A 72,089-nucleotide genomic window follows, 5' to 3' on the forward strand; every position below is an offset into this window, starting at 1 on the left:
AAGTAACTTAGTTACTTTACTGACTTTACTTACTTGTTTTTTTAAAGTGACTAAGTTAGATTACAAGTTACTTTAATACTGATAACGTGAAGTGTCACATACAGTACATGACGTCACTCCCACAAGAAATACGCAAAAATATATCTTTTTACGTGAAAATGGGAAAAATAGTAACGCACAGTGATTTTGGATAAGTAAATTTAATCTAATTACCCATTTGGAAATAGTAGCATGTTAGATTACTCGTTACTAAAAGTAGTCTGATTAGAATAACGTGTTACTAAGGCATCACCATGCTTGAGTCCAAGTAGACATTTTTCGAAAATTTCTATAAATTCCACAAGGCTTAATGCCTTATATTTAGATTGATCTAACAAACATCTGATGGACACTCATCCATGATAAGTTCATTGTGAACTCAAAGTGAAGCCTGAATTTCCCCAGACAATTTTTCTAGGGAAAGTTGGTCTAGTCTTTTGTCACGATGATCCTAATATACACAATAATTTAATTCAATTCAATACTATATAGTGTTCAAATTGATGAACTTTACTGTTTGTTTTTTTTTTTTTGCAAATATTCACGCACTCGGATTTGACATCTGCAATAAATTCCAAAAACATCCCAACTTGATTGGAACTGGGGTTTGTATATTGAGAGACGTAGATACCTACGAGAAGGTGGACAACCAAACAGCTTAATGCTGCCACCCACAGGGTTCGTCTGTGCCGAGGCATAACAAAACTCTGATTGCCGTGTTTGTTGGCATCGAACAGCAGATAAAGTTATCCGCTAGCACATGAGTGCAACGGAGCGCTAAGCAATTATTGCACCTATAGACCAAAACAGAGCTGAAAGAAAAGTTAATTCTTGATTTTCATTCAGCAGACATCCAGAAACACAACCTCAACCTCAAATCATAACATTTCTCTATCCACACTGCGTTTAAATATGCACCTACACCACAAGGCCAAACAAATCTGTCAGTGCACATTTAACATGAAAACATTCACCCGTGTTTGCTGTGTCCATATCAAATTTCGACTCTCTACTGCTGCAGCGTTTACTGCGATTACTTTTCCCTGCAACGATTATTTACGTATCAGTCAGTGTAAACGGGTCAGGTTTGCGTTACAGAAGAGATAAAAACACAAAACAGATAAGAGGGCGCTGAAAATGCCTCCCCCTCCCCCTCCAGGTACGCTGACTTATCATTTTAGCCTCTAAGTCCCTGCCATCTGCCCTGAGACATGCAGCTGAAGCATCCTGGAACATATGCAGAGGGGGAGGAAGAGTAAGGGAGGGAGACGTAAATATGCAGAGTGGACTGCAGAGTGACCAGGAAGTGGAGCTATTGTTTTCGGGGTCACCTCGCTTTTCCTTTCAGGTCCTCCAGAGGTCTGTTGACTCCGCTCAGGCTGTACGTCTTACATAAACAAAACTCCTCCTCGTCTGTATCTGCACAAGACTGTATCTTGTCCCGTTTCCTCTCTTGTCCAACGGGGGCTGAGTAAAGAGTTTATATTTTATGTTAACAATGGCATTCCAATTAAACCGCACTTGTGCAAACAGAGACGCTAAGGGAAGTGGTAATTCCACATAAGACATGCATCAATCAAGATTATTTTTGACTTCCAGAGAGGAAACATATATGCAAAAAAAAAGGGGAAAAAAAAAAACTGGTCTGACTAGTTGCTTCCAGAGTCAGTTGTGAGTACACAAAGGTAGTTACTATAATAGCAGCATATTCCTCACCAGTCATGTTTAATCTCTTCCTGGTTTGGCACCGCTGAGTGACAACGCTACCTCTGGCCAGGTCAGCCGAGCCATTGGACGGAGAGCAGCAGGAGGCGGGGCGGAGCGCACCTTAGTTACAAAGTTACCCATTAACTTTGTCCTTCTGGGAAGCAGCTGCAGAGCACACCTTGGCACAACCTTTGCACAGCGTTTCTACATTTCACAGGCGAGGCAAAAGCAAGAGGCTGACATGTGTGAGCGGAGTTGACCAGGTAAGACTTTCAACGCGCAGCTGCTCTGCTAGAACACGATGCTTTGGCGGTGTCTTTTACAGAATTGAATAATAGCACCCAACAGCATATTTACATGTCACCGCGATAGACCGAAAAACCCACAGACAAAGATTTACTTGTGGTATCAGCGAAAGGGAATTTTATCTAAAAATTGCTATATACATTTTAATAAAAGCATATATTAGTGAAAGGTAAATCTGCGTTTTCACTCCTGTTGTTTTCCGCCGTATCGGTTGAAGGCCGTTCTTTCTCAATGCAGAAAAGACACACAACCAAACTGTGTTTACATTTCTGTGACCTGCACTGCCCTACAAAGACGACTGGCAGCCAATAATGACTTTCAACCTCTCTGTTTTAAAATACTCAAAATAACTGCACCATAGTAATGTGTATATTCTGCATACTTTGTAGCAACCACCAACTCCAACTAAAAAAAAAAATATATATATATATATATATAGTATTTCTACTGCGTGGTTCCTGCAATCTGCTTTCGTATTGCTGCGCAGGCTGCAGTCACTGCACTGTGGTTTATTAATCTGTGTGCTGTAGGACTTACCAGCACGTTTGCTGTACTCTGACACAGACAAACAAACAGCCAACAACACAGCTGAGGTGAGAGGGATACATCAAGTGACAGCCAGCCTCAGCGTGACTGTCACTTGATGTGATTTATTATAGAGACAAACTAGAAATAATAACCAGTAATAACCAACAGCGTGTTGAAGATTAACCAAGAAAATCATCTGCAGTTTGTAGTTATTGTGTGTGTTTTCTGTCAGTGATTTCTTGGGGTAAAAACAAAACAAACTATAATTACATAACTTTTAATGACATTTGTAACTGTTGACACTGCTTCAGTAGTTATTGCTTTGTAGGTCTGTAGGTCTCCCTTGTGCCTCTAAAACAGTTGTGACTCATCAGAGAATGGACATGGGTCTTCTGAGGGGGTCCTGTGGTTCCTTCCAACAGGATGTTGTTAGTGGGGGGTCTTTGAGTCCTATGGGGGCCTCTGTGGATGCAGTTTTGTTCCACTGCATCCCACAGATATTTGATCAGTTTGGGATCTAGTGAATGTGGAGGCGAGGTCGACACCTTCTTCTGTTTTTCATGTTTTTTTTGAGCAGTTCCTAAAACGTTTTTGTGCGTCTGTGTTCGTGTCAGGCTGCATTCTGCACTCTGGAGATGGCTGCTGCCGTCAAGGAGTGTTATTGTTACGTGGTGGGGGTGCCCGGTCTGGTGTAGGTGGGTGGTACTTGTCTAAGTAACATCCACATGAATGCCAGGTCCAAAAGTCAGTGTTATTTACTTCTCCTCAGTCATAATGTTACGCCTGATCGGTGCCACAATGTGCTAGTGACCAACATGTTTGCCACCTGGTGTTTTCATTCCAGATAATGCACCATTAAGCATTGAGTTTTATTTAATAAAAAACAAACAGGTGGTAAAAGTCATTTTAAATATCCAGTCTCATAGTCCGCGGTGCGGGTTGACTTGTTTTATTAGCTCGGCTTTTACTAATTGTGTTCCCATGGCTTCTCTGTTGACATTATTCCAGGCCTGAATCCACACATGACATGTGAGGCCACTCCACTTAATCTATCACGACTTTGCCTTGGTCAAACAACAAAAAAAAAAAAAAAAGCACAAAGCATTATCTGGGTGTCGTTTTCATGTTAAAATACTTAACGCTTTGTCTGCGCGCGAGTTCAATAATCCCACTCGTAAACAACGTCTCTGCCAGATGTTTTTTTTCTCAACTCGCCGCTCAATTAGATCTTGCGGCGACGTTATCCTTGACAAACAATGGCCTCGGCCTCCGTGCGTTTCAAAGCGAGACAAAAATACAGGACTTGGCAGTGGGATGAGAAGGAAAGAGGGAGGCTGATCTGTGGCTTGTTAGGGTCAGGGTCGTTTAAAGGGCTACGGAGTGTGGATATGTGAGATGATTGCAGCCGGGGAGAGTGATTTGTACTTATATGACGTTAAGCAAACACAGTTTGTGATAAGAAATTATAAAAATGCATCATGTTTTCATGTTTTATTGAAGCTCTTGGTTACACAAGTTGACTGAAGGTCTTGAGGTAAAAGCCTCTTTCGCCTCATGATCAGATCGGAAACCCCAACACTGCTTTCAGTTCATTTTGTCTGTTCAAAGGAGTTTCCACGAGCGGAAAATAATTTTGATGTTTAATTCAGTTTGATAACAGAGAGAAGGAGTCGCACCCCTTAGCCATCATTAGTGTCTATAAGCCAACACTCAAACCAACAATTTGAGGCAGTGAAACAAACTAAGACACACTGACTTCTAGCTTTGAGACTGATATCTGAGCAGCGACAGGAATGCAAATCTTGCCATTTCGCATCCGAACACAAACGCAGCAGAGGCAGCACTCACAAACAAACTGCTGCTACATCTGACAAACACACACACAAATATATCTCTGGCTCCACTCGCTCCCGGTCCTGTGCTGCTCGGTGTGTGTGAGTGTTGTTGTGCTTTGCCTGTGTGTGTGTGTGAGGACAGAACAGGAAGAGATAAAGGCAGCCCTGTTGGTGTGTTTACAGCCAACACCGCAGAAGAGAATAGCTCGAGAAGATGAAGGGGAAGAGGCCTAATGGCTGGCGCTGAGCGGCCAGACCCCTCTCGCTGTGAAAAATCACCTCAGAGCTGAGAAAGGAAGCAAGACGTACAGAAAGCACGACCAGGAGAGCAACGGCCGGGTTTTCGGGAAAGAAGAAAACACAAATTACTTTTTCATGTTTTCAAGGCAGAGACATTCTTTCAGACATAAAATTTTGACTTTCCTTATCCTTTGACTTTACATGGGTACAGTCACACCGATCAGGCATAACATTATGACCACGTTCCTCATATTGTGTAGGTCTCCCTTGTGCTTCTTGTTGCTACTTGATCAGTTCAGGGTCCTGGGAATTTGGAGGCCATGTCAACAATTTGTGCCGTTTCTTCACATTTTTTTTGAGTTGTTCCTGAACCGTTTGTTTTTGCGGTGCATCCTGCTGGGGATGGCTGCTGCCATCGAGGAGTGGGCAGTACGTGACTAAGTAACGTCCACACATACGTCAGGTCCAAAAGTTTCCCAGCAGAACATTGCACTGTCACAAGGTGATCGATGTTATTCGCTTCTCCTGTCAGTGGTTTTAATGTTGTGGCTGATCTGTGTGATCACGATAAAGAACCCAGTCTTGGAACCATATCAATCAGACAATCAGAAGGAATTTTTGATTAAATCGCGAGCGGTTGTGTGAAGCTTTGATGAAGTGTTCAATAGGAAAATATTTGCTGCAGATGTACACCTGTGCCGACTCCCTGGTTGGAATAAATCCATTCTTTGAGCTCATATTTGCTCCACATGGGGTCGACAGCAGGAGAAATAAAGCACCAGTTGTTCAAACAAGTGTTTGAAAAAGATGAATGGAGCGAGAATTGACGCCGGCAGCAACGTTGAAAACACGGATTCGTCTCCGTCATCCTCTTCTGCTAAAATAATTTAAGTTCCTCTTCTTGTTCAGAGCTCCACAGGCGGCGGAACCACCCTGTAGAAATCAAGTAAGGTCCTATTCAGATTTGGTTATTTTAAATGCCTATATGAAATCAGTTTTATTAATTCATAAATGGTTAAGTTGGAGTCTCTGACTAGAATATATCAATCAGGTTAAATCCAGGTACTGTCCAGGTGGACATAGGCAGTTAACCCAGTGGTACATACAGTGTATCAAAACATGGAGACATTATCAAAAAGACAACCTCCATAGAGCAAATAAGTCTTTACCAGGCTCAGATCCAAACGCACTAAATAACAATGACTCAGCCCAGTCCATCAGTGCAAAGTCTATCTGTTTGTCTAATCTATTTAAACAGACAAATCTTTAGACTTTACTGTAGGTTATGGTTAGCAGGTCACTTACTTGTACTTGTAATTATTAAGTTTAAGGATATTTTATACATCTATTTGACTATATTTCATAAGTAAACGTTTACTTTGTAGATTTGTACTTCGCATACAGCGCAAAACATGAAAAAATCCTACACACTCGTATAAATTAAAGCAGATTCAACACTTTAAAATAGTACATTTGCCTCCTTTACTTTAAATATATTTTGATGGTTTCATTGTATTAAATTGTAGCAGTATTTTTTTGGCTTTTACTTCAATAAGGTACATAGATATGTCATATTTAAATTCCACTGTTTGCATTGAAAAGCTAACAGAATTTAGAGCATGTCCTTAGCAAAACCAACATGTCCTTAAAAGCACTGAACACAAGGTGTCTTAGGATCAATAATCCAGGTCAAGAACATAAAAATACAGGCGCTAGCGAGGCATGTCAAACACATCAGTTCAGTGGAGGTCGAAGAACAGAACTCGTCTGACTGCTTTTTCTCTCCCGCAGCTCTACTGTAAATACAGAGAGCCAAGCAGGCGGCTTGTAAACTCATGCAAATGTGCAGGAAATTTGCAAATGGCTTGTACATAAAGGTTGCTCTCTCCTCCCAGCGCAGGTTACTGTAGATAACAGCTTTACATTTGCATTTAGGAAAACATCAGTGAGGTTTTGATGCAAACAGCACGACAAGTGAGAGCGTAGCACGAGCTCCATGGACCCCGACTAGTCTCTTAAGAGTGTCTGGAAGCGTGATGCTACATCCAGCAGCCGGACAAAAGCAGGTGAAAGTATAAATTAAACCAACTCCAAAAGCTGTTGTAAATCAACACAGGATGCCAGGACTTTCTTACGACTGAAACTCTGTGTTTAACGGAAAAAAAAGACCAAATATCCAGTGTCGAAATGTTGAACCTGGTGCCAGTAACGCATTTTTGTAGACAGGGGGATTTTAACCACTGGGTTGCATCACGTTTTCTTTTTTAACGGCAAGTATTTGTGAAGCGATGAGAGCAAAAGTTGTGCGAATGAAACATTTTTCCCATTCTCGCTTGATATAGGATTTCATCTGCTCGAGAGTTTTGGGCCATCTCGGTCTCTTTCGCTCTCACCACAGAGTTATCGTGTTGTAATATTGGAGAGCGTGGTTTGGCATTGTACTTGCCGAATCTAGCGAAGCATTCGCTGAAAAAGACGTTGTTCAGAGGCTGCAACTTGAATTTGTCTTTCTGCAATCACAGATGCGCAAGTTGCCCGTTCCATGTGCAGGAATGCACCACCAGACCATCACGGCCCCTGGCTTTGGAACCATGACCTGAAAAAAAAAAAAAAAAAAAAAAACTCCTCTTTAGCCTTTGAAGACTCAGTATCCATTACCACTGTCAGACCACTGAGCAGTTTTCTACTTACCATCTTTAATTAGCTCAGATCAGAGAGGCCAGTGTTCCTGGATCTTATTTATTTAGAGTGTTCTCTATGGGTGAACATTGGTTAGATGTAGCAAACATGGCGCCCGCAAAACACGTGACCAGCTCACAACCAATCAGCATAGCGGTCCATTCCCTCTTTGTCCAGACTCTCTCTGATATACGGCTCTAGTAAGACTGGCAGATATATCATAACGCTGAACAGTAGATGGCAGCAATTTGCCAAAACTGCACTTATTTTTCTTGAGAAACTTCATTTAATGGTCATTAAATGTGAACGTTTTCAAACTGTATTTCTTAACGCTAAACAAAGAGAAAAATCTGTACTTGTGACTACTAGTAAGTTAGTATGCGAATGTATTTACTGGTCCGGGCCCTTGGGATCAGACTGGGCTGTATAAAAAAAGCTTGAAGCTAAAGTTTGACACCGCTGATCTAGAATGAATAAACTGTGGACTAGTTCAGGACGATGGTTTGTAACTCTTCCTAGTTTCCTCGGTTCACAGCTAATAACTGACACAGATAGGAAGAGTTATTAGCTTAAGGCAGATGGCTGTAATTTTTGAGCTACGTTCAGGTGCAACTTTTTGGTCAAGATCCAGCTGGCCTTCGTTGCCGGTAGTTCTTTGTTGTCAGTTTGGCGTGTCCAAGGCCTTTATTCTGAAAGACTCACGCTGCCCTCAGTGAACTCTGTCTTTGCACTACATGCCATGACATTTATGTTACAGGTTATTATATTTATTGACCTGTTTTTATATCTTGTTTTGCACCTGCCAGTTACTTGTGCAACCTTGGGCTCACTTTTCAGTCTCTCATGTGCCTTAGTTTTTATATTTATATGTACTGACTTCTTTGTTTTTTTTTTTTTTTTATCCCAGAATAAAGCAGGCTTTGACGTCCTCATCTTTATTTTAATGTTGGGCTACTACCAGGTCCGTCCTCTTTGGAAATGAGATTGTTATTGTGATCCTTGTGTGCGGATGTATGGGGAGTTTAGTGATGTTTCCAGGCTTTGTGGTGCACAAAACATTCCCACAAAGACTTTTCTGTAAAACGTTGCCAATATGGGACGGCATCTACGCTGATTTACACACTGATCAGCCACAATATTATGACCACTGATAGGAGAAGTGAATAACATTGACCATCTTTTCACAACACAATGTTCTGCTGGGAAACATTTTGGACCTGGCATTCATGTGGATGTTATTTAGACATGTACCCCCCCACCGAGACCAGACCAGGCACCCCCACCCCATAGCAATGACACACTTTGGTGACAGCAGGGTGCAGCCTGAGACAGGCACACACACAAAAAACAACACAAAGTGTTGATGTGGCCTCCGAATTCGCTTGTGAGCAAGTATCTGTAGGATGATCCTTCGAGAATCGCAGTCTGCCGCTCATCTATTGCAGATTTCAGATTCTCTGACCCACTCACCGCACACAAAGACACAAACAGGTGATGTTGCCAGTGTTTCGTGTCAGCTAGACCTACGGAGGAAAGTCCTACAGTATGTGGGACTTCCTGTTTGTGTTCTCTTTTCCTGTTGTTATCCTGAGTTATCCTCCTGAACTCCCAACAGCTCAGTTATGCTCAATTATGACTTCTGGATACAAGTGATCCAGGCAGCGGCTCCTTGTTTTTTTTTCCTTTTTTATTTATTTTTTTTTTTATCATGACACACTCACTGTTCGTCGACACTTAGTGAGATATTCAGGTCATTTGACTGTTCTCGCTCATTCTGTGTGGCTCAGTTATGAAATATGCATTTAACTGCACGAAGATTTCAAAGCCACAGTGCGCGTGGGGTTTAGGGGCGTTTTAGTTTACTGGTGATCTACATAACTGAAGAAGCTTTTGTAGCAAGATGTAGGAACGAATTTCAAATAGACGGATTTGCACTGATTTAATTGCTTCGTTCTCTTTTACACTTTCTCTAGAGCCTCACTTCACTGCACCAGGGAGGATTCTGGCTCAACGTATCAACTCTTAAATATGACATTGCTGCCGTCAAGTTGGTGCTGAACTGAGGCGTCCCCTGTCACTCAACCTTGCCACCTAGTGGAGCTCTACCGGTTCAACTCCCCTCTAGTCAACAAATCTTTTCAAACAACTGCCTCCCTCATCTGGGGAAATGCTTGCCCTGCAACACCTCATCGTCCTCCTCCACGTCCCGTTTAACGTTTACCTGCCTAAGACGAAATAGCACAAAAACTGCTTTTTCACATCATCAAACAATGAAAACCCTCCCCCAGTTACAGCGGTTCTAGAGCGACTAATGTGTAATATACTCCCACAGTCCACGGTTTGGTGTTAGAGTTAATGGTATCCCAAAGCAAGACAGGAGCCTCATTCAACTAGAAGCTAATTAAGCCACACAGGAGAAAGTCTCCCCCCCCCCCCCCCAGGAAGAGTCTGCACAAACAAGAGAAAAGCCAGATGGAACTACCACTGAATGAGACAACAACGCCGCCTAAAAATGGTAGGCGCTCAGCAAAGTTACAAAGAAGCTATTTGTTTATCGCAAGACAATGTTTTCTCAAAATCTGCTCTAAAAGCTGCTGGTGCCACAAACAAACACCAGGTCTACTGGGATTTACGTCTATATTGAGATTACTTTGGGCGTTCAGGTGCTTCCCTTTCCACAGTTGCGCAGGCTGTTGTGTGATTCACTGCTTTCTCTTACAGGCACTTTGACAACTCAGGCGCCCAGTTATGCCAACCACAACTGGGAGTTCCTGGTGGCCGTCCTGGCCACGGCCATCACCGTCTCCATTCTCATCGCCCTTCTGGCTAAATGTCACTTGATTCGGCACTACCTGGCCAGCTACAGGCACACACGGCTGAGGGAGGCAGACGGTGTCAGCCAGGGTGACCCATCGGGTTCGTTTTTCTCGTGTTACATCTCAGAGAATACTGTGCTGTACACCGATCAGACATAACATCATGACCACCTTCCTAATATCGTGTAGGTCTCTCTTGTGCCTCCAAAACAGGTGAGACTCATCAAAAAAATGCTCATGGACCTTCTGAGGGTGTCCTGTGGTATCTGGCAACAGTTATTAGTGGGAGCCTTTGGGTCCTATGGGTTTGAATCGAGGGGCCTCTGTGGATCATCCCACAGATACTTGATCAGTTTAGGATCTAGTGAAATTGTTTTTTGTGTGTGTGTGTGTGTCAGGTTGCACAATACTGGGGGTCTGGCGTGGTCTAGGTGGATGGTATATGTCTAAGTAACATCATCAGAACATCAGAAGATGCTCACATCAGTGGTCATAATGTCGTGGCTGATCTGCGTATATTGATTTGGAGAACGGGATGAAATGATACTGTAGAACAGACACGTTTCATCAGTGACGTTCAGAAACATGATCAGTGATGAACATCTGTCCAGCTAACAGCTACAACCACAAAAGTGTTTTTTTTTCTAAATATGTAAAAATATCCCGCAGTGTTCAGTCGCTTCTTAAAGCTACAGTAATCGATATTTCTGTATTAACATGGGGTTGAGTCATTATGTGTAACGCCAGCTATGCGAATATTCACCTGACTCTTTCACAAGCTCTTCCTGCTCATTGTCTTGGTTTTCCGGCCCTGTTGTTTTTCTGTTTATTTTATTTATTTTTTTTGCAACAGATGTGCCGACGTGCACTCAACAAACTAACACGCAAAACAATGTTGTTAGTGGGGGTCGAGGGGAGGCGCCTCTGCGGGTCAGACTTGTTCCAGTGCGCCCCACAGATACTTGATCAGTTTTGGATGTGGGTTGTTTGTCACGTCTGTGAAATCACGTGAGGCGGTGCACTCCATGGTCCCACCATGTGTGTGGAGAGAAGAATATGTGTGAGGTTTCTCCATAAGTGTGACGTGAAATCTGATTTGTGATTTGGGTGGGATTTTAAAATGCGGATCGTTCGTCAGAATCATGATGTTGTTTTTGTATATAAACAGGGATGTATACATCGAGAACAGTATGCTCACTTATTTAACTGTGGTGTCAGGTCCACACATCTACTACAAAAAGGGAAATGTACACTGAAAGCAGAAACTGAAGTGAGAAGAGAAATACAGTTCTACCCGCTATCGTTTGTTTTAAAAGTGCGGCAAGTGTCTCTATATTACACTCAGTTTACAGGAAGATAAAACTATAATGTAAAGCACATTTAGAGGTAAATAAAGCAACTTTGCCTGATGATGTTACAGATTACAAGTACTCCTGCCCTGTCCACCTACCGTATAAAGCAAATCTTTTTTTAATCTTTTAGTGGAAATAACTCTCCATTGTGGTTTTTGCTCCTTCCAGGCATGGACGTGGAGTTTGCCATGCACAACGGGGTGCAGCCTCACTGCGTGCCTCCTGTGGGCGAGGAGGACGACGACGGCTTCATTGAGGACAACTACATCCCGGCCAGCGAGAGAGCGAGGGCCGAGAGAGCGGCGGAGATCCTAGAGGAGGACACGGAGGAGGAGCTCGAAGAGATTGAATTCAGCATCGCTTAGCTGGAGAAATGGAAATACACCTCTTCAGCTGAGACAGAAAACCCAGGGCCGCCACTTACACTCCTATTTTTTTTTTTTTATCCTTTCAATGTGTATTTTAAATGTGCACTGAATGGAGACATGGTACAGATAAGTGTAGGGAATACACAACATTTTAAATATGTAATTTCAAAGAAGGATGCTGAATAAGTTAATGCACAGGGCAGTATGATGACAGAAGTTCTCTATGTGGTGGCCCCCACACCAGAGAATTTCAACACATTTTTTAGGAAAATGTTAAAAAAAAAAAAAGTATATCTTGGTTGTACAGTTCCATAAAAGCACAGTGAAGATTGGCTTTTCAAAATTAACTTATTCAAGTATTCTTTAGAGGTAAAAAAAAAAAATAACTAGCTATAACTGCCTTTGACAGAAATACCTTCTTGCAGTTGTTTTGCATAATTGTGTGCAAGGTTGACTTGCTAATTAAAGGTGATGTTTAGGGCGTTCTTGCATATACTGCCTGTTTGAAATGTCCAACAACATTTCAAGAGATTCAGACTTGACTAGGTCGTTCCACGGTTCACCATTTCTTTTGGGGTGATTTCTCTGTGGATTTGCTACGTGCTTAGAGTCTGTATCCTTCTCAAAGTTCCACCTCAGACTCATCTTCAGCTTTTCTTCACATTAGCCGCAAGCAGTCTTTGGTAGGATGCAGAATTCAGAGTTGGAACTAATGACTGGAAACTTCCAAAACCCAGCAAATTCTTGGTCGTACATAGAAGTCATGTTTGGCCTGTGCCTGTCTACTGCTATTGAATTGAGTTGTTTCTTGTCTCCAGAGCACATTTTTTCCAAAAAGCCACGTCCGTCCATTTATTCATCTGCGACTGTAGTTTGGACAGCAAAGACTTTTCCTCGGATGCAGGTCAGATTTGTGCAGTCCTTTTCCGATGGTAGACACAAATACACTGTCAGCAGTTGTCAGAGTTGCCTGAAGATCCTATTATGAAATTCTGAGCTTTCTGGAGACTACCCTGAATCACCTTTATTAATAGACTTTCAAAGAGCTTCTTTAAATAGTCAAGAAAGAAAGAAAACAACTTCCGTTGCATGCGCTTACTGTATGAGTGTACACAGGTACATTTGTTCATGGAGTGCTTTATTTGGTGGCAGACTGACACCAGTGATATCCATGATGCGTTTTTATTATGAGTGACGATCATGGGAATTTAATTTGAACTTCAAGCTGCCTTCTCTTGTTTTTAAAGTCTGTAAATAACCGTATAAACCGATCACATTTAAATACAGTCTCAGTTTAAGGCTGAGGTGATTGACAGATTAATCTGATACCACTGTTTATCTTGGTGTGATCTGAACAGATAACAACAGTGCAATCAGTGATAACAATGAGGTAGATGTAAACAGGGGTAACCGTGAGAAAACGTCTAGCTTAGCACTGCTATTTGTTTTTGTTTTTTTTTATAGGTGGAACGCTATGCTAGCAACTAAGCCATACAGGAGACATGTGTAGCTCTCAGGGCATTTTACTTTGAGGGAAGGATTTCAGATTCTGCTTCATAGGAAGGAGTTCATTAGGTACACTAGCAGTTCAGTCCTGCACTAAATCTTAGCATCCTGAAGTTTATTGTATTTGGCACTTATTAAAAATAACCAAGAGCTGTTCATTTGACATTTTTATTGTACAACCCCATTTTAGTCAGTAGACTAGGATAAATAAGAAAAAACATTTTTGTGTTGAATTCAATACAGCGCCACAAACTACACCCCCCATTATGATCATACAGTTCTTTGTTGTGTCGTTTCAACATAAAGAAAACACTTCATCAGTCATGAAGTGGTATTTAGTGCCAAACTGTATTATTAGAACGCATCCATTTCCACCAGTGTACCTAATGTTTTGGTTTGTTATTGTGGTGTATTGAAGTTGTTGTACCTTCACTATTTGGATTCAGATCTTTTGTTTGTGCTGTTACCATATCATTGTACATAGTGTTTTTTAATTCGACTGAATGTGAGCACAGCAAGATTTTTTTTTCTTTTTTTAATAGAGAATATAGAGAGGTATGACAGCTGCTGGATGGAAAAGTAGGGCGGCTCATTTATAAAAGGAGGAGTACTTGTAATTAGAAAGTACAACTTTCTACTTTTGGCTGCTATTTTTAGGATAACCTTCAGGGAAAGAATTCAATACTTCACCTACTTATGATGAATAAACTCATCACGAGGTTTGCCAATAAAAATCAGACTGTGAGTGAAACAGCGTGGCCTGCAGTCTGTGTATTTTCGACTCAACCTATAGAGCCCTTCAGAGTTTGTAAACAATGTGATGTTTTTTGAGGGGCGGGGCTTAAATGGATGCAACACATCTCAAACACTATAGCCTGTAAACGGTGATGAGCGCACTTCAATGGACTGTTTTCGTAAGAACTGGCGAGGAAAACGCATATTTTAGAGTTTAAAATAACACTCCCCGAGACCGTGAGTGTTATTTTAAAAAAGTTGACTCTGACTGATGGGACTGCATTCACCGACCCCTACACTCTCACTCACTGGACGGATGATTTGACCAAATGAGGCCACAGAGGGAACGAAGTCTGGTTTGTCTTTAAAGTGAGGCCTCTCCAACAAAGATATTACAAGAAGTAAGTGGAATCACTGTGGAGGTGGACGTAGTTCTGCTTGGACACCCCCGAAACATGTCAGTAATGTTGCGTTAGCTCACGGTTAGCATTAGCATTAACGTGTAACAAGAATCCCCCATGTCCACCATTCAATGAGCAGACATTTACATGGACCTAATTGAGGCATACGAATCGTTAGACGGCTATAACAATGTCTTGAATGGAAATGTGCAAGATTTACAATAGAAGAATTTGAACAATGACTTTTGGCCAAACACGGAGGGACTTCTTTATCAATTGAAGCCTTTCTAACAAAGATATAACAAGAAGTAAGTGGAACCACAGTGGAGACTTCTGCTTGGATACCCCTGAAACACACAGCTAACATTGCATTACCTAGTGGTTAGCATTAGCATTAACATGTAACAAGAATCCCCTAAATAAGGATTAACTTAACGTAATTTCAGTCACGATTTAGTCTAAGCCATAACATTTCCCAGGCTGAAACTGATGATGCATCACATAATAATCTGACCTGATAAGAAATGTGTCATTGTTGATGATTGTCTCGCTCTAATCCTTTATTTTAATGCCAAACCAAAGTTGTCTACGACTGGCAGGCTGGTACGTGAAAAGTTCAAGTTAGTTTTTGATTTTTCAGTTTTGTCACCAAAAATACAGAAAGATGACATTTTCATGGTTGAAAGCGACAGTCTTCGCCCCAGCTTCCCTCTGTTTTGCCTCCAGCTAGCATTGTGACGTCACAGTGACACAGCCCACGAAGGGGTCTGCACAGGTAAACTTCCGAGGACCAGGTCCCCCACCGTTTAGTCGCAGTTGCCTAGTTGGACACTAACTGCGCTCTCTCCTCGCTCACCTTCCACTTTTTAAACTTTGTATTGCGCTGGCACAAACAACAGTGATTAAGCCTGACGAGGAGTGGCCTGGAGCGTTTCTTATCCTGTGAGGCCACGCAGCTGATGAGAGCGGTCTGACAGGTCTGTGTGAAGCTGTCAGGCGAGGCTGGCAGACCCGGAAACACGGCGCGTTAAGTTTACACCGACACCAGAAGTAAAGCGACCTCGTCACAAAAATAAAAGTTTTGAATTTAGTTTAAGTTGACGTGATTCAGACAAGCACCTACATAGACAGATAGCAAGGAGATGATAATACTCGTGTATTTCTTAAAGCTGGATAATAATAATCGTATAATGCTTAATTTAGTCGATAATAATGCTTCATATACACACAATAAGATCCTGAAGACACTTTTAATACGTGTCAAATATATTTTCCTTAAATTTAAATTTTATTGTAGACAAGGAGGTTATTTAATGTTAGTATTATGTACACCAGCGAGAGCGGCACAAAAACAAACAAACAAAAAAGTGACTGAAATGTCAAATCATTTAATTATTTTAGTATCACGTGACCTCTGTACATGTTTGAAATTATTAAAATACTACATTTTTAACTGATATGTAATTCTTAACCTGCAAAGTACAATAGGATAACCTCAATCAGTAGAAGTTAAAGTGATTTGGAAGTAAAAATCTGCTATGAAACTCGGATCAAGTGCGTACAAATTCCAGTAAAGTTCTTGAAATGTTAAAGCTACTTTAGGCAATTGGAAATCGTTAGTCAATTAATTCTAAAATAAATGAATAAATAAAAAGTAATTACGATTATTGTTAGTATTAATACTACTACTAATAATAAAAATATAAACACGAGGACTCGTAAATCGGAAGTTGTACTTCCGTGTTCGTGGGTAGCTTGACGCTCCGGTCCGGAAAAGCAGCGCGTTGTAGCGAAACGAAACGACTGAAGAGAGTGGAGGAGAGGAGGAAGCAGGATGATGGGAGCGAATATTATTCCATTTCAGTGACCCACATCTGACAGTAGAGCGTGGTATTATCTAGCCTTCTCCTTGTCCTTGAGGATTTCTCTCCGCCAGGATGTCGGCGTCGGCGATTTTCATCCTGGACCTGAAGGGAAAGGTAAGTTTGTGACGACTTGTTGTTGGTGGGGAAGTTGACATTAACAGCGGAGCACCTGCTGCAAGAAAGCGGCATGCTGGCTCACTTAGAGGCAAGCGAGTCACACTACATTTTATTATTCCTCCGTTCCACGTTGTTCTTCATATTCCTTAAATATTTGCGTTTCCTGAAAACCACTCATCGAGTTTGAGCATAATTTGTTTCTTGAAACCCTCAGACTACGACCGAGGGCAAACAGGAAGAAAAATTCAACTTGACAAACTCGTTTCTCCGATGTTGGGCATACACAGAGGGTTTGTTCTTGTGCAGCGATGCAGCCCTTATTGCATGCGATGTGTCCCATTTTAAAGTTAAAAACGTGACCCTTTGTAGCCTTGAAAAGTTTTCTCCTTAAAAAAAAACACAGTAGTTTATTTAATGCGACGTGTAAATTAAAGTATACTCCACGTGAGCAAAGCTAACTGGAAGCATCGTCAGTTAATCGATATGTAATGCAACATGAAAGTCAATAGGGACATTTTCTAACATTTTCTACAACTGTTAAAATGTGCGCAATCGTTTCTGCTGAATTTAATATCATTTTAGAACTGAATCCAATGAGTTCTTCCTTCCTCTGAGGAGTCACATCTGTTTTGGAGTATTGGGCAGGTGGTCATAATGTTATGCCTGATCGTATTTAAGTTAGATATGGTTAGACATTGACCAGACAAAATAAGCAATCTGAGGGCGTATCACACTTACTCTTAAAAGAAGAAGAAGAATTTTTAAAAAAGTAACAGCAGAAATTCAACCAATACTTCACAGGTCTTCAACAGGGGGCCCGCGACCCCTAGGGGGCACTGCAGGGGGGTCCCCAATTCTTTGGTTGATTAGACATTTTTTATATATATATATATATTTCATTTCCCCACCACAAATTTAAAATTCTTTAAATACACATTAGGTGAATCCAACATATTTTAGTAAAGGGATAAGGAATAGCTTAATAATGCAAAATGATGATAATGTATATTTATAAATAGCAGCAGACCGAGTTTAATATAGAACACATGCAGTAGGTAGAGGGTCCCTACTTAATGTCTCATCAGTTTGGGGGTCCTTGGCCTGAAAAGCGTTGAAGACCCCTGCAGTACGTGAAGTCAAAGATAGTGAAAGCTAGTGTATGGACCGGCCTACATCTTTTTGCCATCGCTGCTCTCGACTTGAAAAGAAAATACTGTCAACGCTGCCTCCGCTCCTTCTGGCTGCACATGTTCCAAGCCCGCTATCAGAATGAGGAATTTGGTGGTAGGGAGTTGTGGATGACATCTAAAACTCTGTCCTTGGGTCATACGTGATGAACTGCATCAGCCGCCTCAATTACACCGCTTCAGAGTTACAATAATTTAACTTGGTACTCACCCCGCTGTGCATCGCCAAAGGTTTTTTGGCTTATCGTCACAACAAGTTGTTAGATTTCATTCACATTGCACAAGGGGAATACAACAATCTGGATTAATTGCTGTATTTTTAAATGTTTTTATTTAGTGCATTTATCATACTAAATTAGATTTTGCATCTCAGCCTCTAAGACTTTATTTAGTTTAGGTCAAGAAAAGGAATTGCTATAAAAGCCTTAGATGCTTGGCAACCATCAGGAAGAAGGATCACTCCTTTGTAGCCTTGACGTCTAATGATAGTACAAGGTTTTAACTTTCTCTCTTCTATCTGTCTCTCTTTGCCCCGGGGCAAATCAGTGGCTCTTCACCTTCAGTCCTCATCATCCTCTGTCCTGGCCAGATGAGGTCCTGTATTATTATAGCAATGGAAGAAAAATACTTGTGTGAATAATGCATCAAACTAAAATGGAGACAAGAGTGAACAAATATATAGATGCAAATAATTGGTGGTTTTCAAGAGATTAACCAAAACCAGTCACCCAGGGATGGAAAGGTCACTTGATAACATTCAGCTACTGCAGAAGCCAGTTTCCATTTCTGCCCTTTATCCCTTCACCCTCAGGTTACACCCCCACGCCCTCCCTTCCATCATACCTCCTGGGCACTAGACTGCACATGACTGACCTGCTCCGTAGGCTAAAATGTCAGGCTATTGAAATCAACACGGCATCTTTTGTCCCCAGTGCTCCTCAATAGAATCACTAATAAGTGAACATCCTCAAGCCAAAGCGTTTGGATTGTCTTGGATTCGATTGGCACATTTGATCAGTCGTTTCTGGACAACTTTTAACACCACTGGCAATCTTACTCAAGAAACAAGACATGTTCTATCTGTAGCTGTGATCCGTAAAAAGCAACAGCCTTTACTGTATATGATACCAAACTATGAACATGAACACCACAAACATGACATTTAACACTTGACTCACCACAAATCAAAGAGCTGCCTGGGAGGAATCACCCAGTCAGAGGTAGCTGAATTCAAGGACGATAATATAACTACATCAACGAATGCTTGAGCAATACTTGTACTTCTGTTACACTGCTAGACATGGTGTGATGGAATCCTTGTCAGACTGTTGGTGTTGTTGGCACAAATGTTCATGGGTCCTTGAAGATGACTTTGGTAGTTCCCTGACTTTTTCTCATGCTATGAGCTGTTTGAAATTAGGACCATTTTTACAGCTATTGTCTGCGGAGGTTCTCAGTCATCCAGGTCATGGTAATCAAAAAAAGGGTTGAAGGGTCAACCCTTTTTTTGGTTTAACAGCTATTGTGTGGACTACCATAAAATGTATCGCTACTATTGAATACACAACTCTAACTGTTAGTGGTGTAACGGTTAACGGTTAGCACTGGCTGCCGCACATCTGCACACAAGACACCTTAGCTAACCTTATACAGGGAGACTTTATTTAACCTCACACAGAGACACTTTAGCTAAATGTTTGTATATGTTTGTATATCTCATGTAATTCTTTACAACCTACCCCAATCTTTACAATATACCTCATTCTTATTTATATTATATTATATTATATTATATTATATTATATTATATTATATTATATTATATTATATTATATTACATATTATTTTATTATCATGATTCTTGGACAAAATGGGGGGGGGATTAATACTTTATTTCGTGTCTGCTAATATTCAAATCAAGCTTTATTTATATAGAACTTTTCCGACAAAAATATGGAACCCAAAGTGTAAACTGCAAAAACATAGAACATTACAACAAGAAACAAAATCAAAATATTAGCATGCCAAGACAGGCTGGCTGGGCTTCTGCATTTGCGCGCAGTGTGACCACATTAGAGCTGCTAGTGTGACTGAAAACTCTTGATGTACAATGAACCTTAAACTGTTAAGAAAACGAGCCACTGTCGCGATGTTAAATGGTTGCAATTCATAAACCAACTCAGTGGCTTCGTGTCATTATTTCAACTACAAGTAAACGACTGTCAACCCCTAGCAGCTGTGTCACACAAACAAATAAGCATTGAATTTAATGAGATGTGGACGTGTTGGAATAAGGACTATTGGACGATTGGATTGATTTTGCTCTTGGTGTGATTTGCACTGTGATTGATTTGTAAACTGTTGATGGGTGATACAAACTGACATTAGCTTTGTGGAGTTTTTTTTTTTTTTTTTTCTGCTGCTGCTGTTTTCCCTCCAGTCATACGCCCCACCGAGGGTTTTTCTGGCTGCCATTTGCTTTCAGAGGTCAGCAGTGAGTGGCTCCCATTGATTTCACACATTGTAAACAGTCACTGATTGCCTCGCGTGGCCCAGTAACAAACTGCCACCGAATCCCCACAATGAGATTGTTCCCTCTGTGATTTCCGCCGGTTTTATGAGATAAAACTTTTCTGCTTTGGTTTAAAAAAAAAAAAGATCTGTTAAAAGCATAAAAAAAAAAAAAACAGCAGCAATTCTTTCTCACATTTTCATAAAAGCCTGCAATTTTATGCCTCGCTTTAAATCTTTCAGTTTTACACCTTCTCACTCTCCCATTCCCGTATTTTCTAAAAGGAACTGTGAGCTACTCGTCATATTTGAATGACACGTATAATCAAGTTTCAGGGGTATAACAGAAAGTCTTTGGAAACACATTCACACTAGGCTTTAATGAGACCTGGATTATTAAGCAGCTGTGCTCTGCTTTGGGGCACGAAATATGCTAACTGTTTGTGAGAGGCCTTCTGCTCAATGAGTTGTGCTTTGCTGCCGAATATACTACACATGTGTCAGGTGGGTTTAACTGACACACATTGGAAGTGACATGACGATGATGCGTTGACTCCTGTCTGTCCTAAGGTGAAACATGAGCTTTTATGCATCGTGTTTGCGGCTACGCAGTAATTGTCACGGCTGACAGTGGGGACTTTGGCGCGTTCGTATTCAGTTCTCAGCTGCATTGATTTGGCCAAAGGACGTGTATCTCAACATCTCTGGCATCACTTCATGACAGTAGGGAATTAAAATGTGTTGAGCAGGGAATAAAAACTTGTCATGGTTCATTATAATAAAAGTCTTGGATGTAATGTCAGGGACTGAGTGGGAAACATAAAAAAGAAAAGAAAAACTATTGCAGTGCTCGTTGTGCATTCAGTAAGTGTGGTTTATTTTATCAATGGAACATTTTAACTGCAACTAATGATCATTACTGTTACCAGTCTTTGTATTGGTTATCTACTTCTTAAATTGGTTTAATTCACAATTTCTCATTTCTGAGGGGGTGGCAAAATCTCTGGTTGATTAGACATTTATGTATTTTCTTAAATTTCTTTAAATACACATAAATTTCTTCAAATACACATTAACACAAATCTAACATATTTTAGTAAAGGGATAAGGGAAAGCTTAACATTGAATGCAAAATGATAATAAGCTAATCTGCACACTAGAAATGCTTGAATCAGCAAATATTTGCGAGTCTTTTCTAAATTTTTTGTCCATTTCGCATTTCTCACAAATCAACAATAGTTTAAATCCATCAAACTGTGTGTGTGTGTGTGTGTGTGTGTGTGTGTGTGCTGCATCTACGGGTAGCATAGTAAACCTGCACTTCAAGCCTAGTTTGAAGGATATATTTTCTGCTATGGTTTGTTATCTGGCCTATAAAATGATCGCCAGACACTTTTTTCCAAAGGGCCTACGGTATTGCATCTCCCTTTGACACAAAGATTTGTCTGTGTCTCATTCTCTCTCTCCGCTGACCTCCGAACCCTTCGCTCTATGGTTTCCGTCTCCTCTCACAGAACCTGAGCAGTGGCCTGTTCACATCCCCTTTCTCCTGCAGATTACTTTACTTTGCTGGAATGTCCTTTTTTTTATTACTTATTTCCTCCTGCCTTTGTTGCATCTGCCCCCATGTGACCCCTCCTCTATTAAAGAGGGAGGAAGCGTGTGTGTGTGTGTGTGTTATCTAGATCCTTCAAGCGTTGAAGCTTTGATCTCTTTCTTCACTTCACTGTGTGTCCGGAGTCTAGCAAGACTGCTGACTCATCTTTTTGTGCGTGTCTGTGTGTGTAAGTGTGCGTTTCTATTAAAACTAGGAGGTGTGGTGCTTTCTCTGGGCTAAGTGAAGCAAATCTAAACAGCGATGGCTGATTAGAAGTGTTGCATCAGTCTCAAAATGTCAAGACAGAATCTGATACTGTTTCCTCTCCTAGTCCAAGTCCCCCGATGCGGATCTGACCTAAAAAAAAAAAAAAAAAAAAAAAAAAATTCACAAAAAGTTTAAAACGCTTTTCTTCCAGTTTTGGTAAACGCCGTTGTGCCATCATTTCAGATCCCCAACCCTCAGTACAACAAGTGCAGTTGGCAGCGTAACATGAATTTTGTAGGTCATCATTTTTTTTTTTTTTTTTTTGGTTGGGTTGGGTATTGTTCAGTTTCATGCTGTGTTTTATCTCACCACAGTGCAGTTATTTTTGGCAGAATGCGGTTCAGCTGGGTGTTTATGAGATGCCAAAGTGTTTTAGGTGCAGGAGAGAGTCTCTTTTACACACCCAGCTGATTAAGGAAGTTCTCTGGCAGCAGAAGTCTTAGTCATAAGTTCGCTCTACTTTTAGTGTTTCATTTTTAGTACAAACATAGAAGTGTCCTCGCCACTGCCTGTAAAAAGTGGTTTGCGTTCCTCTGGTCATCATAACCTCGCCGACATTTGATAGTCTCAAATCCCCGGCTAATTCAAAAATGGAAATCGCTAGTATAGACACCATCTCAGGAAGCACACACGCAGCCTGTCCTTTATAGATAACACAGTAAAACACGTCCCACGTTGACATAAAGGTTGAGAACACTATCCCGGCCGTGAAGTATGGGGGTGGCAGCATCATGTTGTGTGGTTGCTTTCCTGCAGGAGCTACTGCTAATAACTTCAGGCTACAGCCAAGAGTGACTCAAATCGGCAACACCCATAATTACACACAAGTCTAAGCCTTAATATTATTTAAACCGGTTATAGGAAAATTGGTCTTCTGTACAGTAGCTACAGCAACCTTTATTATACCAGTCTGTAAACAGTTTAACGTGAATGTGTGTGGCCTGGTATTCACACAGTTACACAACTACCGTAGCTTGATAGCTGTATTCATAAGCCAACACCCACATTTTAACAAAACAGTTTTTTTCTCTCCTTGTTTTTTTTTTGTAGCCATTTTAAGAAATCTAGGAAGTAACTAAGACTGTGCCAGTAGTGTATTAGTTTAGTGTACAGATGGAATTATTATATAGTCATTTCATCCTCTATGCTTCTACTGTGACTAAAAATTATAGCACCTGTACTGTTTGCTTGAAGAAATATGATCTAAACAATGGATCTTTGTTGTTTGTTGTAGAGGGTAGATGTAGTTTTTTTTTTTTTTCTTCACATTCCTAATGTCTTACAAAATAATTTGAGGCATCTTGGGTTTTAGCTGTTGACAGCAGTGTCAAATATACACAACAAACATCGCATGCCAGGGTTTGAACTGGGACTGTTGGGATTACATGTGCACTTTAGACCACCGTGGTCCAGGAACATTTCTCCCACTTTTAACCTGTATTTGCCCCTCAGAAGCTGGCACTCTGGGGTATGTTATAATTTCATACCTGTGAATCTTCTGAGCCTCGGAGAAGTCTGCTCGGGTTCTTCTTTCATGTTGAGACACTGGTCATTCATCATTCATGATCAGAGATCCATCAGTCCATTAAAGCTACAAAGAAAAGGTCCACACTGGGAACGCGGTTTGCACGTTTCCTTCGAGACGAGCTTAGAGAATCGTGTCCATGTAGGAGATTTTTTTATTTTTTCTTCTATCAGCCAGGGTTTCCTGAAGCGTCTTCAAGCTTGAGTGCAAGTTTGATATCTCAGCCTAAGGCTATAAAATATTTAATAACAGCAGATCCTCTATAATAGTGTCTTCTGCCTCTGTGTTTTTGTGTTTCCATCCAGGTTCTGATTTGCCGTAACTACATGGGGAATGTGGACATGAATGAGATCGACCACTTCTTTCCTATGCTGATGAAGAGAGAAGAGGAGGCCGAGATGACGCCGCTGGTCTGCCACGGCGCCGCACACTTCATGTGGATCAAACACAGCAACCTCTACTGTATCCAAAGAGAGTTGATTTCTGAATGATGCGCTTTGTTGTGTCGGCGTAAAATGAGCCTTTCGCTTTAGACACAGAAGATCTGAATGAATTCTCAAATTCACCATATAGTATGGTTTTCCAGAGGGATTCATTCTTTCTACTTCAAAGTGACAGCCCTCCTGTCAATCATGGGTGTTTTGTAATTTGCACGACTTACCTTAATTGCATCTTCCCCGAGCAGATTCGTGGGAAGCGCTGCGATTCGCGTCTCTTCAGGCAGCATCCGAGCTTCACAGAGTCTGTTTCACCTCATCACGTATCACTGCCAGTTGAAAAATTGAGCACAGATTCACTGTGATGTGTTTTACACTGTATATGCCCCTTTTCATGGTGAGATTGGGCAGTCAAACTTCCTTTCACATTATTAATTCAGCATCGTATTGCAGTTGTGAGTGAGTGGTATTCCCACTGCATGGAATTACACAACCGAGCTGTCTCACCTCCCCGTGGCCATGTTCTCGATTGCTTGTGAATCTGATGCGTTCTGGTAACTTTTTATTGCGTTGCTTTTGTCTCATAATTGCCGTTTCTGTCTAAATGATTCTCCCAACAGGCAGTATCTGGTCACACAATTTCTCTTCCTGACACAGTTGTTTCTTAACCTTGTTTTCTGAAGTGGTGGCGATGACTAAGAAGAATGCCAATGCTGCTCTTGTGTACTCGTTCCTATATAAAATAGTACAGGTGAGTCTGATGCTTGAGATCTTTCATTTTTATTCAAAGGAAAGAAAGGGGGGTGGTCCTTGCTGTTTGGGTTGAACTGTGATGAAGCTGTCGTGCAAATAAATACAAATGAGTGTTAAGGTTTGATTAAGGAAAATCTTTCTACATTTTGCCGTATACTGGAGTTTCTAATATACGTTGCCTGGTAGTGATGTGTTGTACGTCAACTAGCAATGATTTTTTTTTTTTGCCGGAGATGAAGAAGAAAGCAGCCTCAGTGATGGATGTGGAGGTGCCTGCAGCATCTAGGAATATGACTGAGAACAAAGTTATGAACTACGACTGAGTTTCTATGAATTCACCGCTTTGGTCAGGAAGAATGAAAGGAAACCGACAAAGCATCCAAGAGAAGTTTGTGATGCAAAGCTAATGCTAGAGGAAGGAAATACAGACCACAAACAAAAGTGGTCGACAGTATGGGCCTTCAATCATTTGTGTGTAGTCGCAATTGAACATAACACTAATCAGGTCTATAAAAGTGTAAGATGTAACTTCAGTCAGTGCTGTCAGCCGTAAGATACTTTCAGTGACCTGTGGAGCGGTTTTGAAGCTGAATGTGGGTGGCTATGGCTCTCACAACCGTGCCATTGTTGGATTTCGCCCCAACTCCTGGCTAAGTCAAAAATGGTCCAAGATATGGGGCATGAGTGGACCAGGGGTGGGCATATGAGTCCAAGGCAGAAAGCTCCAGTAATGTACCGTGCACCTCATACTGCCGTTGGCTAGGCTAGTTAGCTGGTGTCTTCCTGTTGGTTGCTAGTTGGTAGCTGACTGCTAGCGGGCTGGTTGGTTTTCAGTTGGGCTTTTAAATGTGTTTTGCCTGAGATTTTGGCTCAAGGGATTGCAACATTATATCCTTTGTAATAATGAAAGACACCAGGGGCCCAGGAGGTAAATTATCATTAGTGTGACTTTTCATCGTTGGGCAGTACCAAAACAAAAGAAAGAGGCTGAAGGGCTGTAGATATACGCATTTGTTTGTAGTGTTGGTGTAATGAGACAAAAAAACTGCGTTGTAGCTTTAATAGTAACCCACTCAGCTTGGTTGTAAATTTCCCCTTGTGGTATTCACAATCATGCAAGTGGAAACTTTCCAGCGAATTCACAAGTTGTGACCACAAGCTCACGATTTCCATTCAAAGCAGCGACAACCATGTAGTTCACAAGCTTTTTCTCTTTATGGTCTGTTTGTTTACAGCGGTTTGCAGTATTTTGTTTCATGCGTTTTTTTTTTATGTGCTTCTGCTCGATAAACGGCCGTATAGCTTTAACATGGAGCTGCTCACCAATCACAGATATTATTTTTAGAGTTGATGGTGAGCACCAGTGTTGGCAAGTAAACCCAACCACAGGAAGTGCAACCTTTGATTTGTTTTTTTCTCTCAGTGTGGTGTGACTTGCATAAAAACATGAAAGTATGAGCAGACAGATTTGCAACTCACATTTAATTTAATTTCAAATTGTGTCTGTTTGCATCTGCAGGTATTTAAGGAGTACTTTAAGGAGCTCGAGGAGGAGAGCATCCGTGACAACTTTGTGACGGTGTACGAGCTCATGGACGAAGTCATGGACTTCGGGTTCCCTCAGACGACCGACAGCAAGATCCTACAAGAGTAAGAAACTTTTCACGCAACCGACAGCAGAGCTGCCTTCAATGCCTCTTTGAAAGTTTTACATTTGTCAAACCTTCAATCAGCGCTGTGTTGCACTGGCATTTCAGCGTAACACTAATCAGGCTGTCGAGGGTGTAGGGTGTAACTCTCAGAGGCCTCTATTGCACTCCGGTCTGATATTAATGTAACCATGTTCGCTCAAGTGGCACCTGTATCATCCATCAGAGGAACAGCTTTGTGTTCCGTAGTGTGAGTGAGCGGCAGAGAGGCAATAGCAGCACACGGTGATTCAGTCTGAAGTGCTCTATGCCTTTTCTCTTTTCGTTCGGCGGAGTACAGCTGGTACCTAAGGCTGTAATGAACGGCAGAGCTTCATTCAGTGAGTGAAATGAACTGAAGCGACGACTGTTCTTGGGTCGGCAGGGTTTTGTGATCTAGGTGTACACAGCCTTGTTTTGCTTTTACCCACCTCTTGGCTTCCCGGAGAGGTATTTATTTCCATGAAAAGGTTCCACATTCACTCGGTAGCCTTGTTTATCGCGGCGACACGGGCTCAGCGCGCACATGATCCTCTTTGCTTTTCATTAAGAGTGAAGTTTATATCTGAAATGTTTGCATTTGCATAGTTTATTTTGTTTACCCTTTTCATGTCGCAAAAGTCACTTCTTTTTTTGGCTTGCATTGTGTGATGTTTAATTTCACGCGCCGAAGTTATGTGTGTGTTTGAACAGTGAAGTGTGTGTGTTTAGTGTCTGAATAGTGCTGATAATTACCAGGCTCTTGTTGGCACTCATACACAGTGACACCATCAGCTGGACACACTCAAGACTCCCAGACAGAGAAGCCCTGCTCTTCTTTTCTCTTCTCTTCTCTAAGGAGATGCACAATTGTCAGCTCTCTCTTGTGCATACACAAAACGCACACACAAACACAGACAGCACACATTCACTGTCCGTCTGCAGGGTGCTCCAGTCCTCTGACCTTTCCCTGCCCAAGCCGTCCCCACAACACAGCTTTTCCCTTACGTTTTCACACCATCTGTCTACTGGAAATATACATCCGCGAATGTGTGCGTGGGTGGAGGCAAGTGAGGCTTCAGCCTGCGAGCGAGTCTCCCTTTAAACTTTCACATTCGCCGTAGTGTGTGGTGCGCGCGCTCCCTACGTCTGCTGTTGTTATGCTAATCTGCCTGTATGCTGCCAAACTCCGCTTCCAGATCCACTCATTAGCATTTCTGAGGAGAATCGGGGCAAAACAGAACAAACAACGCAAAACAACCCGACGTCAACCCCGAGCCCACTTGTCGCAGCCTTTCATCTCTTCCTTCGACTTCCCGACATTCGAGATCCTTTAGGTGGGAGGAACTGGGACAGAAAACGGGGGAAAATATTTTTCCCCAATCTGTCAGTCAATCTAATACTTGTTTACTTAGCGGTTTTTCTTAGCTGACATTAATTCTTAGCTAACGATGCGCTTCGGTTAGGGTTCGTATTTCTTCTGAAGGATTTGATTCTGCGTGAGGCATGACACTTGGCCCTTGTTCAAACAGATTAGCCGGTGCAGTGCAGCTGTAATGGATAGTTTTATAATAACAGCAGGTCAAATGACCGCAGAGAGCCATCATGCAAATCTGCTTATCGGCTTTGCAGGGCTTTACGGCAAGTTTTAGCTCATTGTCCACGACTGTCCGGCTGAAACTTTACTCTTTTGTTTTGTCATTGTCTGGGCAGAATGCAGCTGTTTTCGTTGAAAAGAAAAGCGGCAACAATCAAGCAGATGTTTCCTTCGAGAGTTAGTGAAGATCCAAACAAAGCTATAAAATAATATGTTTGTCATGTGGCCATAGACATAACTAGAGAGAAATAAGAGAGATCATTTTGAGGTGAAGAGAAAATTTTACGTAACAACATTTGAAAAGTAATGTTTTTTTGCTTCTCCAATGAAAATCTAATTCATAGAGGGCAGTCCTAGATGACGGTAGTAGATAAAGACAGATTCTGATGGTCGTGGTGGAGGTGGTGGTGGTGAGACCTCCTCTGAACAACCAGGATGAGATGGAGATACAAGCTGATGAAAGGTGGAGTGACAGAACTGTAATGTATTGAATGAATGAACTGGGGACATGGCTCAGAGATGGAAGGAAAAAAAAAGATCATTGGATAAGAGTGACATCTGAATGAAGTCATTTTAACACAGTGGAGAAGTGGAAATAATGAAGAGAGTGTAGTATTTTATTCAAATTTTACAGCAGCATATTCTTCCTACTTCTGCAATGTATGTTATTTTTTTAAATATATAGATTTTAAATTTTTAACCTAACATTTTAAATTATGTAATCACTGGTCTCAACACATAAACATATCGAGCACTATGGGTGACACACTGTCTGTTTCTGGCTAAATTAATCATAATGTTGCCTTCTTAAGCTATCAGTATTCCTGGAGGCTGAAATGACAAAGTGCGCACAGCTCGTTCCTGCTGCCTCCAGTTAGCCAAAAAACATATTAGGTATTGCCAAAAAACATCTATATATTTGAATAACTGTCTAAATCGGTGACACAGATATGCCACAAGACAATATTCTCCATTTCAACTGACAACTGCAGATACAGATACAGCTGCTGAAGATGGAATTAAATTAGGAAACTGGCATTGCTGATAGATTTGTTTTGTCTGCTTGTTTTTCTAAAAGAGGAACCCGAGTGTAGTAAATTCGTGGAGCGTTCAGTCAGTAGTATGTCACTGTATCTGGGGAAAACGTGGAGGTGAGGAAAAGGTGAGACACGACTGAAAATACCAGAACAGACAATAGTGGAAGAGGAGGAGGAGGAGAAGAAGGAGAAGAGGACGGGGGATTGAACAGAGAGCGAGGCAGCTTCAGAGAGTGTGCAGTTTGCCTTTTTAATGCACTTGGCGAGAAATAGATGGAGGTGAATTTAAGGCGCATTAAGTCACTAACTGAACAAAGTCTGCTCCTATTGATTACTTTTCCGTAGTCAAGTTCAAGTGTTCAACACTTTGAATCTTTAGAGTGAAACAACAGAAAGTGGGTTTTGTTTTTGTTTTTGTTTTTGTTGAGGTGTATGCTTCACTTCCTACACTAAGCAGTCGAGTCATGGTGTCATTAACTAAATAAATACGTTAACTAAGTAAATACATTAGATTTATTATGTTACCCAATCCCCTCTGTCAAGTGACATAACTGTGGCGTCTGGCAACAGGATGTTGGCCTTTAGGTCCTATGGGTTGAGGGGATCATCCCACAGATACTTGATCTGTTTGGGGTCTAGTGAATTTGGAGGCCAGGTCAACACCTCGTGCTGTTTTTCATATTTTCAGAATTGTTCCTAAACCCTTTTTCCGTGTGTCGGGCTGCATCCTGCTGGGGGTGGCTGCTGCCATCAAGGAGTGTCATTGTGTTGTATCAAATTATTCCGAAATAGGAGACCCATGTAAAACTTAGTCCTTGAAAGATGTTCAATTCAGCCTGAAGATAACTTCTCTTTGGAGTCTCAAAAAATCACCAGGAGTCTAAGTACAGAGCGTCAGAGTGAGTGATCTTTATTGCCGGCAAAAAAGGAGAGCAGCATCACAGGACAAAAAATGGTCACCACGACCCCGCTCTAAGGTGCGAGGGCTGTGACTGTCCTCATCTTTTATACCTTTGGGACGTCACAAATCACACCCTTCTCCATCCCCTACATGGGGCACACCCTCACCAGCCCCTTATTTTAACCAGTCATACCCTTAGAAATTGCCTTCATCACTGTTGATGAGCCACATGGCCTGGGATGCCAGATGTGCCCCATGGCCTGGGAAGCCAGGTGAGCCATGCGGCCTTGGATGCCAGATGTGCCAGATGTGCCACATTGCTCTGGAGCATCGTGATCTGCTCCAGATACCTTTTCTATTTTTTTTCCCTCAGGTTCAAACACCTGCAGTTACGTCAGTAGTTTTGGAATTTCCCTAGGCTCCCAGTTTCACAAAGTTACTCCCGTTCATTTCACACCTTTATCTTCCAGTCCACTAAGCTCATTATTCTTTAAAATAACTTTACCAAGTGCGATAAGCACAACTATAACTACACACACATGCCCTTGTGAGGAATGCAGTAGATATACTATTGATTCCAGTGCTCTCCCTTTGTGTTCTAGTAGCATATGCCTGGTGAAGGCCCATCATATCAAACTTAATGTTGTAATCAAGCTAATGACATCATGATCGGACATATCATTGTAATTCAATCATAACCTTATATAACCTTATAAAACATGATCAAACTAAAGATATTATTATTCAATATATCATCTATAATCAAACTTGACGTCAAAGTTATTCAGCATGCATCTTATTCATTTATCTTCTTTTAAGCACATCACAAACATTAAAATTACACTACAATTGCTATGGGGTGGGGGTTCCTGCTCTGGTCTGGTCTAGGTGGGTGGTACGCGAATGCCAGGTCCAAAAGTTTCTCAGCAGAACATTGAATTGTCACACGATTTTATTTACTTCTCCTGTTAGTGGTGTTAATGCTGTGGCTATTCTGACTGGAATATCCAAATATACATATATATCTGGAATAGATGATTTGGTGGCATAAAAATTCAGACAGCTCTGCAGTGGAAATGAGGCCATTGACACGTACGCTGTGGTGTTTGTGTGTGGGTGGGGGAGGGGGAGGGGGAGGGGGTGGGGGGTATTTGGGTAAAGACAGGCCTGGTCACATGTTGTTTATCTAAGTACTGCTCCCTCGTATTCTCATGACAAATCATCATGGGTCCCTGGAGTCGGGGAGGAGAGGTAACATATACCGACTGTGTTCTACACTAACAGAAGACTAGACGTGCTCAATACTTTGATATGGATACACGGAAACGGAACAAACTGGTTTGCTTATGCCAGAGTGACTGCTAGACTTAATTAAGTGGAGTATAATCGACTCATATTCGCTATTGATTAACATATCGACATGTTTAAAGCTGCACCAATCGATGTTCGTATAGATCAAATGACTCCGTGAAAGGAACAGCGTGTGGAAATGAGCCTGGAAAATAGTAAAAAATAGTAATAGTAATAATCGTAGCATTTTTCAATTTTAATTTTAGATCTTCAACTTCACTGTTTGGATACAGTGTGCTTCCACACACACACACACACACATATATATCTCAATATATATCTCGAGAGTTGATAAGGAGGTAATGTGGTGCATCATGTGTGGGTGCAGGATAATGGTCCATGTCCAGGTCACTTAGGAAGCAGCAGAGTCGGATCCATTTCAGGCATTTAGGTGTCAGCTAGCTGTATCAAAGTAAGGAATAACGGACTTACATCAACATCTCTTAACTGCGAGGAAAATTTTTCCAAATGTCCTGACAGAAATCTTTTTTTTTTTTTTTCCCGGCTGATCTCGTCTCTGGCTTCCTCTTCCTTTCTTGATAAATGAGGTTCGAAGACAGGCGAGAGTGTATGTCCAACTTGTATGTGCATCCAAAACGAAAACAGCAATAACGAGTAGTAGAAGTAGTTTAGTTAGATATAGGCACTGGGGCAATTATATCAGTTTTATCCGGAAGCACCTTGTGGTCCTATCTACTCATACTGTAGGCTCACTGCCAGCCGCTAACAGCTGATTGACCAATTTAATGACAAGCTGGTGAACACAGTAGCAGTCAGAGTAGCAGTGTCAGACGGGTCCTGCAAAAGCTAAAAAAAAGAAAACATTAAACTTACAAACAAAACAACAACATCTTAATTTTTCAAAGGTGGCAGTGTGTTCGATCTCTGCATGGTAACACGCTTAAGCAGAATATTTTCTATCGTCAAATTAAAAAAAAAACAAATGCTGCCCATCAAAGGTTTGAATTCTTTGAATGTTTCATTATATTAAAGCTGTTTCCTCATGGTCCAGTGACCTTTTAAGACTCTTGATGCTTTTATTTACCCGTTTAATACTTAATAGTTTTTTTTTTTTTTAAATGAATGCTTGTTTTTATCCGTGGCACAATGGATTTATGTAAATCTCTATTTTCCAATTACATCCATGAATAATTTTCCTACACATGAACACAAAGCTCCTATAATTAATTTACACTTATTTGTTTTAAGTCACGAGGCGTGATTAAGGCAAAGTATGAAAAACGCTCATGAAGAGAGATTGGATTTGGGCTGAGAGATAAACACGCATCCCGTTGGTTGCATTTCCTCTTTAGATGTCTTTAAGTTAAGAATCTTACTTGTTTGTTCATCCTCTGTGCAGATAACTGTCTTCAAAGTAGATTAAGATATTACAGCGGGTTCTTTAAAATAAACATATTCTGTCTCTGAAACGTCTCACATGCTGTTATTCTTTAAACTAGTGTGATGAATCTTCTTCGTGGATTTTCAGGTTTCCCACTCAGCAGGATTACAGACTGACTTTGGACACAGCTTGAGCTGCCTTACACCTCCTCTCCGCCTTTGTCTCTTTCAGGTACATCACCCAGCAGGGCCATAAATTAGAGGTCGGGGCCCCTCGACCTCCTGCAACCGTTACCAACGCTGTGTCTTGGCGGTCAGAGGGCATCAAGTACAGGAAGAATGAAGTGTTCATGGATGTCATCGAGTCAGTAAATCTTCTGGTGAGAGCAATATGTTGGAACAATAAACTGCTGAAAAAGATTCTTTTATTGCACTAAATGAAAAATTCCCATAACACAATGTTCACTTCGTTGAACAGATAAAAACATGCAAGGTTAATAGACTCTGTTAAAGGTTTGTAAACAGATGTTTTTTTGAGGGGCGGGGCTTAGCTGGAGGCAAAACAAATCAAATGCTATAGCCTGTAAACAGCGTTTAGCGTAATACACTAATACACTTAGTAGTGTTATTTTAAAAACGTTGACTCTGACTGATGGGACTACATTCACTGACCCCTACACTCATTCACTGGATGGCCAATTTTACCAAAGAAGTAAGTGGAACCACTGTGGAGGATAAAGTAGTTCTGCTTCGACACCCCTGAAACATACAACTAATGTTGCATTAGTTAGCCTAGCGCTTAGCATTAGCATTAACCTGTAACAAGAATCCCCCAAATAATGATTAACTCTGATGATTCATTACATACTAATCTGACCTGATATGAATTGTGCGCTCCCAACAAAGGGCTGCTGATGACTGTCTTGCTCCAATATTTTCTTTTAATCACGTTCAACCAAAGTCGCCTACGACTGGCAGTGGCTGATATCCGGTAAAACTTCAAGTTAGTGTTTTAGATTTTCCGGTTTTGGCGCTCAAAAATACAGCAAGACCATATTTTGGTGGTTGAAAGTGCCAGCGTTTGCCTCAGGCTTCCGTCTGCTTTGCCTCTAGCTAACGCCGTGACGCCACAGTGACGTGGGTCATGAAGGGGTATTTAGCTAGCTGTGATTCACAGCGACAGCACAACAATGAATGAATAAAGTTGAAAGAAGTGAACCTGAATTCATCATAAAAACGTACAGCGGAGGGCCCGATAGCTCGTCTGGACTATTGTCCTCTCTGCAGTGGTGCAGGTTTAATTCCAGACATTTGCTGCATTCCATCTCCTATCTCTCACCACATTACTTCCTGTCTATTTCTACTAATATTTATCAAAAATAAAGGCATAAAAAGAACCCTCCAAAAAAAAACAACTTAGAAAAACAAACAATGAAAACACCCTGTTAAAACTACAGGGTTCTGTGATTTTTAACTGCTTGAATGTGGGTTTCTCTGTGGTGCCTCAGAGGTTAACCCACTCATGCTAAGTGATTTTTTTTTTATGGTATTGGTTTACACTGGCATTGGACATGTGGTAATTGTGCAAAATGCAAAATAATCTGATTTACTACAGTTTCATTTTGTTTTTACATCACACAAAGCTTTTGTAATAGACTTTTTTTTAGCTCCACCTACTGGAACATATGACTAGTATCATTTCTGTTTTCTTTATCTGTCACCGTCCATTGTTTGATCCATCATCTGAAACTTCTGGATTATTATCTTGATCAGCTCTGGTTTAAAATAGATCGTTAAAGTGTTACAATACTACCCTGGTTTGTTTTGTCTCCTCCAAACAGTTTTCCTTTTTCCTTGTATTGAAACGTGGAGGAAATGTTCTCTCGTGCCAATAATCTGCTATTCTGTTTCAGTACAATATGCAGTTTGTTTTCTTTCTTTCTCTTTCTGATATAGACCTGAGGGTCTGCGCTTTAAGCCTAAAATATACACCCATCAGACATAACATTATGACCACCGACAGGAAAAATAAATAACTCTGATCATCTTGTGACAATTCAGTGTTCTGCTAGGAAACCTTTTGGACCTGGGATTCATTCATGTCGATGTTACTTAGACATATAGCACCCACCTAGACCAGACCAGGCACCCCCACCCCATAGCAATGACACTCCTTGACGGTAGCGCACACACATACTTTCGGAACAACTTAAAAACAAACATGAGACACCATGACCTGGTGTCCAAATTCACTTGATCCCAAACTGATCAAGTATCTGTGGGATCCACTGGAACAAGCCTGATCCACAGAGGCCCCTCCCCTCAACTCATAGGCCCCCACTAGCAACATCCTGTTGCCAGATACCACAGGACACTCTCAGAAGGTCCATGTCCATTCTCCGATGAGTCACAACTGTTTTGGAGGCACAAAGGAGACCTACAGAACAATAGTCATGATGTTATGCATAATGTGATGTTATTGTGTGAAATGACAGCCCCAGTTAGTAGATTTTATAAGCTCTTCAAGGTTACCTGCATTAAAGGAACACATTTGCATACATGAACGTGCAGCATCTTTTAAAAGTCCTCTCCTCTCCTGGGTCTTGTCCTTGAAGCAACACCTCAAGTGTAACTCAACATACAGCTGCAGGTTTTTATGAGGCAAGGGGAAACTGATGAAGTGTAGGTATTTAAACAATGCCAGTGAGCTGCTGTCGCAACTTCCTTCTTTTATGCAACCGGGACTTTTTTTTTTTTTTTTTAATGTTTCCAGTCATTCTTTAATGCCTTTCACACCGGTGCCTCGCTTACATTTCTCACACTGTGGGCTGAGATTCTTTCAGTTCAGGTCCCCAGTCTGTTTGAATGTACCGAATGGTTGATCCTGGATTCTGCCTAATCTCTATGCAATAAATTAAGCTCGTGGTGGGCAGATTTTACTGGAAATTATTGGTATTAATGAAAAAATATTAACATTGTAACGTTAAAATACGATGTGTCCTGTGTTTAGGTGAGTGCCAGCGGCGGTGTCCTGCGCAGCGAAATCGTGGGCAGCATCAAGCTCAAAGTGGTCCTGTCGGGGATGCCTGAACTTCGACTGGGCCTCAATGATAAAGTGCTGTTTGAGATCACCGGCAGTAAGTACCTGATTCGGTGCCTGCAGCCACTCAGCAGAACAATCTCGTCATCTGCGGACATAAGTTGAATAATAATTAAGGGGTTTATATTGGTGTAATAAATTTAACAAAAAGCTGCGTGAAGGAGCTTTTGAAATGAGTGGATAATGGAGTAAGATGGAAATACAACTATTGGTCCGCTACCACCAAGCGGACCAATCGCAGTTCTTGCGGTTTGTGTCACCATGACGCCTTGTCACATTTCTGAGGAGGTGCACTTCAGGCTACGCCATTAGAAACCCCAAATATTTCAGTGATTCGAGCAGAATATGAAAATATTGCTAGTGTGTGCTTGGAACTAGCCTTTTTTTTTCTATAACTGGTCTCTATTTGAAAACCAATTTCCATAATGGATGATGTTTCCTTGTTGCTAAACGTTTGAGGAACTCTACATCTGTCCCAAGTCAATCCGCTGTATCATTCACTCAGCCTGAACTTTTATTGCGTTGTGTAAAATGCATATACTTTTCATTTCACACACTCACGTCATAGTGGCTGATTCCAGCATGTAAACAAGATGCATTTACAACTTTAGTTTGTAACGTGGCAGAGCCTGTTCACTCACCTTGAACTCACTCTCATGCTTTACCTCCTCTTTTTTTGTCTTAATCCCATGCACAGCCCTCGCCCTTCCTCTACCAACCCCTCTCCGCCTGTGACATTTTTCCATCAACGCTTCCCACTGCTACATCTCCCCCTATCCCTGCACATCATCCTCCTCCTCCTCCTCCTCCATGTCTTCTTCCTCCTCTCCTTTGCTCACATTTCTTCTCCTCCTCCTCCCCCCCTGCTGTTCCTCACTGAAGGGGAAGGGCTCCATCACTGTCTAGCCTCTTTGCCTCAGACTTAATCCCCACCCCGGGCTACAGCCCCGCAGATGAAAGGTGAGGGTCTGTGGCTGCCCGGTGTACGCAGCCCACAATCCCCCCGCTGTGTGTAGATGTCTGGGAAATAACATATCCCCTCAAATAATGATCAGAAGTAATGATCAAACACACTGGCAGATGCAAACACACACTCACGCTGAATTTTAATACAAATATTCGCATGTGTTCTCCACTTTCATCTTCACTGGTTACACTTTTTTACATATCATTTCCCAGTCATTCGTACATAGTTTTTTTTTTTTATTCCATCCTCAGTGGATGCAGCCTGAGTGGGAGAATGAGTATAAATCATTTAATACTGCCCTCCACTGGCAGAAGTCCAGAATTGTAACCACTAGGAAACGGAGATGAATATTATAGCTGCTTTAGCCGCTTTTTATCTGATATATCTACACATTTATAACACTTGAGTGTATACAGCTGCTCATGCACCCACAGGATTTATAAAATTCCTTCTTAGCTGCCTTTTGTCTGAATCTGGTGGGTGAGAGTTTGTTTGTTTTTGCATAAAAATTTCATGTAGGTTGCATAAAGTTGTCTTTACGATGACAGTAGGAGCCGCGGGCTGCGCAGACTGCCGCTAACAGTTGTTTTTATTTCCGGCGAACATGCTTGTTATTTTCTCAGTTAATCATCTTATCCATAAAATGTCACACACACTCGTAAAAATGCCCAAGGTGACATATTTAATTATGTCTGACCAACAATGAAAAATGTGGAGATAGGCCTTTCATTTTTTTAACAGCCTTATTAAAACAAAGAACAGGAAGAAATCTTCACATTTAAGAAGATTAAATAGTCTGCGAGGTGCTTTTAGTATTTGCTAAATGTGATTATTAATTGGTTTCCTGTGGCTTTTTTGTTTTTTTGTTTTGTTTTGTTTTGATTTAAGACAGCAGCCCGAAAACAGATTAGGTTGCGCCCGTCTGCTGCTGTGCATTAAAAGCATGGAAGCAGGTGAGTGCGGTCTTAAAGGTGAACCACAGGGGACACGGCTCCATCTTCAATCCTCAGCTGACATGTACACAAACAGCTGTCTCTTCTTCCAGCCTCTCAGGTCGAAGCGATGACAGAGCGCGTCCCATACGACCTTTCCTTCCTGTCTCATCTTGATAATTCTGCATGCAAGCTTTAGTGTGTGTGTGTGTGTGTGTGTGTGTGTGTGTGTGTGTGTGTGTGTGTGTGTGTGTGTTATGGACATAAAAAACATTTCTAAAGGGCTTCCCAGCTTTGCTTGACCTGCAGTGCTGCGCTCCCCCTGGACCTGACCTCATCTGGTCGCCGCTCATGCATTAAGAAATGTCACATGCTCACACACACACTCGCTCGCACAAGCGAAATCAATAGAGAAAGGAGCACGTTACACACATCTGCAAACTCAAACATGTACGTACGCACGATTGAAACGGAGAACAATGAACAAGGAAGCAGCGTGCACAAATACACACTCGTGCATATATTTACTCTGACAGGCCTTAGTCCTGGTCCGGGGTTGCATTCGGAGCAGGGTTTAGCTCGCTGCTGAACAGGGGGGATTTAGCTGAAGGCTCACAGGCCCACAGTCATTAGAGCAGTTTTCCACCACTCAGCACCCCTCATTAAGCAGAGTGGAGGTGAACGTCGGGCTTTCTCCAGCAGATTTCAGATCCTTTGAAGACGTCACCCTGATGACTGTCTATTGTTCTCTTTCTCCATTCTTAACAGGAATTTTCACACAGTTTTATTCGTAGTGAAGATGATCCGGTTGTCGCACCCTTTTCTGAGCCCGTGGCAGCTTCTGCTCGCATCCCTCGTCGTAATTAATGTGTAGCTTATTGATTGGTCAACGGAGAGGACCTGACCAACTATAGAGGATACAGCGTGCTGTTCTAAAACTTTTGACTGGTAGTGTATGTGACACGAGGCAACGTCACCGTTTACGTTTGTTGCAGCTAGTCCAGCTTTAAGCCACTTAAATGTGGAAGATTTGTTCACACAGGGTTTTCTTTATTAAATATTCTCAAATCGTTTTTCTTTACTTTTTAAAGACTAAATGACATAATTACACAAAAAAAGGAGTGAGACTATAGAACCAAGCCTGATCCCAGTAGACCACAGTGTTATTTTTGCCTTTATTTAATCTTTAATTTTCTTGGTCTCGTGCCTGGTCCTTAACTATGTGCTGCTGTCACACTACAAATTTCCCCTGTGGGGTAAATTAAAGGAATATCTTATTTTATATTAGTTTGCAAATAAGGTTTGCGCCCCTTTGAAACACCTCAGCAAATACTAAATACACTCCAGGAGGCTTATTGATGATATTCACATAAATAGTTGGGCACTTTTGCAGTCACATTAGTAATATAGTGATAGTAATTGATGCAATTATATTACTGCAAAGGTTTGTGTGTGACCTCTCAGGTGTAAATAAACACATAAAGCTGATCTATTGTTTATTTTTGAAGCTGCTATAAACTGTTACATGTAGTATTTGCCAGAGAAATGACAAACTTTCTAAATACAGACACATATTCCAGATTTTTTTTCTTGTTAATCATTCAAAAATGATTCGTGTTGTTTTGAGGGCTTCGTAGGAGGAGGAGAAGATGGTGGCTGCAGACAGTGAGGGAAAGCTGCGTGCATGTTTGTGCATGGCGGCAAAATAAATGTTCAGTCGGGGGGACAAGAAGACGGCAGGTGGACTCGGTAGCACACTGCCAGCGCGCCGTGTGTGTGTCTGCGTGCGAGGGAGATTGAGTGAATGTTTGTCAGTCATCATTACCTTGACCTTGATTTCCCCCAAGGCTGCGTGGAAAGCTCTCAATCTTTTTTTGTGTGTGTGTGTGTGTGTGTGTGTGTGTGTGTGTGTGTGTGTGTGTGTGTGTGTGTGTGTGTGTGTGTGTGTCAGGAGAGAAGAGCAAGGCGGTGGAGCTGGAGGACGTGAAGTTTCATCAGTGTGTCCGTCTGTCACGCTTTGAGAACGACCGCACCATCTCTTTCATCCCCCCCGACGGCGAGAGCGAGCTCATGTCCTACCGCCTCAACACTACAGTGAGCGGGGACACACATGAAAAAAAACAAATCTCGTCCTCCGAAGGAACCCGGGCACACGCCACCAGCATACCGCTAAGAACACACGTCTTATTTGTTTCACACTTTGGCGTCAGAGCCTCAAATGTGTCTACCTTGCACGTATAAAATGATACAATCTGCTCATATTTGTGCTATATCTTTTATGTTTTCACATATTTTTTACCAAATCAATAATATAAAGTGTCCAGGTTCCTTCTTACTTATTTTGATCTATTAAGTAGTAAGTCAAAAGCTCATGTCCCAGTTACTAGTACTACTCAGTGGAATAATCATGATTTAAGGACTCCTGGTATCTGAAACCAGGATGGAGTTATTGACCCCCTTGTACAAGCACAATATCTTGTTGTCGCTCCCGCTCTCTCATCCACTCTGTCCCTGTATTGACGTGTGTAGTGATGCACTTGCAGTTTTGACCTTGTCCACGCTCTCTCTCGATCTCCCCCAACAGGTGAAGCCACTCATATGGATCGAGAGCGTGATTGAGAAGTTCTCTCACAGCCGCGTGGAGATCAAGGTCAAGGTAATGACGAGCGACTCAAGTACGCGCTGATAAAAAAAAAAAGCAGAGAAACTTATTTAGCATTTACGCCGCCTCCATCTCGAGCTGCACTCCACGCAGCAGCGGCGGCGGCGACGTGTGAATTTGTGCGTGGCCTTTTTGCTGTGAAGATCCCGACTGACCTCTGTCCTCCTTCTGTCGCAGGCTCGAAGTCAGTTCAAGAGTCGGTCCACTGCCAACAATGTGTCCATTCTGGTGCCGGTGCCCAGCGATGCTGACTCACCCAAGTTCAAGACGAGCACGGGCAGCGCCAAGTGGGTGCCCGAGAAGAACGTGGTGCAGTGGAACATCAAGTCCTTCCCTGTTAGTGTTGCCACATCTCAGTTCATAACTTAGGATACAGACAGATGCCCCAGAACAGCCTTGTTAGCGCGTTACATAACTTCTAAGAGTCCACAGAGGGACACAGATAAGAGGGTGTTGTCTGCAAATTGTAAAATAAATAAGAGCAGATAAAGACGCACAGTTGTAATGCAGATAATGGAGAATGGACATGGTCCTACTGAGGATGTCCTGTGGTGTCTGGACACAGAGTGTTAGTGGGGGCCTTTGGGACCTATGGGTTTGAATGGAGGGGCCTGGGCTCTGTGGATCATCCCACAGATACCTGATCAGTTTGGGATCTAGTGAAGTTGGAGGCTGTTTTTCCTGGTTTTATTCAGTTCATCCTAAACCGTTTGTGTGTTTGTGCCTGTGTCAGGCTGCATTCTGCTGGGGGTGCCTGGTCTGGTCTTGGTGGGTGGTTCCAGTAACATCTACACGTATGCCAGGTGCCAAGTATGCCAAGTTTCCCAGTAGAACACTGCATTGTCACAAGATGTTTATAATGTTTTTTAAACCCAAAATACACAGCAGGTGGCGCAAAATCTACATTTGTCTTGCATTGTTTCTGAATATAAATACGCCATGCATACATTTTGAGACTTTCACTCTCAAAAGTTTACTTTTAAAAGCGCAGGGATTAGAACGATGCATGTGTCACAAAATGAAGTTGTGTTGTGACTCAACTCACAAATATGAGACAGCAGCCATTCGTCACACTGTGGCTGACGTCCTGCGCAGCCCGCACAAAAACATCCCTCCATTTCCTCACCGCCGCTGCTTTAAGTTTCTGCGTCAGTCTCTGCTTTGTAGCCTCTTCAAAAGAAAAATTTAACTGACTTTTAAAAACTGGCATTAATTCAGTCGAGGTTCCTTTTATCTGCCAGCCTCTGATATCTCCTCAGTAATTCATTACACCATCGGCCTGTCAAGGAGGGTTAAGGATTGCCGCTAGCCGTGACATATTGTTATCCAGCCGGCGTGTGGCTCTGCAGAAGATGTTTTTCTGCCTCAGTATCCACCTTTGAACTCTGTATACGCTCACAAGAAGCCGTGGTTAATGTTCGTAATGTATGATGGAGGAAACAGAAACGTAATGCAGTCGCTTGTTATGAGAAGCGTTAACAAGATTCAAATGTTTCCTTGTCAGATTTAGATTTAATAGGGATAACAAAACAGGTTTTAAACGCAGTTCAACGACGGATTATTTTGTATAAAAGTGTCAGTTTCTCAGTTTATTAGGGATTCTGAAAACCTTAATGAGCTTTTCAGGTCGACAGATGGGGTCCTGCACGGATGCACAATTTCCTCCTGCGCTTGTTTCTGTATCTGTGATTTCTCGCTGGTTTGAAGTGGGAAAGGTTCAGTTTGAAAACAGGTTGAGTCACTTGCAACAGCATTTGAAGGGTGCAATGACGGCTGGTGGGTTGTTTTGTTTACTTGCGATGCTACAGTTCATTAAAACCTTACAGAGCCAATTACATGACATTTCTGTGTGTTAAACTCTCTGTAAGTGGTATTTTTGACTGGATTTATATCATGGACGGGCCTAATCTGAAGGCAAACCTTGTAGAGTTTGTAGCGTGAGATACGTTTTCCATCAATTACAGATTTTTTAAATGTTAAACAGAAATTTAATTTGAAACCAGCGACTTCAGGGACTTTAAAGTCAAGTAAAACCAAAGTACAAATCAACTAATACACATATGGTATGTTTCACAACTGCCTTCTATCTTAATGGTTAACTAGTTTTATGTATCTGTGTTGGAGATATGTTCCTGTGAAGTGATATCTGATTCACATAGATGCGATAAAGGAGATGCCTCTAGTTTGCTGTTTGTTTTTGGTGGACAAAGTAACCTTGTATTAATTAGAGTCGGACACCTGGGAATAGAACTCATCAACAAACTAAACAGTGTTATTTGAAAGGCTTTACGAACTTCATCAAACTGGATTTGGTGGCTTATCAGGCTCAGTGACAACTTTGTGGCCTTTTCTGTGTGTTTGTGTGTGTGTTTAGGGTGGTAAGGAGTACGTGATGCGGGCACATTTTGGGCTACCCAGCGTGGAGAGCGATGAGCTGGAGGGAAAGAGACCGATCACGGTTAATTTCGAGATCCCCTATTTCACTGTGTCCGGGATTCAGGTAGGAAACTTTAACAACACTCTCCCCCCAGTCTTACTTTAGTCCTTCTTCCTTGTTGTGCACCTTCAGCTCTTTAACATTCACACATGGGTGGAACCCGGTGAGAAGGGCTCAGTCTAGATGGATAACTTATTAAGTCTTCTCACAGTCCTGGGAAGTCCGTCACACCCTTTGTCCCCTGCTCACGCTCCACTGTGGCGTCGTGGCATTATACACTGCAGCAAACCTAATACCTGATTCTAACTATAGTCTTGAGATGCTTCAGATTTAGTGACAAATGTATATCTCAGAAATTTAACAGGTAATGAGAATAACAAGTATTTTAGCTGTATAAAAATGCATCTTCATTTTTAATTCCTAGCTTAGCTTAAAGGTGACCTTTTAATGTTTTTTCCCTTGTTTTTCTGCCACATACATAATGGTGCTGATAAAAATACGCTGCTCCTTCTACTTAAAAAAAGTAAGGCAACCTTTTTTGCATCATTTTATCCCATAGATCCAACAAGAGTAGACTTTGTTGGTACAACATTTATTCTGTAATTCTTCAATAAAGCCAATGTACTTTTGCAGATTATGTCAACTTACTTTTACAAGTTTACTCGCAAAAGTAAGTTTTTTAATTCACTTTTAAGTCAACTCACTTTTGTAAGACTACTCTTTTTTTAAGTACATGGAACACTGTATTTTTATCAGTACATGGCCGACTTACAGCTAAAACCTATTGCTAACGGTGTTAGCTTACTTATATCTACAACAATATAAAACCTGAAAGGCTGCAGTAAATAACCAACTATATCACTAACATTAACTTCATTCTTATCTTAAAGTCCAGTCTTTTTCCAATTTCTTCTTGTCTAGAGCTGGTTGGTTGGTGGGATTTACCCAGAATTCATTACACCAGAGCAAAGTAAATACAACGAGCAAATTGTGTATTGTGGGGGTCTTCATAAGAAGATGTTGAGCCACTTACATATAGCTTGTTAATGAAAAAAAATGTAGACAACTTCAAAAGATAATATATTCATGTCAAGAGACAAACTTTGTTTTTTATTGTTATTATCACAGGCTTAATTATGGTAAAATGACATATTCTTAGATTGACTTTTTTCAGTGTGTCTGTATTGAATGTGTGTAAAAAAAAATTTTAATAACAAGATAAACATATGTAAAAGCAAACTCTTTGAGCTCTTCAAGCGGCTTTTCCAACATTTCTTTAAAATGTCAACTTTTCTTGATAAATGTTTCAGTTCTTGCAAAACTGCTGTATACATACATATAACGGTCATTATCTTACAAAAAAGTCCAACTCAGACTCGAATGTGAAAATGGATTTTAGATGTTGCCATTTCTAATCAAGTATGAGAAATCATGCGATTTGTTTGGTTATAGTTCGGTTTCAGAAGCTGTCCTCACGAGCAAAGGCTTCCGCAAATGAGATGAAAACGAGCTAGAGTCCAGACATAATATCGCCCATTGTCAGACAGACAGAATGAGACAATTAAGGATTTTTTTTTTTAAAACTCCAAATCTCGCAAAGCTACTTTAATGGACTCCCAGAAGAAAATCATTGAGCTGGAAACAGAATAATTATTTGAACCCATAGAGATAAATCCTCCAGTTTATCTGAAATAAATTACATCAAAGTGAAGGTTACATCTGGTGTAAATGAGCTACCGGGAGCTCACTGAAGCACCATGACTATGCACAGTAAATGGCGTGTGAATGAATGAAGTAATAACTATATTTAACTGCTCTGTGTTCCTCAGGTGCGCTACCTAAAGATCATAGAGAAGAGCGGTTACCAGGCACTGCCATGGGTGCGCTACATAACCCAAAGTGGAGGTGAGAAAACAACACACTGAAATAACACGCCTATACAAACAGGCCGAGTCCCAGTTTGACGGTTGTGAATTTTAAATGACATAGAGGAAGAAACAAAAACATGCTTTCAAATAAGTATTTAACTAAAACCTTAAATATCCAGTCAAAAGAAGCGCAATATATATTTAAGGTTAGAAAAAATATTATGGAAAAAACTAATTGTGTGTGTTTTGTTCTGATCTCGTATTTTGAATCCCAAAGCAATTCGCGTTTAGCCTTTTGACAGTTTTAAATTCTCATCTTATGCTCCTCAAAAGCGGGACTGTATCAAGTCCAAATCCATTAGCGGATCGGAGGTCACCCCGAGGTCCCTCCTCCCGCCTCAGCATTTAGCCTGTTGCCCCTCGAATGAACCCAGCTGTGCACTGTCCATCATATCTATGGCTCCATCACCACGAGCCATTAGCAACACAATGCGGGTTGCCAAGATATCAACATTTCACAAACTTTCTTGGCTTCGTTCAGGCTTGGTTATGAGCATGAACAGATTTTGTGGTCAAATTTTGTGAAGCAAAGCGAACACCTGGGACCTCGGGATTCAGTCGCCGCCCTGGGAATGAACCCACATCTGTCAGACTCGAGGGTGACACCAAGGTCGACAAGCGGCAAGAAGTGTTTGTCAGCTTTTGACTTGTGTCGGTGTTGAAATGCGTGGCAACATCCTTTCCTTTAAACACATGCTGGATGTTCAAACACATCATTACCACATTAAAGCCGCTGTATATCGATGAGGCTGCAGGAAAAATAGTTTAGGCATAGAAATGATATGCAGATGGAAGCCCAATACTTTTGCTGGACCGCTGCCAGAAATCCTTAAGTTTCATACCTGCCGCCTGCCCCAGGAATGAACCCGACTCCGCTACATCAATCATATCCATTACCTGGCTTTGTCAGGTCTGAGTCAGGGGCTGCGGAGGTTGAATGATGCCACCGAGCGCCAGGAGGCTCCCAGGGTGGCACTCGGCAAATGCCAAGGTTGCCGTCGCCGTGGCTGCGACTTCAGCGACGAAGCAAAGGGGAGAAAGAGAGGATGAGTTAAAGAAGAGAACGGATGGGATGGAGTTGGGGTGGCTGGAGAGAGGGCTATCACGTTTTCTTTTATTGTTGTCATCAGCAACACGGGGAGGGAGACAGCGATGGTCACATTTCACTCAACACTACAGGCAGACACTCTCGCTCTGATCAAATAATACCCTGATACTGTCGACTGGAGGCTGATTAAAGATTAATGAATTTAGTTGTTGGACCATACAGCAGTAAGAGACGACATTGTTAGTATCTGACTGGTCAGAATAAGATCGGGCAGCGATAAACAGGCAGCTGGATGTTTAAGGTGACACATGTTCCATCTTAATGGGGAAACTGAACTATTGCGTCCAGACTTACTACGACAGAGATTTGATCCCCGTTGTAGGAGCTAAGCCACGGACGTGCTAGCATGCCAGAACTTTCACTTGATTATCTTGACACACAACATCGTCCAAGACAACTTTAAAGTCGACCACTTAATCACTTTGTTTTCCGTCAAAACCAGGAATGACTCATTCATGTGTATTGAACAGATTCATGTGTAAATACATATCTGTTTTTATTATTTAAATGAAAAATATATCTACAGTGCCACTTTTTTTCAACATATTTGTGTAAAAAATGAGTCCTGCAAGTATAAACAGTTGAATAAACAACTGAAACTGAACTATTATGCTTTTGTATTCGTTTATTCAAGAAAATGAATCATTGTAGACATCAGTTCGTTGAGGAAATTTTAGCTGATATGTTATATTGGCTCATTTTCTTGAATAAATAAATACAAAAGCATAATATTTGTGTTTTATTTGTTTAATTGTGTTCCCTTTGTGTACTTTCAGGACTGAAAACCACTGCTGTTTTCAATCCCTTTATTGCAGAAATGTATAGATTTTGAGCGATTCGAATTCTTTTATATATTCTGAAAGGATTTAATGACACACCTCCTACACTTAACTAAACACAGCTTAGTTACAGGTCTCTCAGCAACACTTTTTTTGTCTTCGTCGTAGTTTTAGACAGGTTACATCAGTCCCTTATTATGAAGAAAAGTTTCCAACATCTTATTAAGAGGCCAGGAACTGTGTGGGGCTTACGTATCCATGATGACAGCATCTGCAGAAAACAAAAGTGCCGTGAATAGCTGAAGTTAAGTGATGAGCAGAGAGGTGTTGCATTAGTTTGAAGTCTGGGCTCTCTGCAGGCCACTCATGTTCTTCCATACGAAGCTGAAGAAACCATTTCTCCGTAGAAAGAGAAACTCTTGACGTCACCTTGAGAGCATTCACTGTTCCTTGAAACATATTCAAAAGGCGTTTTTAAAAAAGGCAACTGGACTTTTCACCCAATTTGCTTCTTCAGGTCTAAGTGACTGGTGGGAATCTGAGGTTTAAACAGTTTAAATAGGAACATCTGTGGGAGTAGCCCATCAGAAACTTGCTCGACTTATTTCTGTTAATGACCAGAAACTTAGCTGTCGTTGAGGGGGAATTGTTTGTACCTGTCCTCTTTCCCTGTGAATGGTGATCTAACAACCCATTATCAGTCAGAAGCTCACATGTTGAGACTCACAATCTGAACAGGTTTGAAACCTCTGGACTGGATTTGTAAATTGATGGAGGATGATATCTCAGAAGGAAACGTCTCTACAAGTCCACTTTCCTTTCTCTTACACATTTCTTCAGTCACCCACAACCTGGGTGACTGAGAAACTTCACAGGTTCACCTTTCTGAGTTACGTAATGACCAGCCACAGCCTCTCAAACACCTATAGACCTGTCTCTTCTGTTAAATTAGTGACATTTAATCCTTTAAGACCTAAACATCTGATCGTTGATTAAATAAGAAAGAGCTTGCAGTATCTGAATTACCTAAACTACCCGATGGATAAAATTCAAAGTGTGGCTGAACACTGGGAAGTTGCACTTTCTTGAAAAAAACCAAACAACTGCCATTACGGTAATGATGATGCTCCGCTGCTGTTGGCTGCAGGTTGGGAAGCGACGGGGGGAGACCCAGGAAAAGAGAGGTGTTTGGAGTTATTTTTACCCTTGAGATGTCACCAAGGTCTTCCAGACAAAAGCACAACTTCCCAGTAATTCGAAAACCACAAGATTTCACGGATCGCTGGCAATCTGTTTGGTTTTAAAGGGTTAACGCTGCTGACCTCAAGAGCTCTGCAGAGAGCAGAGCACTGTGTTAAACATTCTGTTGTGGATTCGTGATATCGTCTCACACTTCCAAAAGAAAAAGTCCTCTTTATCAGAGTCAGAGCCTATAAGCCGTCTGTAAACTCAAAAGACCTCCCGAAGTATCCATCCTGCTATAAAGCCGGTTTCTTCAACGCGTTCTCACAAAAATACCCGATACTGCCTGCCACCCACAATCTCAGAGCTTGATTGTAAGGCTATTACGCACAAGACATCACACAACCACTCAATATCCACTTGCCTGTGAGGGATCCTGAGGTGCAGAAGGGGTTTTTGCCAAGGCATGAGTCTGCTACCTGCAGCGATAGGGGTGAACTTGAGGGAGTTACATGATTCGATTTCAAATACAGTCAGTTCTGGGACAGAACCTTCAGAAAGCAAATTAATGTGTCGAAGTGTCCACATACTTCTGCCAGTATAGTGGCCTTTTTTTTTTTTTTGAACGGACGTGGATAGACACGTGTATTATTATAATTCAGTCTGAAGTGTGCATATAAATGTGATAATTAGATTATAAGACTGTTCACACAAGACAGGAATGTATAACATGTTGGTAATGCAATTTGGCAGAATGCACCGCTGCTAGCATCAGCGCAAATCTCGTTTGGGGAATTAATAGCGCTGATAATGGCAGCGGTGTGGCGTGCAGGGACGACGGGGGGAAGAAAGCGGCGCGTTAATGCTCTGCTGTTACATTTCTTGGCAGATTACCAGCTCCGGACAAACTAAAGGGCACAGATGCTGCTAGATGAGCGGATATGTTCTCCCTCCTCTGTTTTCTCCGTCTCTCCTCCCTCCATTTCTCCATCTCCCCGTTTGCAACGGACAGCAGAGGACAAGTGCAGGTGGTCACGTGAGAATCCCACCCTCCCACCACCACCACCACCACCACTCTCAATGGAAACAACATGTCAAACTTCCTCAAACTCAAACCGTAAAAAGGCGTCACTCTTATTTTTAAGGATTCCTCAGGACCCCGGTAACACATTTTAATACGTGAATAATGAACTGATAACTCTGAGACACCATCTGTTTCAGCCAAGATCTCATTTCCCCACTTTTAATGCTCACACAGTTTCTGGACCCAGACCTTATCTTTAATTTAGTTTTCTTCAAGAAATATTCCAGTAAAGTATTTAAAACGCGGCCTATTTTGGTTCCTTCAGCTTGTCCATTGAGAGTTTTAGTCTTTCTGCTGAGTAACTTGCAATCCAGTCGATTTCTGCTGTGCCCGTAGACGGTCATTTTGTTAATTTTATTTATCAAAAGTCCATAAATAGCGCAGTTTTTTTTTATTTTTATTTTTTGAATGAAAGTGTGCCATCCATTCTTTTTCCTGCAGAAAAGTTTCCCGTACACAAAACCAATCGGCAAATTTGATGACTCCAGTTTTTTATCCTTTGTCCGTATGCATTTTCATTCAGCTGTTTCTCCTCATCCCTCTCAGCAAGAATAGAATTTGCCAGATTTGCATATAATACATTCGCCGTCTTAAGACATTGCCTGTGCATCATCACCATTAGCGCTGTGAACATAATCCCCAGCGCACTGAGACTAACCCCAGCGACCAGATCAATGATTAATAAGGCACAATATTGTCAGAGGCACTGGCAGTGTAACATAACGCCGTCGACACGCTCCCATCGGGCCTGTAACCTTGTCCTTGTGAAATCAGCTCGCAGCTTCGAGGCCGAGGCGGAAGGAATGAGCAAGGGGGGAGAATTTCCTTTTTTCATGTTTGTGTTTGTCGTTTATACTGTACTTGTAACTCAGTTGCGGGGGACAACAAAAGAAGAAGTGGACAAGGGGATAAAGTAACACACATGGATTCATTTGCAGCATCTTGACAATACGTGGCAACGGTTTAATTTGTTTTTATACTTCTTCGGAGCAGTTCGTGGTGGAATTCACTCCCTCTGCCGTGCATGCGTCAGCTCAGCTGTACCGCTAATAGCACAGAAGAGAGTCTTGAGTCATGTTACTGCCACATGTCTGCTGTCGAGAACGAACCCTCTGTTACATTCATGTCATTATTGGGCTTTTAATTAATTTATCAACTACTGTTTGTCCATAGGAAACAAAGGGATATATTTGGAAATAAACAATTTTTTGTACCTTGTGTTGGAATATTATTGTTGTTTGTGGTTTCCGCCGCGCGAGTTAAGCAACATCAACAATTTGACACACTTATCTGGTGCGAGAGCCATAAATATTCAAAAGGTAAAGGTGTTTGATGCACCAGGCTGTGATGCTTTTAAAGGATTAGTTTGACATTTTGGGAAATGCGCTCATTTGCATGCCTGCTGGAAGTTAGATGAGGAGATTGATACCACTCTCGTGCTGTACATACATAAGCAGTACCTTAGCTTGGCATAAAGAGCCGCCGTGGTTTACCTGCAGGGAACCAAATGTTGAATTATAGCTCCGAGCCACTGACTTTGGCTCCCTTTAATGTGCAGTCGTGACAGTAAATGTTCCTTTAATTCAAATTATGGGAGACTTGAGTGATTTTGCTGGATTACGTCGGTACAGATCAGATTGCTTGACTTTTTAGTTTGCTATGATGTGGGCGCACACTTCTCTTTGTGTTGTAGATTTGAAACTGAAAAAAATTGCCAAGTTCCCAGTCCTGCTAAAAAGTCTGACACAATCATCTTTCTTTCAAATGTGTTTAACTATTAACGGCCCTTAATGCACTGATTTTCAGATGCACATTTTACATTTGACAATTCATTCCATTCTTCCTGACAGATCCTCTCAAGCTCCGTCAGGTCGGATGGAAATGAGCTGCCATCTTCAGGTCTCTCCGCAGATGTTCTATGGGGTTTAAGTCCAGGCTCTGGCTGGGCCACTCAAGGACAGCCAGACGCTTATTCTCTTCAAGGACCTCTCCGTATTTGTCTGTACTCCTCCTGCCCTCAGTTATGAGCAGACTCGGTGTCCCTGCTGCTATCAACCTCCCGAGCATGAAGCAGTCGCCTTGCTTCACCTCAGGGATGCTAATGAGGAGTGTCTGGTATTCGACAGACGTAGAGCTTGAAGTTCTGTCCAGAGACTTTTGTTTCGTCGCTTCAGACCAGAGAATGCAGTTTGACAATATCCTGTCTTTTACTGAATAGTGTCTACAATCTAACTGCTCTTTAATAAAGGACTGGTTGGTGGTTGCCCTCCTTAGTTTGGGAAGACAACTCTAGAAAGACTCCTCATGGCTACAAACTTGTACAGGTTATTGAGGCTTGTGGGAACACTCAAAACTCAGGAAATGGTTTCACACCTTTGCTCTGATCTGCACGGGTAAGCCACAACATTAAAACCACTTGACGGGAGAAGTAAATAACATTGTAGATCTTGTAGCAATTTGACGTTCTTATAGGAAACTTTTCAACTTTTGTGTGGATTATCAGACCAGGCACCCCCACCACATAACAATGACACTCCTTGATGGCAGGATGCAGCCTGACACACACAAAAAAACGGTTTAGGGACAACTAAAAAACAGAAAAAACATGAAAAACAGAGCAAGGTTTTGAGCTGGCCTCCAAATTCAGTAGATACCAAAGTATCTGTGGGATGATCCACAGTGGCCCCTCCCCTCAACTGGTAGGACCCAAAGACCCCCCACTAATGATATTGTGTTGCCAGACACCACAGGACACCCTCAGAAGACCCATGTCCATTCTCTGATGAGTCGCAAATGTTCTGCAGGCACAAGGGAGATCTACACAACATTAGCAAGGTGGTCATAATGTTATGCCTGATCTACATTACAACTGTACATCTATGCTTTAGCCGCTCTTTTTTACAATTTTTTGTTTTGCAATTTGCTGACAAGATCTTCTGTGGACTGAGCATATGCACGGACAGGTTCTAGATGCACAATTAAAGCAAACACATGCGCCTGTTCAGAAGTTTGCACCACAGCAAAAGCTTAAGACACTTTTATAAATGAGAACGATAAATTTTCCGTTTGCAAACATTGCTAATAGTGTATCACAAGTGTAGACTGGTGGATCGTGCCATTTTATCCATTTAAATGTACACCGTCTTTAAAAAAAAAAAAAAAAAAGAATAAGGACATTCTGAATCCACTGCACAGCAGAGCACTTTTTGTCTAGTTTATATTCCCTGTTTTCAGCATATTTGGCCTGACAGAAAAGCTCTGATTCCTCTCCACCCACACAGTCAGCTCACCCCTTCCGCCTGTCATGCATGGATACACAGCCTGCCGCTGCTACTGTACACTGTAGGTCAAAAGGCTCATGTAAGTAAGAGTTACAGGGCTCCTGCGTGTTTTCTGTGTGTGCGCCGATAAACAAGAGAGCGGTGCAAGCCTATACCAGCCCCTACAGATTGCTGCCTTGTGCATTGTGTCTTCAGCTCGCTGTCCGTCACCACACCAACAATGGTTAACTGTGTGACCCCTTTTGTCTCAAGGCAATGGCTGGTGGGTATGTGCAGACAGATAAGAGGTGTGACTGACCTACGCACACACAAATGGAAAAACAATGCAAGACATTTTTCTGAGGTCTTCCTGTTAACCGGTGTGAGAAATGAGTCTCAGAGGCTTTTTGGAAACATTTCACAAACATGAATGACCTTCACGGCCACTCTAGTTTTTTCTACCTAATAGTGTCAGATTGTTTTGTTTTTCCCACAGACTTTTAAGTGAATATTGAACACCTCTGAAAGGAAGGGAGATTTAATAAAACTGCAGCACTGTCAGCAGCATAGTGTGGATTAACCTAATTGAGGGGAAATATATGATTAAACCCACTGACAGCCTGGTTCAAACACTTGCCGGAGCATTAAAATTCTAGGACTGACCATATTGATGTAATGGAATTAATTTTACAGATTTTTCCTCTTTCTCAGTTTTGAGTGGAGTCATTCTGATTAATTATCCTAGCAAGAAATACATCTAATAAATTCAAAGTGCTCAGACTGTGAATGTCACCTCCTGCTATCCATCTCGGTTGAAGTAACGAAGACATTTTCGTAAAAAGAGTCACATTTAGAGAAGTGCCATCAAGAGGCAATTTTGGTTTCCAAATTTGAATTTAAACCAGTTCCAGATGAAAACATTGGGAGCAAGCGAACAGGGAATTACCAAAGAGTGCCATGTTTTTAATGGGCATTTGCGGCATGCTGTAAAAGTCCCATGAACCTGTGTTCCCCTGTTTCAAACAGATCATTTTTGCCTCGTGTAGTTCAATTGTTACATGAATATATTAGCTGTATTTATTTCCAGGCTATTTTGCAGCTTGCATGTGCCCAGGTGGTGATCGTGACTTGTTGAAAACACATTGAAATTGAGTTGCTGATGTCATAGCACATGGAATCAATGCCATTGCTGCCAGACATTGCTAATTTTTTTAGCTACTAATTAGCTCACTTGCAGCATGGATACTAGTTTCTAACGTGTTTTTTTTTACTTCTTGAAAAAGCTACAGCCAGAGTAAATAGTTAAATTTCCTAAAAGTGGAGTTGCTCATGACATATGATTAATCCATGTGTCATAATATGTACCATTTCTTCAAGTTTGGTTCGGTGAATGCTAGTCCAGCGGCCATTTTTGTTCCTGATTTGGTAGCTACCCTTCAGCTCTTCCTCTTAGCAGTGGTTGTACAGTTGATGATCTCATATGCTGTACATTAAATACATATATGAATCCTTAATATTCAGTCTATGGTTCATCCAAATTTTAATGCAAAAATGTGCTGTTGACAGGAATTGATGAGAACCATTAGACTAATTCCTACATTGAGCTGCAAAGACTAATTAGCTCTGCTGAGCATGGCGGCCATTCTTCCTCACTCAACCTTTTTACATTGAGTAATTTAATTCAGTGATTGTATCAAAGATATTAACACTGGTTTGAAGGGGAATTAAACACTGCAAAATTCATAGTTAAGACAATACCGTGTCGATTCACAAAAAAAAAACAAAAAAACAACAGCAGCAGACAATTTATCCATACATTCTCAAGTGCTGTGATATAATTCTCCAACAATCATGTTGTCTTGTGTCATGTGTACAGGCAGTCTAACATTACAGTGAAGTCTTGACAGTCTCTCACAAACACTACAACGCTACTGCATGAATTACGTTAAAATATTATTAAACTGAGGAAATAAATCAGTTACGCGTCATCGAACCTTTTTAGGTACCAGTCAAATCCATCAGCTGAACATGTTCCGCCCTTCGATCTCCGTGTAAACATGGACAGGGTGCGACGTGAATCACAAAAATAATTTAAAAATATCACTCCTCTTCATGTTTATGTTGTCCCGTCTGCCATATTCACTTCAGCCGTTTAGCTGGTGCTGTTGTCCAGAACAGCTCACAACATGGGTACTGAGTAGATAGTGGTCAGATGTGTGGTCCAAGGTCACTTTGACAAGATTGATCATACATGTAAATAACACATACATTCCTTCAATATTACCTCCAAGCATCTCAGATTTGTTCAGAATGTGAGTTCAGAATGGTTCAAGTCATAGGATTTGCTCCCACCACAGTTTAATTCTCTGCAATGTCTTTAAATTATATAAGCATATCATCATCTGCCTGAATTGTCCAACATTTTTTTTTTGTTAAACTTCCTCTCTGTGTTTTTTTCTTGGTGCTAAACAGCCATCAACATTTTGGCATTTGTACTTTTAACAATGTTAATTTAAATGAAATATCACATGGATAAGAAAGACTAAATTTGGATCCTTTAAGCTGCACTGACATGTAATAATTAATCCTTCATCGTGTTACTTTTCATTTTTGGCATCCTTACCCTTCACCAAGCAGATATCACAAATTAAACCTCACTTTGTCTCACACAGTCCGCTCAGCTGGCGACGAAGCTGAATCATGAGAAGAACGATTCTCGCCTTAATCAGATTTCTTGTAATATTGGGTTATTAGTTGAGCCACTGTCCAAAATACACATCTTTAGTGTGGTCGCGTCTCATATAAGGTTAGCCAAACTGGAGGTGGTCTCTCTGCGAGCCTGGCGGTCCATGTGTCCCGATACAGTGAAGATATTGAAAACCCGGTCGACCAACCTTCGCCCGTGCCTCGTCCTCTCAAGAAAGAACACCACGACAGAGTAAATCCCAACACCCACGACTGCGGCTCCTCCTCCAGCCAGCAAAACCACTCCAGAGATGTACTTGTCATTGAGGGCTTGGTTGGGCTTCGGTATAGGGCTAACCAGGGACAGATGCAATAGAACCGCTCCACAAATTACCAGAGACGTCCCGGTAATCAAAACCACAAGAACGTCGGATAGCCCCCCACTCTTTAGCATGTCGATCCGCTGCCGACTTCGAACACAGTTCATGTCCTGCACGGCCGAGCTGAGCAGTTGTTTGAGCAGGACCCCCAGCGCGAGCAGGCAAAGGGCGGTGCCCGCGCCCAGCCGCCATTCGCTGGAGACGCTGGTGGTGGTGGAAAGAAGGCCGACGCCGCCGAGTCCGCAGCCGAGGATTAGAAAAACGGCGACGCTGTAGCAAAGCAGAGACTTCCCTGGATCTCTGAACCACCACAGCTCCACCTGCTCCTCCAGGATGTTGTGCTGGATCTGAACCGGGTCTGCTGGACCGTTTAGACCCAGGTCAGGGCCGCCGGTTCCCCTCAAGGGGGGAACGTTTTCCAGCTCTGGCATCTTGATGCCACTCCCAGCCTTCTGAATACGGATGCCGCCACCACAGAGGAGACAAAATCCACCTGATAATGTCAGTCCTTACACCATTCACCGAAGACAACTACAACGGTAGTTGGTGTGCAGAAGGAGGGTCCAGGAATTTTAAATATATTGCACCAAATGTTCAGAAATGCTCCAACGAGCTCAGTTTGATGTCGTTTTATCGGCTATCGGCTGATTCCACAAAGTCAGCTCAGGTCTCTTGCTCCCGTGTCAATGAAAATCCTTAAAGCTGACTCTGCCTTGTAGATAGATGGATCCAAATCGTCCTTACAGCATCAATATTCAAAGCAAAGAATCCAACCAGTCACCGAATATCCAGTTTGGTTTTGCAGTGTGGCAGAAGTCACCTGGAAGATAAGACAGACATCTTCAGTAGTGTGGGTTAATTTAATCGTGGGTGCCCCCTGGGCTTTAGATGGCTGTGGTTAGATAACTGCATGACTGACTAGTGCATATTTTCCCTGTTCCTAACCAGACAGTAAATCACAGCACAGAAATAGACTCAGGCCTCCTCCATCATTCCTCCCCTAGCGCAGCAGAGTCAAGGGCTTAAGTAGATGGTTTCAGCTGAGCTCAGTTACATCATATTACACAGAGAATGGGCGAAAATTTAGACCCTCTTTGTTCCGAAAGCTCTCTGAACAAACAATGCAGGTTCAGTGTTTGTTTTGCACAATCTGAAGGATGCATTCTGTGCAAGGGCAGTTAAAGACTAACTTCACTCTGGTTAAATATCCAGTTCGTGCTGACTTCCAGAGGTGGACGTATGTTCTTTCTGACCTTTTTTTTTTGTGTTTTGCTTTCTTTTGTGACAATTTTGCTCTCACATAGCTTCTGTGAACACCCAATCTTGCTGTGCTGACACTGGCAACCTTTTCCATCTCTCGTTATCACTATGGTAATGAGTCGCTGGTACTGATGCAGGTGGATGAAAGAACCATCAGCTGTCGATAGAACAAACACTCACAACCAACCAGCTAATGCGCAGATGTAAATTTTCTTTCTTTTATACCACTCACCCACACATGTCCTCCCGTTCCCTTGATAAAAACTACAAGACGGATATAGATGTTTTAGCATGTATCAGGCAAAGGCTCATTATATGTTCCTCCTCCTCCTCTCTTTCTTAAGTCTTTTCCTTACCTCAGCATATTTAATCTCCGCACCGCAGTTTATAACCTCATCAAGGCCCCATAACACAATCATGTAAACATACACAGCACACACACACACACACACACACACAAACAACCATCCTCAAGGTTATGGCTGTCGACAGCTTGTCTTTAAAAACCTGTCAGCGACTTCATTTCTATCAAAGTCTGCAGTGCACGGCACAAGCCCACGCGCCCTAGCTGACAGGAGTTACAGCTCGTCCTCGGCATCCGTGGATTTTTTGCGAACACAAACACTGGTCTGAAAAAAAATATGAAAAACACGTCAATCTGGCCGAGCATAACATGATCTCGCATTTAGTCTTTGCAGTTTGTTTTTCCCTTTCATTGAACCCTTGAAAACCATTTAAAATACAGGGGACAGAAACACATTTCCATCAGATTCTGTTTCCCGCCGCCGGCTGTTTGGAAAAAGTCTATAAACTAGATGCAAGATCACATTTCTCGTTAGTGTGGACAGGTATTGCCTTGTACTGAGGCAGAGCGGCGGTAACACCGTGACACTGAGAGATATGAGGTGCACACACAAGGTGTGAAATGAAGAGTGAGGTAATTACAGCAGAGGAGGAGGGTGTTTATTGGCAACATGCTGCTCTGGAAGCTTTTTCACATCCTGTACCTGATGGAGGATTGTCACGGTGTGTGTGTGTGTGTGTGTGTGTGTGTGTGCGTGTGCGTGTATGTGTGTGTATGTGTGTGTGCATGCATTTTGCAAGAGCTGAGTTGAGTAGTTAAAAGTAAAAACATGAACAGAACGTGTGGGAATGTATGTTTTTCGCTTGTTTGACACAAAAAGTGAGATGAAAGCGCATTTGTTGTCTGTCTTATAGTGTGTGCATGTGTGTGTGTGTGTTTGTGGGTCTTGAGTCGCTAATTAATCCCAGCTGGTTTGAGCTCAGTGTCACTGACAGGTAGGGACACAGAAATAGCACAGTAATTGAGGTGTGTCTTTTTTTTTTTTTTTTTGGTGTCTGTGGTTTATTCACCAAAGATTTTAAGATGGAAATTAAACAATATACGTAATCCTGCAGCTCCTTCCAAAGAGGTAAATATCGCATTGATTCACGCAGAACCTGTTTGTGAAACAGTCTGTTTCATTAAATAGCTCCCGGTAACGTGAAGCAAGAAATGCAACGAGATGCAACAAAGATCACAATGTGAAATCAAACCCCCCCCCGCCAACGACGTTTATGCTGTGTTTCTCACACAGACACGTACACAGAGCCACTGGACCCTTCCTGCCTTTCCTCCTTTTATCACCTGCATGACCTCTAAACTCACTCATATCAGCCGTGTCATATTGGCCTCATAAATATCTCCACTAAAGCACTGACTCACTGCCTCCCTCTCCACCGGCCTCCTTTTAAAACAGGTGCCGAGGCACAAACTATTTACTCCGCACACGGCTCAGTGCTAAAATTCAAAGCTGGGAGAAATTAATTCGGTTTTGTTTATGTGTCAATAACAGTCCAAAATGTCCCAAGGCGCTTCACAGAACCCGGAAAGCCCCTCGGAGTAAACGCTAAGGTGATGATGGCGGTATGGAAAAAACTTCCTTTAACAGGAAGAAATCTTGAGCAGAACTCAGCTCATGGGGGTTGGTGGGGGGTGGGATGGTGGTGTAGGGGGGCGCTCATCTGCTTGAGGCTAGCTGGGTAGAGGTGGAAAAAAAGAGGGAGAGGAGATGAGGAGAAAAGCAGCAGAAGCAGGATACAAACAAGGAAGCGATGGATAGAGACTAAAGTTCATCGTATTCATTGGAGGGAGTGGGAAGCTCAGTGGTTATACAGTGTGCTCATAAATGTACTGTTATCAAACAAGAGCACAAGCCAGAAACCAGTACAGGTAGAATCCGGCATAATGTACAAATATACACCGATCAGCCACAACATTATGACCACCTTCCTAATACATAGGTCTCCCTTGGGCCTCAAAACAGTTGTGACTCATCAGAGAATGGACACGGGTCTTCTGAGAGTGTCATGTAGTGTCTGGCTACAGGATGTTGTTAGTGGGGGGTCTTTGGGTCCTATGAGTTGAGGGGAGGGGCCTCTGTGGATCCCACAGATAGTTGCTCCTCCTTGAATTTGGAGGCCAGGTCAAAAGCATGTTAAAATACAAGAAAAAATATCATGATATAATGCTACATGGATATTTTTTCGCACCCCTAGCTGCTGCCATCAAGGAGTGTCATTGCTATGAGATGGAGGTGCCTGGTCTGGTCTAGGTGGGTGGTGCACATCTAAGTAAGATACATGAATGCCAGGTCCAAAGGTTTCCCAGCAGAACACTGAACTGTCCCAAGATGATAAACAATTTACTCGTCCTGTCAGTGGTTTTAATGTTGTGGCTGATCAGTCAGTGTGTGAGCTGTCATAAAAAGGTTGGAGAATTACTGCATGTATGACATTTAGGTAGAACTGCCGTCTATATTTGGCTTTCCCTCCATAATGCTAGTCTTAGATGCCCTCTGGTAGACTGCTCACACAGTCTGAAACTCTGACGTTGGGAAATGAAGCATTTCCATGAACTCCAGTACATCATATCAATAATGAATCTTCACACTGTAGGTGAGAATGTTCACACTCCCACATCGCTCTGCATATTCATTAAAAATCATAGTTCTGCAGATGTACAACTGTATCTGACTGTAAAACCAAACGAGTCAACAAACAGATCCCTTCGTCTGGACGACGGTTCCATGTCTGTCTGGCTGTTTAACTGGGCACCTTCAACTTACTCATCAAAAATCACATCACACAATCACATCAGCATATTTTACTGACTCACAGAAGCTATGGGAAGCTGTGCTAGTGATCATTATCGCAATTTATTTGGAAAAAAAAAAATTCTCAATCCCTTTCTTTTAAGTGACAGGAATAATAAGCGCGTCTTTCAGCCGTGCACTAAAAACTGAGATGACTGACGATGGCCCGTCGCTAACAGCCCGAATGTTCTCTGTTATGCTAATCCGCCAAGAGAAATGATGAACAATCCTAAAGACGCTGTAATTGTAAACCTTGGACGCAGAGTATCATTCCCTCTCCGTGTCTCTGTTTTTCTGTCGTTCGCTGTGATCGCCTGCTCTAAGTTTTCAAAGTTTTCAGCCTGCAAGGTCACCAGAGGAGCTGTATTTTAGAGTAAAAAACAGTATGCTGCACTCCAATTACCTGGGAAGCTTTGGGACTCCGGTATTCCCCCCTCTGTTATATCGGCCAGCTGAATTCATTTCATCGGCCATTAGTGCCTCATTTTATAGTTTGTGCGTGGTTGTTTTGAAATTGGTTGTCTGGCATTATATGCTAATCAGAATCAGCAGCGCAGGTTATAGAAGATGGCGACGACATCCAGGGGAAGAAGGCAAAATCTCTGCAAAGAGATAAAGGAGGAACTCGAGTGTGGATGTTTGGACAGTTAGCACATGTATACCGCTGGAGGTTGAAGCCTAACAAATACATGCACAACCAAGGAAGCTCTGACAGGCGGTCTGACATGTATCCCTTTCACTGTCAGAAAAAACCTGAATTTATTCAGGTGTGCCAAGGAAAATGAAAATAAAAAAAATAGTGTCAGACTTGTAGAAAAATCCTTATTTGAAGGTAAAAAGTTGAAATTAGTTAAAGGGAAATGAAAGTGCAGACGTCAGAGTGAAAGTTCGGTGGTTTTCAAGGCTTTTTCTTCAAACACTTCAAGAGATGTTTCCTGTGTTTGGTACTCGGTCGTGGTTCACACCTTCTCTCGACAGAACAAGATGCGGAAATATCAAAGCAAAAACATGCCGCACAAAAATGTCTGCCTTGCTGCTCAGTCAGCTGCTGGGAGAGTTTTTATCCAAGCGCTTCAGGCTGGACTGAAGTCCATGGGAGATTGCGCAACGTGTTGCCGTGGTGACAAAGCAGTACTCTACTTCCTGTTCCCCCTTCCCGCTCGCACCAAGCCCCTCTCCCTTTAGTCAGGCGTTGATTCTCTTGGCGTCCCCACAGGCGAGGAGAGGGGTCAGGGTTGGCTCCATCTGTCTGTGCAAGGGCCAGTGGTGCCAAGCGCCACGGGGGCTGGAGGGAGAGGAAAGCAGGCTCGTGTGGAGTGGGATGGTAACGGATGTTTCTGGGAAGTCGTCTGGGACTCCGAACGGGCCAGACGCTGAGGAAAGGGATAAGGTAGCGGGAACGGGGCTAAGGAGGTGAGAGGAAAATTGGCGGCGGGGAGGAGGGAAAAGGCTCAGGGCTAGGGACAGGGCTGAGGTTTCACTGCCGGTGTCGCAAATGTGCCTGGCAAAGAGAAATGATGCTGAATAGGTCTTTATGCAGACAAGCTCGAGCTTTCTTTCGTCTCTAGACACAATGGACAGCCGAGGCACACAGGGAGAGTCACACTGTCCGGAAACAGTGAGGAGACAAAAGCCGAGTCAGTGTCACTGTGTCAGGGATCACAAGGGAGAACCTAAGACAGACAAAGAGAAAGAAAGACTTTCACATCTGCTTGACATACCGCCCACCAACATGGGCCACCTTAGTTGGGGTTACGCGTTTATTCCTCCCCCTGTGTTGGGCCAGTAGATTTCAGTGTCCACTTTTTTTTCAACTTGCAATTTTGATCCTGATTTGCAAGTGTAATCAAAATGAGCTGCTGGCATATTATGAAGGAAGTGGTTGCACAAATGAGCCCCCCAACTGGATTCATCTGGATGTTGCAGCCAAAAGCATTTTTTTTTCCCAAGACCAAGTGATTTCGTTTTAGCTACATGGGCAGTGTGGCTTCAATGATTGTAATTTAGTTTGGTTGGCTGGCTGGTTGGTTGGTTGGTACACCACTTTGTTCTATGTTTGAGTAATTCTACCTATATTGTATGCAATGGCAGGATAGTTTGTGCAGACATTCATGTTTTGACTCCCTCTAGGCCACCATTAATTCAGTGGCATTTTTAGTTCAGGGTTAAATGTCTCAGCAACTACTGGACGAATTGCTGTTAATTTCAGGCTTACAATCATTTGTGCGGTTCCTTAAATTTCCACCCATCACTAGTCGTGTGGTTAAATATTTGCTTTGGCATTCCCATCCTCCCTAGCTGCACATTGGTGCTAATTTGCACATGTTAACAAGGTAAAGATTATACCTTATCAACATCAGTAGGTTCCATTCAGCAGCCTCACAGAGCGGCTAGTGTTGTAGAGTCTTAGCCTCAGGGGTCATTGACATTATTGGACACTTTAAACAAAGCCTTCCCATTTCAGCCGGTTTAATTTCTCCCTTCCTCCAGTGAACAAATATCTCGACTTATGCGGCACAACATTACCCCGACTGGGCACCAAGACCTCCCTCCCTCAACATCCTTATCCACACACACACACACACACACTCATCTCCATCTGTTTTTCCTCCAAGCCCTACCTTCTCTCGCCGGCTTTACAAACACATTTCTTCCCTTTCTCCACTTTCCTCACCTCCTCACCCGTCTCACAACCGGCACTGCTTAATGTTCCTACTTCTTATCTCTTCCGTCAGCTCTGGTGTTTTGGTGTTGCAGAAAGATAGGCGCGCATGGGTCCGAAGGGAGATTACTCGTCTTTGCCGCAGATCACGATATGGAGTTCAGGTAAAAAGCTGCACAATCCATGTAAACACCTATGGACATGTACAAAACTCCCTGCACCTGTTTTCAACCTTAAATTCCTTCTTGCATTGACCTCCCGACATTAAATGTGCACCCAATAAAATTCCAGAGTGTTGTTAATACACCGGAAAAACACCCAGGTAATCAAAACACAATCTGCAAAAATGCAAAAATTTGTTATCTAAAATGGATATGGCATTTCCCTCTTTTTAAATAGAGCTTCCTCCTCTTAGTGCTGGTGCACAGTGGTGTTGACAGATATGGACCCCAGCCTAGTCCAGTTCAGTTCAGCACAGCCTGTGGACAATTCAACCACTTGTGTACAACGGGAGCCAAATGAGGCTGTAAAATGCCGAGCGCAATTAGAAACGGCTTCAATATTGCTGCTTTCGTCAAACTGCTTCCATTCCCAAAGACGAGTAAAGAAATCCCTTTTCATTCCTTTTTTTTTTTTATTTGGAAGTTGGAGGATATTAACTGAACGATGTGCATAATGACTTAGCTGTGTAATAACCCCTCGGTCCCTGAAGTGGAGGGGTGAGTGTTTATTTAAAAAAAGAAAAACCTCTGTCCAGCCGGTTGCTTTCTCCTGTTGTGCACAGCTGCAATATTAAAACTCTAATCAAATCACCAATTAACATTCTGGTCCCCTTCTGCATCGCTCCTGCTGACGACGGGAAAGTTGCTACCATGTAGTTTTTTCTCTTCTTTTTTTTTTTTTTTTTAAACCCTATCGGCCTCCTCTTGTGGGTTTAGAGGTGATATTCAGCATATTCTAATTTGATATTGGCTGTCTGCTGATAATGATTTTAATGAATGAGATGGCTGGCTCAGTGTCTGACTGTCTGTCTTATTTGTTGACTGCCTAGGCTGGTTTCTCTTTACTGCAGCAGCATTTTGTAGTTACGCTAAGAAACATTTTAGCTGTTGGTTGTTCAACAGGCATAATATGGTGAATATGGCGATCCCCTGACTTTCCTTCTAAGGCCACCATGAGAATAATATTAGTGGTTTTGAGTGAAATAGCCTTCCACTTGCAAGAAACTGGACATCTATGGATTTCCTTGAAGACGTTTCACCAAAATATAGTCAGGTGTAGAAAAAGAAGCCTTTTGGATCAAAGTGAAAACAAATCAACTGTGTCCTTTGTTTAAATACTAGGCTACCATGAACTAGATGACTGGGAATCTTCACAGACCTACAATTTTATCACTGACATGCTTTCCTCCTATGTGAGACTGAATGATTGACATTGCTCTCATTTTCATAAGCTAATCAGGAAGCTTGAGCCAGCAGCTCGCTAATTTAGCTTAAATTTGGAGCTTCAAGCTAAGAAAATATGCATATTAGGACATTAGGGGAAGTTTGTTTGTTTAAATGTTTTAAAACCACAGTGTGCCTTTTTATGTGTTGTTAAACAACAAATTAACCCCCTGAAGTAGCTGCTGCTAGCTAGCCAAATAGTCCAGCCAAATATCTTCAGAACATACCAGATTCCCATCAGTATCAACTTTTTAATGCATGTTAACCATCTACTGTTATTATATATCTGCTATGCCTAACATTGCCATGTTAGCATTGTCTCTGGGAAGATGTTAGCACGTTAAAGTTAGCATTTAGCACATAGCTACTAATGTGGCTAAAGACACCAGGGGCTGGGATGGAAGTCCTGGGTAAAGCAACCTAAACGGACCATCTTAAAGGTTTTAAGATGAATAAATGGTTAAAGTGATGCAGCTTTCACAGAAAAATGGGAACGTTACTGCTAATTGGATATATAGAAAGTAATGTGGATATACAGTGAATGCAAAATGCTGAATCATCCTCGGACGATAGCCGTTTGAAGTTGAGGATTGCTGCTGATTCAAACCGAACATGTCCTACTGCTACAGCTTCATATTTAGCATTTAACATCAAAACCAAGACAAGTCGATCCGTTTGATATGTTTCAGGGACTGATGAAACAAGGAGGAGCGTCCACAGTGAGCTGTTAGATGAAGAGCTGCAGACGAGCGGCTCCTCCGCCAGGTAGCCAGCTCCCTTTCACTGTGGCCTGCTTTTCACAGACTCATGCTGTGTGCAGAATAAAAATCAAGTTGCTCGCAGAATGATGGGAAAGGGGGAAAATTATCTTTCTCCTTTACCGATATGAAAATAGTTTATTTGGATGCCTTCAACATTCTGCGAGCTGCAGCATTAAACTAGAAAATCAACCATCACCAAAATCCTCTGTTACAATTACCAATTTGAAATGAATACAAAAACCAGGATAATTTGTGTGAACAAAAACATGCTTGTCAGTGGATGCAACCAGGGACAGAGGTGGACGAACAGCTGCTATTGATGACACACTACATGCTTGACTTTGTGCATCTGCTGACTGTGAAAAATAAACAAGCTTGTCGAGGATATTTAAAATTCTGTCCTACACTACTTCACTGTGTGTCTGATGTCTGTGTCACACACACACATACACACACACACAAACACACACCTACACAGCTTTCATAACGCCACCACTTTGCACGGTTACCACAGCCTCAATCACTTTGTTTTCCTCCTCTTGTTCTTTCATTCTGCTCTCTGTGTTGACTTCAGGCTCTTTTCTAACGAGGTCTATCACATGTTGTTTTCAGCCTGACTTGTTCTTTTTTTTTTTGTTAGTGTTTTCATCTTAAAAGATACTTAAAGTGGTTTTGGTATATAGCAAGAGTGACAGCGTGTAACCTACTTCAGATGCCCCGTCACGATTCATGTCTGGTCGTTATTAGCCGTAGTTACACCAGATCCATATGAGCAAAGCAACACGGAGAGAGGCCGGGCAGCATATTGATTCGTTCCACTCACAATAACTTGAATACAGCTTCAACAATATTTCCATGCTATGTGGTTTATGGATTTTCCACAACGCAATAACTGATCTCTAAAGACAACAGCCCTATAAATGTTTGCTTCCTACGGTATCTGAGCGTTTTACCATTACAATCCCTCCCTTGTAACCATGATCCAACCCACTGGTGCAAAGGTTAGAGTGTGAAACAATGTAATTTTTTATTTCCTCATTTTTATACGAGCAGACTACATCCTTTTAGGAAAGCCCAGAACAAATAGACATTATAATGCTGCATGTAACTGTGAAAAAAGTAGGAACAACACCCAGACTCCAATCTAATCTAATCTACAGACAGTCAAAGGTTATGCTGTTTCATGAACACGTTAAGGCACTTGTGTTTGAAGACAATACAGCAAGTCCATGCACAAAACAGACGTTTTCATCTCTTTTCATCATAGTACTTTGGTGAAGATAGGAGAGTGATATTAAAAAAAAAGGGCAGCAGTTTTGATCACATTTAAGATTAAGAAATGTATGTGTGATTTAATTCACACTGATAGTGAGGTTGTATTATCATATGTAGCGTTGCATAAGAAAACATAAATGACTGGTTAATCATACTTAGAATAGTCTATTGTTATTTTATTTTTTAGAAATAATTGAGAACATGGATAATTTGGCGCTTTTAATTCACGGATGAATAAGTTTAAAATCAAACAAATATGATTGAGGATCTCAAAAGTTTTATGAAAAAGCAACTCCTTTCTGTCTGGATCTTGTTTATCTGAAGCGTCTTACCTGTGCGCTCAGATGACCAGGCTGGATCCGGTCCTCCATTCCGCAGCGCGCTGGTCCGTTCCGTTCTCTGCCCTCAATTCCCAGCCTGTTTCCACGGTGAGAAAGTCTCACAACCGCCTCTCGGTGCATAACTCCCTCTTTTAAATTTGAGAGATCCAGAACATTTCGACTGGAGCCGCTGTAGGTGCTCCGCTTCCTGCCTCCTCCTCCTCCTCCTCCTCTCTCCCTCTCTCTGTGTGTGTGCCTCTCTCCGCAGCCCCACGGTCTCTCTGCCTCTCCGCCGGACGGACTTCCCCAGTTTAATGCAGGTGTGGCCGCGCACGGCGGCGGGGGGGACGCCGAGGGGAGGGGACAGGGAGAGAGTCTCCGATCGACCTCCGCGCCGCCGTTGGACCCCCCCTGGGGGAACCCGGCGCATGACACGCAGTAAGAGGGTCCCAGTGCATTCAAGTAGTGTGATAGTGATATCAGGCGACGGGGCTGGAGGGGTGTCAGGTGTACGGAGCTGAAGTAGTTTAACCCCTGCGGTCGTCAGGGAGGACATGTGTCTCTGCTGATCAATAACTAATCAACAACTGAAGTCATTATTAACCGATTAATATTAACATAGTCGATTAACAATAAGGTCATGGGATGGAGTGACCTTATTGTTTTTTGTCTTTTTTTTTTTTTTTGCCATTTGTACCTTAACGATTGTGCACTTTTTTGTTACCTCGCGTTGTCACAAAAAATGAGCGCTTTTGGAGGTTGTCATGGCAACTGTTTTAATGCTATTTCATCTTTGTTATAAAGATAATTATCATCTAGTTTGTCTAGAGCTGACACTTTCTGACCAGGCGCCCCCACCCCGTAGCAGCTATAACACAGGCACACAAACAGAAATGGTTTAGGAACAATTAAAAAAAAAAAAACATGAAGAAGAAGAAGAAAGGTGTTGACCTGACCTCCACATTTCCTAGATCCCAAACTGATCAAGTATCTGTGGGATGCACTGGAATAAGTCAGAGGCCCGTCCCCTCAACCCACAGGATCCAAAGCCCCCCCCACTAAGAATATTCAGGACACCCTCAGAAGGACCATGTCCATTTTCTGATGAGTCACAACTGTTTTGGAGGCACAAGGAAGACCTGTAAAATATTACGTCATAATGTTATGCTTGATCGGTGTACATAGTAAAAAAAAAAAATAATTAAAAAACTGTTCCATCCATACAGTTTCAAGTTTTTATCAGATATGGCATGAAATAAAATGCTTTAACATGTTAATTACAAGAAAAGTTCATTCATGAACCATCGTGTGCTTGGAACGATGTGCAGAAAACAGCAGGAACGTATCTGTACAGAATCAATGCATCAGCTGCTTTACATACTAGAGGATTATTGCACGAACTTGCACCTCCGCATCTGTTGATTATTCAGAGTCTGGATCATATTCAGCACTTCAGCAGGTTTCCTCCTCGCAGCGCAGCCTTCCACCACTTCTTCCTCTTTTTCTTCAGGTTCGATATTTTCATCCTCCTCATGCCCGCGATCCAAAATTAGATCAAGTGCTTCATTCACTTACTTATTGTGGTGCTACCACAGAATGGCATGTGCAGACAGAGAGGTTTTATTTATAGACCAAAGCTACACGAGCTGATCGGAGCTAAGTGGGTACAACACAGAGAGAGTGTGAGAATGTGCGAGCATTAGCGCAAGATCTCAGTCATCTTCTTATTTGTAAATTACACATGTATGACCGACACTTTGTGCAGCTCAGTATGCAAATCTTTCAACATTTTAGACCAAAATGCCTTCAGTCGTCAATTGTTCCATCTAATAAATAACCCCTCTGTGATATCTCACATTGATCACAGCATCTCTGACACCAAGATTGATTTGTTATGGCTGTGCCAATGAGTGCCTCACATTCATTTAGCTCCTCCGCAGCATTGTGCTGCATCATAACTGGACTAATGCAGAAATAACATTTTAGACTTCCAGTCAAGGACGGTCACAGGGATGGGATGAATGTGACGGGATAGGAAGACCAGAGGAAGGTCTTTTTTTATTATTATTTATTTGCACACACATAAAAGTACAATCCAGATAATAAAGGGAAAAGTAGATGTGACTGGAGAGATCAGGGAGGCTTAGGCAAAGGACCTCCCCTCAGGTTAATAAAAACAAAGTCTTCAGATGGATGAACCCAGGATGATACTCCGCTCCTTCTCCACCAGGTTCCTGCAATGAAAGAAGGAAGAGTAGGGAAGAAACGATTATGGGGGGAGGGATTTGGGAACTGAGACAAACAGAGGAGGGCCGGACACACCAAGCCTGAATGTAATATCATCTAATGTTACACGCACTTAAACACACCACAAAGACTGCAGCTAATGCCCAAATGGTACATACATCCTGCGCCTTTCCTATTTAGGAAAGCAGCCAATTGCTGCTGATTCATCGTGCTAAATTAACAGAAAAGCTGAGTGGGACCAACTAGGAGCAAAAGTTGAGCAAAGTTGCAGGATGCGTCAGAAAAGCTAGGGTCAACAATGCTCACTTGTGATCTGACGTCAGAAAGTGACCAACTGTTGGGTTGGTGCGTCATGGCCAAAAACTACTCCATCCATTGACTTTATATGAAACTGAATGATGCGACAGCATGAGGAAAATGCTCCCCATGCCTCCTCCTTCTCTGTGAAAACAGGAACTGATTTTTCCTGCAGCCTTCGGGGATTCATCGTTTGCGTCACGGTGTCTAGTCTGTTGTAACCCTTTGACATCCACACTAAGAAATATGATTAATTAAATATCTCATCTCATCTTCTACTACCACTTATCCTCACTAAGGGTCGCGGGGGTTGCTTGAGCGTATCCCAGGTCACCAGTCTATCGCAGGGCTAACACAGGGACAAACAACCATTCGCACTTACACTCAGGGTCAATTCAGAGTCAGAAATGAGCCTAAAGAGCACGTCTTTGGAGGGGGGAGGAAACCGGAGTACCCGGACAAAACTCACGGAGACACAGGGCGAACATGTAAACTCCACCCAAAAAGGCCTGAGCTGGACTCGAACCCGGACCTTCTCACTGGGCGACATCAGCGCTAACCACCGAGCCCACGATTAAATATCATCCATTTTAAATCTATATTAACAGCGTGCACTGCAAACTGAGGATTATGACATATCATTATTAAAATGTTCACACAATTGCACAGATTCATACAATATAAATAGTGACGCTGTATGATGTATATTTTTGGGCTATGGTCATATGGTATAAAAGCAACAGCTTAGATATTTTATACGCATGGGCAAATTTGTGTATCTTACAAACTGAATGACTAGCAATGGTTGGAAAACGGGTACAAAATGAGGAATTAATAATGTCATTGTCTACGACTACTACTGCTACAAGAAAAGATCAACCGCGCGGTTACAATGCCAGTCAAGGGGTTAAACTGAACTTGTACTAACTGACATAAGAAATCTAGAGTTGCTGCAATATTGTTTTGGTTTTTCTGTAAGTTAAATTAGTTTTGTAAGTTGATACGGCATTGGACGTTATAGAAGACAACAAGCAATCTAATGTTAGCTGGAATAAAAGGTGGTCTCTAGCTAGCAGATAATTTATTGTTTTTTCACTTTGGAAAATAATAATGCAAGGTTTGAACTTAAATTAAATTGTAGAATAAGTGATTTGCACTTTAACTGCATTTATTTAGATGCAGTTTATGCACATGAACAGTATACTACGTTTTACTAAGCTTTACAGTGTTTTCACGTGAGACTGGCCCAAAACATTACTTCAACTTTTATTCCCGTTTGCTCGTGTCGACCTTTGTCACATTGTCTGATTTGTGTCTGAGCTGGAAAACGTGTTTGTGTTGGACGGTAAAACCACAGCCAACTTCGGGATTAATCATTAAGCGCGGCTGTGTTCGACCAGTCATAAACATGTTCTCCCTCTGCGTCCCAGCCGACCGTCTCTTTCACCCTCCCGGGGTTTTGAGGAAGTTCTCAAGAGTCGCTGATTTACTATCAACTGCACGTGCGGTTAAGTCTTGCAAAGAGACATTTTAAAGCTGATGTTTGTCATCCACTGGCGCTCGTTGGTGCACTAGTTCCCCTCCCCACACCCTCACTGTGACACAATGCTCTGTTGCTGTTGATCACTCACTCTGGGAGGTAAAAGAGTAGCGGGGGGGGCTGACAAAAACAAACACAGTCTATCATTTGGTTCCATTAGCAGCTCTCTTTTGTTTTTGTGGTTTTTCATGAATATTTTTATTTTTTGGTTGCATTGCGTGGCCCCCTACTGAAGCAAACTAAATATCGACAAAGACTGAATTTAATGTGGCTGCCGTTTTTACTCGCCACCGTCGCTCTGGAGGTTCAGGACGGAGTTTCAAACCAGATTTTGTAAAGCGTCTCGAGACAGTTTGTGTTGCTATTGACGCTATATAAATAAAATTGAATGGCTCGAGAGATGGAAGCTGATGTTTCTGATGTATTCTCACAGCAGAATATTTTACTACTTAAAGTCCAATTAAATTTGACAAAAGGTCATATTTCCATCTCGCACACTCAGCAGCGCTCTGACACATTATATTGATCATAGTCATGGTCCTTCGATTGCTAATTGTTATTCAGAAGTCACTCACTCTGGGTAAAGATTTTAAGCCGTGCCAGGTCAGTGACAGGCCTTTTTGATGAAGGGATATGATGCTGTTTGCATCTGCTGAGTTGCTCACAGATAGCCAATATAATTTAATTTTTATTGCATCAGTATAAAAATCCTGACTGTCCAAAGAACAAGAAACCTTGAGCTGTTTGATGAAGGTTGAGTAGAGAGACGAAATAAAAAATTAGGAAGTCGTGGGAAAATCAGATTTCAACCTCACGATCTTTATTCTAATGGGGTCAGTGCTGTCTTTAGAAAACACCCTTGATAATACAGCTATTCTGTAATCTGTAGTACATACTCAAAAGTGCTGCTGACTTAAAACAGATGCACCCTCCTTTATATTGTGTTTCCATTACAGTTTTTCGTAAAAGAAAAGCGATATTCCTGAAATCTGGATAAAGTACAATTGCGCTTGCTTCCATTGAGAGGTATTTTGCGAATTAGCTGTAACTCTTGTAAAATAAAGTCTCATCTCGCAATATTCTCTCAAATTTTCATTATGTGAGCCTTCACTTTCAGATAGATGGACTTCAAATGAACTGGTCACATGACCCCTTGCATTACTTCTGGTGACGCCAGTGACGGGGAAATGCAGAAAAAAAGTTTCCATTGCAGTTTTATGATAAACTTTTATATCAGTACGTCTCAAAAACCTCCTAATGAGAGCGTAAAAGTGTTTTAACGATATTTGCGTTTTCATTACCAGTTTTTTTATTGCGGTATTCATGTTTTGTACGTTTCTAGGGGGAATGGAGGGTTTTGAAGCTCAGTGTCGTGGCTACGGCCGTCACCATCTTGGATGTCCCTGACTCTGCTGAAATCCTGGCTGATTTAAAAATGGAGGGGTGATACATGTCTAAGAAACATCCACACAAAAGCCAGGTCCAAAGGTTTCCCAGCAGAGCATTGAATTGTCACAACATGGTTAATGACATTTACTTCTCCTGTCAGTGGTTTTAATGTTGTGCCTGATAGGTGTATGAAAAACAAATTTGTACATTTTAACATTGAGGTCTGTGGAGGTTGACCGACCCAGTTTTTTTGAGCCAAGTGGCTATTTGAAGAACATTAGTTTTTTTGAACGTCCCTGGACAGTTGCGCGTGACGGGGACAAATTGAAACTCACACGCCAGGTCTTTTCACCGCTGCCTGCACAGCACCTCGCCGCATAGAAGTTGACATCCGGCGAGTCTCAATAACTTGTTTTTCATCATGTTCCTCTTCGCAGCCACCGGTTCTCTCTCCAGGTGGTCCCCGCGGCAAGAAAACTCCATCTGTGTTTATTATGCCTGGAGCTTCACCTGGGAGAAAAGGGGAGTGTTCTCAGGAACAGATGTACTACAGTCTGTGAGTAGTGGTGT

The 72,089-nt window shown here is 42.0% G+C and overlaps 3 protein-coding genes across 5 annotated transcripts; 2 read left to right on the forward strand and 1 right to left on the reverse strand.

The window, feature by feature from the left end:
- Positions 1 to 485: 485 nt before the first annotated feature.
- Positions 486 to 14,127, forward strand: c6h1orf210 (chromosome 6 C1orf210 homolog). The gene is made up of 4 exons (XM_047586153.1): positions 486 to 2,009; positions 9,308 to 9,849; positions 10,056 to 10,250; positions 11,671 to 14,127. The coding sequence occupies exons 2-4, from the start codon at positions 9,807 to 9,809 to the stop codon at positions 11,865 to 11,867; spliced, it is 435 nt and encodes a 144-aa protein (XP_047442109.1). The 5' UTR covers positions 486 to 2,009; positions 9,308 to 9,806; the 3' UTR covers positions 11,868 to 14,127.
- A 2,159-nt stretch (positions 14,128 to 16,286) lies between these two features.
- ap1m3 (adaptor related protein complex 1 subunit mu 3) lies at positions 16,287 to 50,061 on the forward strand. The gene is made up of 12 exons (XM_047587951.1): positions 16,287 to 16,491; positions 23,887 to 24,043; positions 24,702 to 24,769; positions 26,291 to 26,421; positions 32,897 to 33,044; positions 35,675 to 35,801; positions 39,615 to 39,757; positions 40,248 to 40,319; positions 40,503 to 40,661; positions 42,700 to 42,825; positions 44,592 to 44,667; positions 48,649 to 50,061. The coding sequence occupies exons 1-12, from the start codon at positions 16,450 to 16,452 to the stop codon at positions 48,669 to 48,671; spliced, it is 1,272 nt and encodes a 423-aa protein (XP_047443907.1). The 5' UTR covers positions 16,287 to 16,449; the 3' UTR covers positions 48,672 to 50,061.
- Positions 50,062 to 53,619: 3,558 nt separating this feature from the next.
- LOC125009917 (transmembrane protein 125) lies at positions 53,620 to 66,485 on the reverse strand. Of its 3 annotated transcripts, none has more exons than XM_047588166.1 (3): positions 66,059 to 66,485; positions 59,987 to 61,256; positions 53,620 to 55,988 (listed from the first exon to the last, which is right to left on the reverse strand). In XM_047588166.1, exon 3 carries the CDS (start codon positions 55,597 to 55,599, stop codon positions 54,901 to 54,903), a length of 699 nt encoding a protein of 232 aa, XP_047444122.1. In that variant the 5' UTR covers positions 55,600 to 55,988; positions 59,987 to 61,256; positions 66,059 to 66,485; the 3' UTR covers positions 53,620 to 54,900. The 3 variants fall into 3 exon arrangements, with proteins under 3 accessions (XP_047444122.1, XP_047444123.1, XP_047444121.1); XM_047588167.1 differs by lacking the exon at positions 66,059 to 66,485 and adding an exon at positions 65,159 to 65,399; XM_047588165.1 differs by lacking the exon at positions 59,987 to 61,256.
- Positions 66,486 to 72,089: the final 5,604 nt, after the last annotated feature.

The sequence above is a fragment of the Mugil cephalus genome, chromosome 6 (assembly GCF_022458985.1).
Source record: "Mugil cephalus isolate CIBA_MC_2020 chromosome 6, CIBA_Mcephalus_1.1, whole genome shotgun sequence".
NCBI classification, from domain to species: Eukaryota; Metazoa; Chordata; class Actinopteri; order Mugiliformes; family Mugilidae; genus Mugil; species Mugil cephalus.

Excerpts from the sequence above, each read along its gene's own strand:
- c6h1orf210 (XM_047586153.1), top strand. The coding sequence starts at position 9,807 with ATGGAACTACCACTGAATGAGACAACAACGCCGCCTAAAAATG. Across the intron at positions 9,850-10,055 it reads AACAACGCCGCCTAAAAATG|GCACTTTGACAACTCAGGCG; the intron begins GTAGGCGCTCAG and ends TTTCTCTTACAG. Across the intron at positions 10,251-11,670 it reads CAGCCAGGGTGACCCATCGG|GCATGGACGTGGAGTTTGCC; the intron begins GTTCGTTTTTCT and ends TGCTCCTTCCAG.
- ap1m3 (XM_047587951.1), top strand. The coding sequence starts at position 16,450 with ATGTCGGCGTCGGCGATTTTCATCCTGGACCTGAAGGGAAAG. Across the intron at positions 26,422-32,896 it reads GACAGCAAGATCCTACAAGA|GTACATCACCCAGCAGGGCC; the intron begins GTAAGAAACTTT and ends TGTCTCTTTCAG. Across the intron at positions 40,662-42,699 it reads GGAACATCAAGTCCTTCCCT|GGTGGTAAGGAGTACGTGAT; the intron begins GTTAGTGTTGCC and ends GTGTGTGTTTAG.
- LOC125009917 (XM_047588165.1), bottom strand. The coding sequence starts at position 55,599 with ATGCCAGAGCTGGAAAACGTTCCCCCCTTGAGGGGAACCGGCGGCCCT.